The following is a 71102-nucleotide window of genomic DNA, read 5'->3' on the forward strand; positions in this document are numbered from 1 at the left end:
CAAACAATGGTACAGCAGCAATAGTTACACCTGATCAAACTTTTACATTTTTAGTACCCAAACAATCAGCTCAAAAGGTAGAGCTTAATGCAGTATTACAAGCTTTTGTGATGTTTAAATATTCTGTATTTAATTTATTTTCCGATAGTCAGTATATAGTTAATGCTATAGTATCCCTTGAAGATGCTGGTAGGATTTCCCCTTCCTCTACTGTTTTTTATTTGCTTTCCACTATACAAAGTCTAATCTGGGACAGAAAAGATCCGTTCTTTATAGGACATATCAGGGCACATACAGGATTGCCTGGAGCCCTTAGTTTGGGCAATGATTTAGCAGATAAATCTACACATGACATACATATTTTCTCTACACTAGAAGAAGCTATAAATTTTCATAAAAAGTTCCATGTCAATGCTAATACTTTACAAAAGCATTTTAAAATAACTAAGGAACAAGCTAGACAAATAATAAAACAATGTCAAAATTGTGTGACCTTTTTACCACAAGTTAATCTTGGAGTCAATCCTAGAGGATTGATACCTAACCATATTTGGCAGATGGATGTCACACACTTGCCAGAATTTGTAAAATTAAAATATTTGCACATTACAGTTGATACTTTTTATGGATTTTTGATGGGCTCCCTTCATGCCGGAGAAAAAACTAAAGATATTATAGCTCATTGCTTACAAAATTTTGCCACAGTGGGCGTTCCAAAACAGTTAAAAACAGATAATGCCCCTGGTTATACTTCTACCTCTTTTAAGCAATTTTGCTCATCATTTGGCATTACTCATATAACAGGAATCCCATACAATCCACAGGGACAAGGCATAGTTGAAAGAGCTCATCAAACTATTAAAATGTACTTATTAAAGCAAAAAGAAGGAATTGGGAAGGGGTATATATTCCCCAAAGATAAACTTAAAATAACCCTTTTTACTCTAAACTTTTTAAATTTGGATTCATCAGGGCTTAGTGCTGCGGAAAGGCATATGTGTCCAAAAAATTTACATAAGCCCAAGGTACTTTGGAAGGATATTCTAACAGGACAATGGAAAGGTCCTGATCTAGTAATTGTCTGGAGTCGGGGGTCTGTTTGTGTGTTTCCACAGGGAGAACAGCAGCCGATTTGGATTCCAGAGAGATTAACTAAGGCCCTGACCCAGTGATTGTCTGGAGTCGGGGGTCTGTTTGTGTGTTTCCACAGGGAGAACAGCAGCCGATTTGGATTCCAGAAAGATTAACTAAAGCGATTTCTACAGACCAAAAAGAAGATGATTTGGCTCAAATCCATAACAACTGATATCCAAAACTCCAGTTTGGCTTTTCTTACATCTGCGACAGAACCAGGATGCTTTTTTCAATATCTATTTTATTATTACCCTTTCCCACATCATGAAGTTCTATTTTGTTTTTTGAGCTCATACAGACCTAGGTTAATGTTTTGCTGATCAGTTCTATTTTTTGACTATAGAGTTTTTAAACATTGCAATGGAGATTTCACCTGTAAAAAGTTATAAGGCCTTTACTATTATGTTATGTGTTGTGTGCACACTTGTGTTTTATGTTGTATGTTTGTATGTACGTATGTCCATATATGATATATGATGAGTGCTCATGAAAAAATGGATCCAAATATTTTTTTTATTCACGATTTAAATGGTTTAATTTAAATTGGGTAAACAGCTGTTGAGGATTTTTTAAATATGTGAACAATAAAGGAGGTTAACAGATCTGTTTGTTTACTTTCACCTTTCCTTTTCATTATATTTAATAATTCTGTTCAAGATAATGTAAATTGTTAAGAAAATTGTTTTCTTTTAGTGCCTTCTGGAATGTTATATAATTTTTTCTTTAGCCATTATTGCCAGAATTCCTAACTTCATCCCAGTGCCAGTGAAGACAAAGATAAAACCAATCTACAGCTTCTGCAATAGCCATCACTGAACTGCTTGCAGAACTTGCCTGGACTATGTATCACTTGTATGCATTGTGAACTCACTTGTATGCATTGTGAACTATCTGTTGATGCAGTGACTTGTGGTAGTGTTGGGGTATTTTTGCTGATGATGTCATCGGTGGTACAATTTTTCCAAAAGGATCCATCAATTGGCTTGGCGTATCTTCCTCCCTTCTGCTTGTCATGGTCGTTTAGCTAAAATTTGGGGGCCAACAGAAGTGAGGCAAAGAACCTCACCCCCCTGCTGGTACAAAGACCTATCCACAGGTGTGGCTGTATACTGGACCGGTAGTCAGTGATGGGTAAGATCCAATTGCAATGGTACCGACCTAAGATAGGAGGCTGTTGCCTTGAGGTCAGCTCATCCGATAACGGGTAAGGACCATATGTAGTATTAGACAACCTAAGGCAGGCATGATCCCTAAGCCACATGCTTGTTGTTTAAACAGAGAGGGGGAGATGTTGAGAGCCACAGCCCAAGGGGCCCCAGCAAACTTCTAGCTGCCAGCAAACTTCCAGCTGCCAGCTGATGATTGGCTCACGCGGCCCAGCAACTTCTAGCTGCCAACTGATTGGCTCCTCTACGGTGATGCTCATTGGGCTGTTTCCTTGCCCTTTCAGACCACGGAGCTGCTCATTGGGGGACTTTTTTGGCCCTGCCCACACGACCCAGGCAATCGGCCTCAAAAGCAGGAGGAGTGGGGGAGGTTGAGAGGCTTGTGGGAAGCCGGTGGTGGCAGTTGGGCTCTGGAGGTTTTTCCTGAGGAGCTGTTTTGTTTGGTGTGTGTGTGGTTCTAAAAATAAAGTTCGTTTCTTTTTTTTTTATTATTTTTTTTTATTGGTTGTTCACAACATTACAAAGCTCTTGACATATCATATTTCATACATTAGATTGAAGTGGGTTATGAACTCCCAATTTTACCCCAAATGCAGATTGCAGAATCACGTCGGTTACACATCCACAATTTTACATAATGCCGTATTAGTAATTGTTGTATTCTGCTACCTTTCCTATTAAAGTTCGTTTCTTTTGACAAGTGGCACCTGAATTGTGCCCAGACAGACTGCGGCAATAGGGTCTTGCTAAATTGCTCGGACTGGCCTCAAACTTGCTGGCCTGTAACTTGCAATCTTTTTGCCTCAGCCTCCTGAGTAGCTGAAATTACATGTGTATGTTATCATGCCCAGTTCTTTTCTTTTTTTCCTCCAACAAAGCTCTGGTGTACAGCCTCAGATGTATTTTTCCAAATTTGTGTATTTCAATAGCGAACATTTATAGAAAATGCCAACTAGAAGGGAAAGAATGAGTATTTTAAAAAATGTACAAGGATTGAGTCTAGGGGTGCTCTACTACTGAGTTAAATCCCCAGCCGTTTTTGTTTTTTTTTAAGTTGTAGATGGACTGAATATCTTTATTTTATTTATTTTTATGTGGTGCTGAGGATCGAACCCAGTGCTTCCGCATACAAGGCAAGTGCTCTACCTCTGAGCTACAACCCCAGCCCCCCAGCCGTTTTTATTTGTTTATTTTTGAGACAGGGTCTCAAGAAGTTGTCCAGACTGGCTTCTAACTTGTGATCCACCTGCGTCAACCTCTGAAGTTGCTGGGAATATAGGAACCTGCCGCTGCACCAGGTTTAAATTTCGATGGAGATTACCATATTATCTTCAAAGAGAGCATCAGTGATATCCCCATCAGTAATTTGGAAGGGTGTCCACTTACAAGTCATTTTAACTTTTGACAGTCTGTAAATTTGAGATAGTACCTAGGCCACATAATTATTATAAGGCCCCTATGCTTAAGGATCTCCTATAGTGCCTGGTTTATTGTCAATATTCCATATTATCTATTTACCCAATATGGTTATATATATATATATATATATATATATATATATATATATATATATATATATGAACTATAAAATGTTAGGGAATCTGAACAAAACTGACCATCACACTTTATGGAGGCTTTAAATAAACAAACCCAAAGGACACTTCCAACCGATAACTGAGGGATGCAATCAGCTGAAATGATATTTGGGTGTTAAGTAACATTAGAAATCTGGGAGTTTCAACTTTAAGGAAGTCCTGGGATCCAGGCCCCCCCCCCCCACCAACCGCAAAGAAATCAGCTGCATTCGCGAGCCTTTGTTTCCCGGGCCACGCAGAGCTCCCGGACAGCTCCTGCACAAGGCCCCTAGGGCTTTCATCTTCATCTTTCCCTAGGGAAAGGAGGGCTTCTTCCCAGAGCCGGGCGCCCTGGAGGGGCCGCTGTGACCCATCTGAGTCAGGGTTCGCATTGTTCATCCAGCTTGCACCTGGGAGCCTGGCACCAATCCCGGAGCTTGGTCGTTTCTGACCTTGCGACCCTTTCACGTCTGTGATATTGCTGGGAAAGCTTAGCGCTTCCAATTTTTGTTGAGATGTGGCCGAGTATAAACTTGGTTCTGGAGATTACAAGGTTGCATGATCTGGGACGAGGAATGCACAGTCAAGACCCGGACTCAGAAATCTGGACCCGCCTGCCAGGCTCTACAGGCGCCGCCGTTTCCAGACTGGCCGCCAAACCTGAGTGGACGTGGGGCATAGTTCCACCTAATTGTCATCAGATGAAAGGCATTTTTTAAATTCGGCGTTTTAAGTATGGATTTGGCTTAACCTAAACAGCTCCTTGGGACTTCGTTTTATCTTTTCCGCCATCTATGTGCTGGGAACAACTTCCCACCGTGTGCGTGGATTTCGCCAAGGGAACTCACTTCAAAGAAGGAGCCCCAAAGAACCGAATGGCCAGCGCTGCGAGGATGGAAAAAAACTGTTTAGGACCAGGCAAGGGCGGGACGCACTACCCTGCAGGCCCGCCTCCCGGGAGCTTTCAGCCCTCAAGCAGTGGTGATTATGATTGGCAGAATTAGGCGGAAAACATGCTTGTCTAGCCACAGCGGATTTTGATTGGCCCTGGCACACAGTCACTTTTCTATAGTCCTAACCTGGAGTTGCTTAGTGATAAATCCCGCCTTAAAGGCATTTAACAGTTTTTTTTTTTAAAGAGAGAGTGAGAGAGAGAGAATTTTTTTTTAATATTTATTTTTTAGTTCTTGGCGGACACAACATCTTTGTTGGTCTGTGGTGCTGAGGATCGAACTCGGGCCGCATGCATGCCAGGCGAGCGCGCTACCGCTTGAGCCACATCCCCAGCCGCGGCATTTAACAGTTTTAAGGCAAACGGTGATTGGCCAGAGTGCTGACGGATTCGGTCGGTAGTAAACAGAGCCGGGCTCTTGGGACTGTGGATTGGTCAATTTTTCAGGGGGCCGAGTAAATTCCTCCGGGTTCCGCGGGAGACAGGCTGCACTCCACCCCGACTCCGCCCTCCCCTTTGATGATTGGTTGCATCCCGGTCGTAGGGGAGGAGAAATAGAGCGGGTAGGTGATCTTGCATTGCGTCACTTCCGTTTACTGTCGGCCGCCGCCGCGGTGTTCACAGAGAGACGCGGCGAACCGGCAGAAGGAGCTGAGAGAACGAAAGGAGGGGCGGGCGGGGGGGCGGGCGGAAGGGAGAGGAAGTCCCATCACCGAGACGCCAGTCTGGACGTTCCCGCCTCCTCCGACACTATCGGGTCGGATCGGAGAAGGGTCACCGCCTCCTCCAGCGGGGAGAAGGGGGGCGGAGCCCGGCTCAGGTGAGGCGACCCTGTCAGCAAGAGTAGTGATGGCGCGAGCGCGGCACCTGAAGACGGTTGAGCACCCGAGACGCGCCAAGGCGTCAGGGAGCGTGCGGACGCGTATTGGTGTCCCCGGCCTATCCCGCCTGTCTTTCAGAAGGGGGTATTGTTACCCTTCGGATCCGAGGGGCACGGCGGGTGGGAGGCGGGTTCTTCTGCGCAGGCGTCCCCAGTGTCCCGACGCCAGGCTGTCTGCCTGCCGGGTGGGGCGGGGGCTCGTTCCCCTGCGGATCTCCGGACGCAGACCTAGCTTAACGGGATGGAGTGGGAAAGGCCTCCCGACCTGCAGCTTGACGAAGTGAATAGAGAATCTGGTGCCCTGCGGGAGGAAGTCGGGTGGCTCTCTTGCCCCCATCCTGTGTCTTCTTGAGCGAAGAGGTTTCATTTCATCAGAGAAAGGCCATGGGCGATCTGGATTCGGGAGCCGGCGGCTGACTTTGAGGGGTGCAGTCAGTATTTTGGAATGTCCAAACTTGTTATTAAACACTAAAGTGTTTAATAACTAAATAGGCATTCATTGGATGTCCACTACTTCAAAGCTTCGTGTAAGAAGCTGTGGGAAATTAGGTGGTTAAGAGACAGCCATCCCTCCTTCTTCCTGTTTGGAAAACAGATTTGTACATAGATACAATATAAAGCAGTGAATGGGGGTGAGTTTTGACTGTTAGGTTTTTTTTCCTTCTGAAATGGTCATTTACTGTTGTCTGTCTTCTGGCATAGTAGAAAGTACTGTAGAAGCTATTTCCTAAATAGAAGAAAATTTTAAATAATTTGGAGGAAGAATTTTAGGTAAAGACAATAAAAAGTTTGATGACTAAGTAATGTGTTCTGGTTCTGATTAATTTGAATAGAAGAAACTCTTCACTTTCAAGAACTGAAAAAAAGTTTCCAAAATATGTATATATATTTTTGAGTTGTAGCACATAGAAGATGTTAAATACATTGGATATTTCTTTAGAGGTTGAAGAGAATAGAGAATACTGATACTGGTCTTGGAGATCAGGAGAGGGTCCTTGTTCCCCGATGTTGAAAATTAAACACCTGAGAACCGCCTACGAAAGTGTAGAAAGCAAGTTTTTTTTTTTTTTTTTAAAGAAAAGATATAGCAACAGACTTCTCCTAAGAGAGGGGATCCTAGAGCTGGGTGTCCATGGAAGTGGTTGTGACTTGCTCTTTTACAGATCCTAGAATCTCCCTTTTAATTGTTACCTTCTCTCTTCTCCCAGTAGCCTAAGGGTGGGAAGGAACTGGAGCACTGGGGCTATCGCTAGCAACCTGTTGTGTCCAGGAGCGTAATCCCCGAGGTAACTGTTAGCAAACCATTGTCTTTTCAGCCCTCATCTTTTCACTGGATCATTTATTCCTACACTTACTACCTGACCTTGGCACTCTGCCTCAGTTTGCTGAGGAATGTGACATTTCCTGTCCACTCGGGCCAGGCAGGGCTACAAGCAGATTGCTTTTTGGCAAAGAAAGCTTATGGGAGAGCAGCAGAGTAGACTCATTTTATAGAATTATTCTCTTAACCCCTTGTTCCCACCCTTCTCATCTGTCTCTTTATAATACCATCCTTAGTCATCATTGGTGATTTATTGTCCTTCATGGGATGTTGTGCCTTAGATAAAAGGTGGGCTTGGAGCCTCATTGTTTTTTTGGAGAATTTGCTTTTCATTTGCTAAAGTCTTCTAATTTCCGTGGTGAAGGTGCTTGGCTGTAAGCTAAAAAGTTGGAGGGAAAAGTCCAGATGGGAAGAGGAGAAAGAATTTTAAAGAAAAGCCCCTAAGCCTAAAGAAGGCCTTCCACTATTTACTTTAACCCTTCTGGAAATCTCAGCAAACTTGGGAACACTGACCTGGCCACCACAGCCAGCTTGGTGACTTGCCAGGTAAGATTAATGGGTTGAAGATCTGTTCTGGGTCCTTGGGTTTTGCTGAATAACGGGACCAGGACTTTGAAAATACTGAGATCAATTTGTTTTCTAGAGATTTGCTGTTTTTCTCTTGAAAGTTGTGTCAAAAACCTAACTTTTGGTTATTTGGGGATGCTGACAAGCTGGATTTTGGTTAATTGATGTGTCTAGCAAAATTCTATGAGTGATGGGATTTGGAATAAAATCATTTTATAGTGGAGTATTTTCCTAAATTTAGGATTAGTGTTCTCAAAAGAGACAGACTGTCACAAAAAGTAGAAGTATTTTTTAAAAATCACTTGAATGGCAAAATGCATGTAAATGTTTTAGTTTTAAAGTACTTAGCATTAATTTTATCATATTAGAGATTTAAAAATATCTTGTGTTCAGTGAAAGTGACAAAACTTACTGTCGTGCTGACATAGATTCTTGAATCTGCTTCTTATTCCCCCTGGAAAGGGAAAAAGAGAATGCAAGGTACTGATTCATGTTAGCTTTCAACTTTTCAAAAATGTAAATTAGTTGTAAATACTTAACTCCTCTGTTAGTTTTGAACATATGATTTTTTGTTTTACTGTACTTAACATTTCTCAAATATGGATGTTTTCTAGTAGAGCCAATTTTTGTTTATATAGCAGGTGGGATGAAATATAACACTACACTGTACCTTTTGTCTTAAGTATGGAGTGAGTTCTTATATACTAAAAGACCGCTGTTTTTCTTTTTCTTTCTTTTTTTTGGTGGGGGGGTACTGAGGAGTGGTCTACCAGTGAGCTATATCCCAGACCCTTTTTATTTATTTATTATTTTGAGACAGGTCCCACTAAATTGCCCAAACTGGCCTTGAACTTATGAACCTCCTGTCTCAGCCTCCTGAGGCAGTAGCTGGCATTACAGGTATATGCCCTTGTGCCCCCCCCCCCCACCCATTTCCAACTCTTATATTTAAAATGATTAGGATGAATTACTCCATCTTTTTTTCCTGCACATAATATTGTTAACATGATGTAATTGATTTTTCAGTACTCTTAATTTGTCAATTTTAGTTTAAAATTCCCTCAGTCATCTTCCTCTAAAAATATAAGGCTTTTACCTTTGTAGTCCTGTTTTTGTCTCTACTATGAAGAGAATATGAGGAAGGAGGACAAGAAAAAGAAAAACCATTGTTTGGGGGTTCAGATGTGTCAGGAATCCAGAAATGCTATAAAAATCTAAACACATGTAGTCACATACATTGTATCTAATTAATTAATTTTGGGGGGGTACCAGGGATTGAACTCAAGGACACTCCGCCACTAAGCTACATCTCCAGTCCTATTTTGTATTTTATTTAGAGACAAGATCTCACTTGAGTTGCTAGTGCCTTGCTTTTGCCAAGGCTGGCTTTGAACTCACTATCCTCCTGTTCCAGCCTCCCAAGCCACTGGGATTACCCATTGTGCCCGGCTTTTGTATTTTATTTTGAATAGATGGTCCAGTGTCATTTACTAAACACTATTGATTAAATTTTTTTTTTTTTAGTTGTAGATGAACACAATACCTTTATTTTATTTATTTTTACGTGGTGCTGAGGATCAAACCCAATGCCTCACGTGTGCTAGGCAAGCTCTCTACCACTGAGCCACAAATCCAACCCAACACTATTGATTTGATAAATGATTCAGAAGTGAAGGGTTATGCTGCTTTTGAAAAGTAAACTTGGTCAAAAAAAAAGGATTAAATCCATTTTTTAAATCTTTTCTACTAGTAAGGCACAAGTGATAATTGTCTCCAATACGCTGGCACGGTTTTCTTCTTAATAAAAATTTAGCTGTTTGTTTTTAAATTAAGAAATAAGTTTCTTGGTCTGTCAGGGGTGAAAAACATTGAACACTATTTTGTTTAATTGCTGAAACGGTTTCAAAAGGGGTAACTGGAAGGGTGGCAGGAAACATTTTTTTTTAATATTTATTTTTTAGTTGTGGTTGGACACAATACCTTTATTTTATTTCTTTATTTTTTATGTGGAGCTGAGGATCGAACCCAGGGCCTCGCATGTGCCAGGCGAGCGCTTTACCACTGAGCCACAATTCCAGCCCAGGAAACATTTTCTAAGTAAGAGGGAGAATACATTTAGGTTATTTGTATTTAATTTTTATTTTTTATAACTTAATTAATTTATTTATTTATATGTGGTGCTGAGGATCGAACCCAGGGCCTTGCACGTGTGAGGCAAGCACTCTACCGCTGAGCCATAACCCCAGCCCCACATTTAGATTTTTTTAAATGGAGATTCAAATGTAGTCTTATATTTAATATGCAGCTAAAAGGAGCCATTAATAGTGGGTTTCTGTAGACTTTTGGGACGGTTTGTTCATTTTGTTTTGTTTTTTGTTTTTCTCTTCTTTCTGTCAGGGATTGAACCCAGGGGTGCTTAACCACTGAACGAAATCTCCAATCTGTTTATTTTTACTATTGAGATAGGGTCTTACTAAGTTGCTGAGGGTTAACACTGAACTTGTGATCCTCCTACTTCAGGCCTCCCTCCCCAGTTTCATGTGCCACTGTGCCTGGCTGTTTGGAAGTTTAAATGTGGTGTTTTCACACTGTCCTGTAACTGACTGCCTTGGGTATGCTGGTCTTTCAGTCAGCACTCTATTGGTAGACCAAAATTTTCCTCTTTTAACAGGTAACCTTGCTGCCAGAAAGGTATTCTGTTACCCTCTCCTTCTCCCCAAAGATCTGATTGCTGATTTTTGTTGGCACCAGCCTGGTAAAATGTAAGGTTGGAGAGGAACCAAGGCAAGGGGCAGTGGGGCAGAGTTCATCCTGCATCCTCCTTACCTTCCAAACTGAGATCTGTTGGCAGTGATGAAGGCTTAGCAGTGTGGTCTGTGGTGGTAGCCTGTGGCATTAGCAATAAGAGAGAATTTGGGTAAAAGAAGGGAAAGTCAGAAAATTCCCCTGCACCTCTTCCAGAATCCTTGCTCTAATTTTCACTCTCTTGTTTGTCATTTTACACACCTCTCTTTCATTCTCACGTTCAGTCCTTGATTCTGACTCTGCTTTCTAGCTCTGTTCCTTTACTCCAGTTCCCTAATCCTCATGGCTGCATACTGTCTCTTCTCTGAGTGTTCTTTCATCAGCCACCTGACCCATATTTTGTTAGGGTTATTTCCATTACTGCAGAGTGAGAATTTGTAGTCAAACCTGGGTTCTTATCTCTTCTTCATTTATTGTAATAATGTTGGTCCTAGGTATAGGTAAATGGTCATCCCTAAGAGATAATATGTGTGAAGTACTCTAGAACCTGACTCTTGGTAGGTATTCAGCCCTCCCATTCTCTTTTTTAATCATCTAGCTAATAGAAACACAAAGTGCTAGAACAGTATTACCAACATGGCACAGGGACTTTGACAGTGAAACTTGTAACAGGTTGAAGGGGTACTTGTGAATGACCCACATAACACAAGGGAATTATACGTGGTGAATTCATCCTGTATTTTTGAAGAATCAGGTTCCATATACATGAATTTTTCCATATATGTGAAACTTACATCAGTGGTTTTCAAACTTTTTGGCCTTAGAATTCCTTTATACATAAAAATTAAATTGAGAACAATTTTTTTCCTTTTTCCATATTTTTAATTACCATTATTGCATCAATACAGCATATGAAGATATATATATGTGTGTGTGTGTGTGTGTGTGTGTGTGTATGTGTATGTGTATATAAAACGTGGGTACTGAATGAGAGTTAAGTACTTTAAGTATATATATATATATATATATATATATATATATATACACTTCATTTTCAATTTTTTAGCAATTCAAATACATAATATATTATCATCTTGAGAATACAAGGAACACAACATGGAGGAAGATTAAGAAAATAGGTTCCCAATAATTAGTCACTACAGACTTTCTTTTTAGTGTTTTCTATTGGAATTTTTAAATGTCCTGCCATGGCTCTGTAAGAATAGAGCTGCCTAGAAAGGAAGGCAATGGGGCTGGGGATGTGGCTCAAGCAGTAGCGCGCTCGCCTGGCATGCGTGCGGCCCGGGTTGGATCCTCAGCATCACATACAAACAAAGATGTTGTGCCCGCCGATAACTAAAAAATAAATATTAAAATTCTCTCTCTCTACCTCTCTCTGCCTCTCTCTTTAAAAAAAAAAAAAAAAGAAAGGAAGGCAATGAAAAATAGGGACCCAAAGTTAGAAAGAGGTTAAGAGTAAAATCTAGGAGAAACAATATACTTTGAAAGTAAACATAAGGATCCCTCTTAATCCAGAATCTACATATCCAAATAGGTGCTAAGGGAAGAAATTATATCCTCCCATTTAATTCTCAAAATTGCCTATTTACAAGCAAAATAGGTAGTGGTGATTTATCTGAGGAGGTGAACTGTCTTCACAGCATTATAAAAGGAATGGCAGGGCAGAGGAAAAGGAAAGTGATGGGAGAGCAACTTGCTTTTAAGATACCATAGCTGGTGGGTATCAAAGTCTAAGACAAAACCTGTTATGAGTAAAGCTTTGACTCTCCCAACTTCCTTCAAAAATGACAATATATGTAATAGCAGCTTTCTATTGAAGAGTGAGATGGATTGAAAAAGAAATATTTATGGAAAGGGGTCAGATACCCAGGCAGTAAGGCAGCGTGGGTACTGACTGAGAGTTAAGTACTTTCAACCTCTCTGTTCTACAGATCAGGTTAAAAAACACAAATAAAGCAAATAAAGGGGTGAATATAAATTAATGCTGTGTTTCAAATGCAGCAATGAGATGGAGCTACAAGAAATTAAACACTTCTGTAGAATATAACTTGGAAAGCACAACCCCTTCAACTTCTTCCTTCATCCCAGAAACATCGAAAGATGTCAAAGAACCACTATTCATTAAACACAACAGTAGTGGTGCTACCAATACAATCCTCTTATCATAGGTGGTGGGGCTGCACCTAGCATTGGGTATTCATTGAAAAGGACAAGCCTGAAGGAGGCTATGCAGAAGAGACCCAGGACACCCAATTTTCTCCAAACCTACCCTTATCAAAATTCTGAATTTGTAAATACTGAGGTTAGCCTGTTCATTTTTAGAATCTGGGGTTAGTGGAAAAGAAAGTTTCAAGGCTTTGTCTCCCCTGAACTTGTTCAATGGGGTTCACAAAGAGGCACACATTCAAGAATTTAAAAGATGGAACCAGATGCTGTGGCCCACACCTGTTATCCCAGCAGCTAGAGAGGCTGAGACAGGAGGATCTCGAGTTCAAAGCCAGCCTCAGCAAAAGCAAGGCACTAAGCAACTCAGTGAGACCCTGTCTCTACATAAAATACAAAATAGGGCTGGGATGTAGGTCAATGGTCTAGTGCCCCTGAGTTCGATCTCCGGTGCCCCCCCCCTTTTCTAAAAAAAGATAGAAAAAAAATGTACAGATTAGAGGTCATTTTTCTTCTTTTGAGGGGAAATGACCTAGCTCCTGCAGTCCCTGGTCTTAGAAGCACCTCCTTTCTTAGCTGGAACGTTCCCAATACTCAACTTGATAGTCTCCCCTTCCCTGAAGCCTATATCCAACTTGAAACGATTATCCATTTCCTGAGATTCTTTGGAAATCTCAGATTCCTGCTTTACCCACTTGAAGTGATCTTGCAAGGAGACATTAAAGTCAAAGGCATTTCCCCAATCTGTGAATCCAGTGCCACTTTTCCCAATACCATCCTGGATCCAAATTTCAAAGTAGTGGCTAGAATCTCTCACTGTCCACAACAATACCAGGATAGTGTTCTACTAGTACTTGAGTAAAGGGCTCTCCTGAAACTTTGTCTTTGAGTTTGATAATAGGCAGTCTTCCCTTTCCGAAGTAATTTGGAGAGGACCAGTCCAGTTAGGTTGGTCTAATTTCCAGTCAGATGCCCTGTAACCATGGTTGTAGGCTCAGGCAGAATCTGATAGACGCTGACATCTGGCTTCACACACAGCACAGATTCATACTCCAACTTGGTTGCAATCTTGGCTCTGCTCTGAGAAAAAAACTTAAGTATTCATTGAAAGTAATCATTATATGTGAATATAAATAACATTTTAATGAAAAAAAAACTAGTAAAGCAAATTGCATTTTTTATTTTTTGGTCCTAGGGATTGAACTCGAGGGCACTCAATCACTGAGCAACATTCCCAGCCCTATTTTCTGTTTTATTTAGAGACAGAGTCTCACTGAGTTGCTTAGGGCCTCACCATTACTGAGGCTGGCTTTGAACTCATAATCCTCCTGAGCCACTGGGATTATAGGCGTGTGCCACTGTGCCTAGCTAAAATTTATTTATTATTTTTAAAATTTTTTATATTTATTTTTTAGTTGTAGTTGGACACACTATCTTTGTTTTATTTATTTATTTTTATATAATTATTTATTTTTATATAATTAACGGGTGCTGAGGATTGAACCCAGGGCATTGCACACACTAGGCAAGCGCTCTACCACTGAGCCACAACCCCCAGCCCTAAAATTTATGCCCTAAAATTTATTTTTATAATTTATAGATTTATGGAAATATTGTGAAGATAGTACAGAGAGTTCCCCCTATACCCATACCCAGTTTCCCTATTTTTAACATCTTACATTACTGTGGTACGTTTGTTATAAATAATAAAACCCTTATTGATACATTGTTGTTAACTGGACTCCATTCTTTATTAAAATTTCCTTAATTTTTACCCACTATCTTTTTTTCTGTTCTAGTGCCTCATCAAGGATAGTATGTTACTTTGTCATCTTGTTTCTTTAAGCTTCCCTTGGGGGTGACAATTTCTCTTACTTTCTTTTTTTTATTTTATGTGTGTGTGGTCTAGGGAATTGAACTCAGGTATGCTCTATCACTGAGCTACATTCCCAGCCCCTCTTCTTTCTTTTTTTTTTTTTTTAAGTTTTATTTTGTTTGTTTATTTTTAAGTGGTGCTGAGGATCGAACCCACTGCCTCAGGTATGCGAGACAAGTGCTCTGCCACTGAGCTACAACCCCAGCCCCCCTCCTTTCTTTTTTTGAGGCTGGCCTTGAACTTGTAATCTTTCTGTCTCAGCCTCCCAAATTGCTGGGATTATAGGCCTGACAGTTTCCTCATTTTTTATTAGTTTGATAAAATACTGGACAAATATTTGGTGGACTGTTCCTCAGTTGGGGTTTGTCTGATGTTTTTCTTATGAATAGACTGGGGTTATGGGGAGTGGGGAATACAGAGGTAAAATGTCACTGTCATCATATCAACATGTGATATATACTATCAACATACCTTACTTATCACCCTTATTCACCTGGCTAAGATAATATTAGATTTCTCCACACTGAAGTTCCTTTTTCCTTCTCTTTCCATGCTGTACTCAGGAAGCAAGCCAAAGCATCTTTATAAAATGTTTGGAATTCTTCTGCATGGGAAATTTGTCTTCTTTTCATGTACTTATATATTTAATCAATATTTGTATTAGTATGGACCCATGGATATTTATTTTATTATCTAGATTATAATTCAGTACTGTTTCATTTATTTATTTTTGGCCATGGTGGGGATCTTTCTCCTATTGGCTTCTCCCTTTCACATATTGCTATTCTTTTATTTGTTTGCTTTTAAGCACTTTCTTAATTTCTGGCGCTACATACAAGATGCTGTAGGTTTATTTTGTGTATTTCCTGTCCATTTCTATCATCAACCATTTCTCCAAGAAGCCCAGACTTTTTATTGTAGGATAATATTTGAAACCAAGGACTGGACACTAGGAATGCTCAGAGAAATGTTATTATTATTATTTTTTTTAACAAATCATTTTAATGTCTAGCTTAATAGAAGACTTCTAGGTTCTCATATCTGCTCTTACAGTTACTTTATAATAATATAATCTTTTGATTGAAGTATACCAGGAAAATCCAGGATCACAAACATAGGCACTTGAAAAAGGGAGTAGTATTATAATTACTTTCTCAGATAAGTTTGGATGTCCTTTTGAATAAACTCCAGAAGTAATATTTTCTTTTCTTTTTTTTTGAGGGAGGCAGTACCAGGGATTGGACTCAGAAATACTTAACCACTGAGCTACATTCCGAGCCCTTTTTTATTTTTTATTTTGAGACAAGGTCTCATCAAGTTATGCAGGGCCTCACCAAGTTGCTGAAGCTGGCTTTGAACTCATGATCTTCCTGCCTCACCCTCCCCAGCCTCTAGGATTACATATGGGCACCACCAAGCCTGGCTCCACAAATGGTATTTTCTTAAGTGCTTAGTTGCAACATGGTATCTAAAACCATATCTATGAATTTTCATATTGATATTTATTTATTTACTTATTTACTTACTTACTTCTTTTTGAGTACTGGGAATTGAACCAAGGGGCACTTTACTATGAGCTACATCCCTTGAGCTACACCCACAACCCGTTTTCCCTTTTTATTTTGAGACGAGATCTCACTAAATTGCTTAGAGCCTTGCTAAATTGCTGAGGCTGGCCTTGAATTTAGGATCCTCCTGCTTCACTGGGATTATAGGTATGTACCACACTATGTATCACTACACCTGGCTCATATTGTTATATTAAAATACATTAATGTCTTACACTTCTAATGAACTTTTTAAAATCCATACTTGTATTAATATTGTTTCACTGAATTACTTAGATCTTGCAAATATTGGCACATCTATCATACAGTATTAAAAAGACCTATCACCAGTGATCTCACAAGTATTTGAGCATTGGGAAGCTATCAAACACATGTAAATTTTATAAAATTCTGATTTTCACTTGAAAGCTCAAATTTTATCATTAGCAATAAAGACGAGTTGTTTTCCTTTAAGTGATAAATTTACTTAATTCACTTTCAAGAAAAGTATCTACCAAATATTTGTGTCTGAATAACCATAGTTTATCCTTGCTTCTTTCAGATAAGAATGTCATTCCATGAGAAAAGCAATTAGTTCAGCTCATAACTCAAAAATTGCACAAGTGCTTTTCCTTGAGGCAGTGTTGTATTTCAGAATGAGCACAACTACTTTGGGTATACATCACATATTATTTAAGAAGATGTACTTGAGAATTGAGACTTAGTAATAATAGTGTAGAGAGGATGAGACTAGATTGCAAATGGAGTCATTGTTGTAGTACTGGCTGTGTTCAGCACAGACATTAGAGACAGCATTCCAGCCAGGTTATTCTGATACCTTAGCTCAAGCTAGGGTATCTGGCCTTCTCATCAGTTCTATGATCAGACCAGTAGACTTTCAGTCTTCTCCTTTCCCCCACAACAACCCAGTACTGAGGATTGAATCCAGGGGTGCTTTACCACTGAGCTGTTTGGTACAGAGTCTTGCAAAATAATTGCAAAATAACTGAGGCTGGTCTCCAATGTGTTATCCTCCTGTCTCAGCTTCCTGAATTACTGGGATCACAGGCATGTATCATTACACCTGAGACAGTAAATACCTTTATGTTTAATTTAACTAAGATCAGTTCTGCTGCTGCAGTCAAGAACCCTGCTCATTTTGTGATTATTAAAATTTGTGGCAAGCCTGGAGCATCTTTTAGTGCCAGAGATAAGAAAGTGGCCAGTTGAAGTGGCGCATGCCTGTAATCCCAGTGACCTGGGAGGCTGAGGCAGGAGGGTCACAAGTTCTAGATCAACTTCAGCAACTTAGTGAGACCTAAGTAACTTAGTGAGACCTTGTCTCAAAATAAAAAATAAAAAGGGCCAGGGATGTAGCTCAGTGGTAAAGCACCCTTGGGTTCAATCCCTGGTACCAAAAAAAAAAAAAAAAAAAAAAAAAAGAATATATTTTGTGAAATGAAAATAGTGTATCATCACAATATAAATGTAGGAACAGATATATCCCAGGAGTCTTCTATTAAACTAGACATTAAGAAGAGTTGTTTAAAAACATCAAAAACAGGGCCTCTCTGAATATTCCTAGTGCCCAGAGCTTGGTTTCAAATACCATTTGAAAAGTGATGGTAGTCTTTAGTTCACAATTAGGTGCCTCATAGTTAACCTTTCTGATGACTTGTGGTAATTAAAATTAGTAATCATTAACATTACTGAATGCTCATTACTGAATGAACATTCACTATCTAGTGACTTTCTAGCCTTACCTACTTTCCAGCCAAACTAGACACATTGCTTCCCCCTCACCAAATATCCTTCCAATCTTTATCTGTGTCTAGAATGTACTTAACATCTCATTTTTTCTAAATCCAAATGAAGACCTAGCTCTATTTTCAGTGTCACTGTAAAACTGGAGATAACCTTTGCCTTTGCCAAACCACTGATTACATTTCACCTGTTACCCTTAATGCTTTCTACTTCATAATAGGGTTATTTGTGTATGTGTTATTTCTGCTAATCACCTGTGCTGCTTATTACTGTGTGGTACAAATCTGTGATCCACAGGACTTAACCTTGAACATAAGTAAGTACTTAAAAACATTAGATGGGTGAATTTTTATATACTAAATACACGAGTAACTTTATGGGCTGTTAAGATCTGGAGGGCTGCATAACCCCTCCATGATGTGGTGCCAAGCTGTGGAACCTCTTTTCTCCTTAGTAAGTAAGCTCTTTTTTTTTTGCTACTTCCAGTTATCTCAGGTAAGCAGCTACCCCTTGCCCTCGGTATAGAGTTGCTATTATTGCTCACCATAAACCAGGCAATGAGAAAAACTTGAATTTTGTTTATTTAAAACAAAAGGCGGTAAAGACTTGAGGGATTTCCTGTGAGAAAATCTTCCACACGTGGCTTTAGTTTTTACTTTGGATATTTTGAGACTTTTTCTTCCTGGTTTTTGACTGATTTTAGAATTAGTTTAGATTAATGTTATATTTCATCTATATTTATCCAAAATTTACCAACCTTTGTATCAGTCATTAGAGGGAAGAGAAAACAGTCCTCAATAAACTGTTTTAATGAAAAAAGCATTTTGAATCTGCACTAGAAATGTAAGTAGAGCACTGATACCTTTTCTCACTCAAACTGAGTTATGAAGTTTTAGGTCAGTTTATCCACTGGGATTTTGAACTAGAAAACAAGGTGGCAATGTGATGCTAAAGGCTTCCAGCCCTAGCCTGCCTTTGTCTCTTGTGCTCACTGGTAAGTCACTGAGGGATTCCTGTTTTATAGACTTAGTCTGTCCAGTTTCTTGAGCCATTCTTGACAGAAAACTGGAGAGACAATGACTGCTATCGGATCTGGTATCTGGGAATAAACCTCGACACGTTTGTGTACCCCTAGTCCCAGCCTTCCTCTACTTCCACTTTGTTGGTAAAATCAGAGCAGTGGATCTATGTTATAAGACTCCTCTGAGTCTGACGTGGAGCCCTGTCAAAAATCCTAGCCTAGGGCTGGGGTTGTAGCTCAGTGGTAGAGTACTTGCCTTGCATGCATGAGGCACTGACTGTGTTTGATCCTCAGCACCACAGAAAAATAAAATAAAGATATTGAGTCCACCTAAAACTGTCTAAATAAATATCAAAACAAAACCCTAGCCTAGGGTGGCTCATACTTGAAATCCTAGCAACTTGGGAGGCTGAGACCCCAATTTCAAAGCCAGTCTCAGCAACTTAGTCGTTAAGCAACTTAGCAAGATGCTGTCTCAGAATAAAAAGGCTGGAGATGTGACTCAGTGTTGTTAAGTGCCCTTTGGGGTTCAATCTCCAGTACCATAAAAACAAACAACAACAAAACCCTCAACTAGACTAGAATGGGTAGGAAGCAGTTGTCCCTAAAGACAGAGTAGACCAAAAGATGGGTGTGTCCTTTGAAGATAGTATCTGAATATTGATTTGTGGGGAAATGGTTAACAAGTTTCACATTATTCAAGTTACTTATTGCAATGTAACAAATCACCTCAAAACTTCATGGCTTAAAACAACAAAAATCATTTATTATTTCTAAGAATGCTGGGGGTTGACTGAACTCAGTGAGATGATTCTCTCTTGGAACCTGTCATGTGCGACTTTGCTTAGATTGTGCTCTCTGACATTTATTTTCATCTATATCTCCTCTATAAAATGTAAAAAAAATTCTCTTATTTTTTATTATTATTTTATTTTAAAATATTTTTGGTACAAGGGATAGAACCCAAGGGCACTTAACCACTGAGCCACATTCCCAGCCCTTTTTATTTTTTAATTTTGAGACAGGGTCTCATTAGGTTACTTACCACCTTCCTGTGTTGCCGAGGCTGGCTCCAAATCTGCAATCCTCCTGCCTCAGCCTCCTAAGCAACTGGAATTATAGGCGTGCGTGTACCACCACGCCCAGCAGAAAAGTTCTCTTTAGTTATTTTTCTGGTACAGTTGTATCTAGATTGGAGACACTGAATGTTAAGAATTTCTTAGAATGTTAAGTGCTTCCTGTAGGTAGCAACTTTGCAGGTCCTGGTAGGGTGGTAGATGATGTGTGAGTATGAATATATTTTTCTTTATAAACTAAGTATATTATAGAAAAGCATGTGGTATGTCAACGTATAAAACAAATAGTTTTAAATATGCTGTTAACTGGCTTTTCTACTAAGACATAAATGAATATATATATATTTAATCTGGATAAGGACCCAGGTCCTTCCTAAGTTGCCCAGGCTGACCTCAGAACTTGTGGTCCTCCTGCTTTAGCCTTCCTAATACAGAGTAGTAAGTTTTATATGTCCCAAACTAGCAGGATTTTTAAAATAGCCCTTCTAGATCCCAAAAGGTTATAGACTATTTATTTAGATTTTTCTGGACAATATAATTTAAACCTATATTTGACTATGTGGCAGAGACCCAACAAACCTGGTGCTGTAGTTTGGATATGGTTTAAATGTGTTCTGCAAAGATTCACATTGGTCCCCAGTGTGATAATAAGAGGTGATGGGACTTTTAAGAGGTGGAGCACAGTAGGAGATAATTTCTGGCCCCTCCCTGCTTTCTGGCTTTCTGTCTCCCAGTATGAGCTCTTCCTTCTGCAAGCTCCTGCCATTGTTGTGCCATCCAGCATGAGGTGATATAGCTAGGAGGGCTCTTATCAGAACCAGCACCACACTGTTTGAACTTTCAGCCTTGAAAAATGTGAGCTAAATAAACTTACTTTCTTTTTTTTAATATTTATTTTTTAGTTGGACACAGTATCTTTATTTATTTATTTTTATGTGGTGCTGAGGATCCAACCCAGGACCTCGCACATGGTAGGCGAGTGCACTACAGCTGAGCCACAACCCAGCCCCAAACTTACTTTCTTTATAAATTACCTAGCTTCAGATATTTCATGATAATAATGGGAAATGGACTAACATACTAGGTTAAGGTAAAAGGGGAATTCATTGCCTCATTAAACACTAAGTCCTACAGTGACATTAACTTCAGTCATGGCTACATCCCAGGGTCTTAATATCATCAGGACATGATCTTCAGCTACTGCTTTCTTTTGTGTTTGCTTCATTCAAAGATAGAAAAAAAAATGGCCACCCTCAATCCTAGATTTAAATCTCCCCCATAGTTTGTGATCTAGGTGAAAACAGATCTCTTTCTTGAGAGTACCAGCTAAAATCTCCAGGGTGGACTGTAATTGGCTTGGCTTGGGTCACTCTGAAAGAATCACAGTAATCAATGGGAATGGGTAGCAAGTTGTTCATCCTCCCTGGACATCTGTCCACTCTTAAACTTAGAGGCTTGGGGCCTTATTTAAGAATGGGTAGGAAGTGATTTTCTCCAAAGCCATAGTAGACAGACCAAAAGATGTGTGTGTCCTTTGAAGATAGTATTTGAATGTTGATCTATGGGGAAAAAATATTAACTTTCATATTATTCAAGGTATTTATTGCTGTGTAACAAATCACCTCAGAACTTCTTGGCTTAAAACAACAAAAATTGCTTATAATCTCTAAGAATTCTAGGGTTGACTGGATTAGCTAGGTGATTCTCTCTTAGTCTGTCATGTGGTTATAATCAGACAGTGGCTGGGATTGAAATCATCTTGAAAGAACTGAGGTTAACTCCAGCTGGGCTTTCTCAAAGACAGCATGTGGCTGGGTTCCAAGAATAAGCTAAAAAGATGAGGCAAAAATTGTGTCCCCTTTTATGGCAGTGATCGCAAGTCACATGGTATAACTTTTGCCATAGTCAGAGACTATGCCTGTCTTTAAGGGGAGACGATATATCCCATATCTGTCTATCCCTCCACAGTTATTATTGCCATACTGGGGATTGAATCCATATACCCCCCATACCTCCATGAGAACAGCATCAATGTCACATTGTAAGAAAGTATACAGAATGGGAGATCTTAATGTTACCTTGGCAAATAGAATCTGCTACACATGTTGCCTTATTTCAGATGACTAGTTTTTGTAAAAAAAGAAAGAAAAAGAAAAAGAAATATAAATTAAGCTGTGCTATATGCTAGTTCTTGGGTTGTCCTTATGTTGACCAGATTGTTTTGTTGCCTCATATCATATAGTATCACTTTTTAGCTCTCTGGCTTTGGTTCTCCCTTCTTCATTGCCTTTTTGGTTTTGCTAATTAATTGATTAATTGTATTGACTCCTCAATGCATAGTTTTATTAGATGGTTAAGGCAGTAACCAGCATACATATGTAAAAACAGAAAGGCCCTTCTTCCTTGCTCCCCTAGCACAGTAAGCAGGGTGGTGAGTCTATAAGTTCACCCTGTAGGAGCTCTCCCTGGAACTTTGAATCTTTTTTAAAAAATTATTTATTTATTTATTTATTTATTTATTTATTTTATTAGTTGCTCAAGACAATACAATGATCTTGACATATTATACAGGAACTTTGAATCTTTTTTTTTTTTTTTTTAAGAGAGAGTGAGAGAGGAGAGAGAGAGAGAGAGAGAGAGAGAGAGAGAGAGAGAGAGAATTTTTAATATTTATTTTTTAGTTCTCAGCGGACACAACATCTTTGTTGGTATGTGGTGCTGAGGATCGAACCCTGGCCGCACGCATGCCAGGCGAGCGCGCTACCACTTGAGCCACATCCCCAGCCCGGAACTTTGAATCTTGAACAGATGATGTCATTACTTAAAGAAGTGTTGGAGGCCATTTATTATAGGGATAGTACTTCAAGGAGATTCATGGGGCTCTTGGGACTGTGGGTTTTGTGTTCTAGTCTTTTCAGAATTCCTTTGGCTGCTGTTCATTTCTGAGTCTGGTTCTTTCTAACTAAATCTTTGAGTCCTCAGAGAGCCTTCTAATTATCATTCAAGAAAGCCAGAGTTGGGTTCTGTTGATTATAAGCCTTAACTGACAGATTATCATAACTACAGCTAGCTGTATTTTATACCTAAATAGATTTCTTTCTTGTGATGTGTGATATTGCCAGAAAGCTTAATTGAAAAAAGTGATACTTATTTTGTTAATGATTTTTGTTAAAGCAATATTTACTAACTTTTAGCGGTGGGCCTCTTAACAACAGTGGTATCTTAGAATCAAAAGAATTAAGAATTATTTTTGTTGTTGTTGTTGGAATTGAGATTTCTTATTCACAGAATGGTTATGGGATGGGCTTGGAGATTGGGAATGCAAAATATGTTATGTAACATATATTTACTATTGGACTGTAGCATCTATTGATCCATTTGATTACATATCACTTTATTCATCAGTAGCACCAAATGTGCATTACATATACTGTTGGGATCTGGCCAGATACCTATTCTGTGCACTCCTCCTACAGCTTCTCTGAACTTTTGCCTCTAATGGCTTATATCTGTGGCTCTTTCAAGGACTTCCTTTGGGTGACTGGCATCAACTACTGTAAGGGCTTGGCAGTTTACATCCCCCTGAGAAGTCTCTTGGCTGTTGACTGACTGGTGCAGGGCTATGAAAGACCAGTTCCTTTGCCTTGAATAAGCTCAAATTTAGAGGCATTTTTAAATACTCCAGAGCTCCCTTGTTAGATCAGGCTAAAGCTAGATTTTGTCTGAAATTATACCCTTGCTTGGCTGCTATTTCTTCCTTCTCTTGCTCCTCCCTCCCAGTTTCTCCTGGGAGAACCTCTTGATATCACTTGGACTTGAATCCTTCTCTCAGTCTACTTCTGGGGAATCTAAACTAAAATAGCATGAATCATAAGCCTTCCTCATATTCAGAATCTTTGGAAACACTTTTGGGAACATGGTAATACACTGCTATTTCCAACGCATTCTTAGAATATTGACTTTTGGCACTTTGGGATGGCCAAAACATATATTAAAAATGACACTAGTGCATTAGCTGCATTTCTCATTTGGTTTAACTCATGGCTCCCTTTTTACCTTATTGAGTTATGCTGGTGTTACTAGATGTTAAATAGCTTATCTTAAAAGTCAGTCATTGCAGTCACAGCAGTGGATTGTCCCTCACTATGCATGAATCCTTACTGCTCCATTCAGAAAAATTGGTCAATATTAATTATTTAATTGCATTGCCTGGTAGGTTATACAGTCACTGTTTATTTCAGTATTGCATCATGAGAAGCTTTTTATCCTGAAATGGTTTCAATAATAAAAGATTTTTCTTTTCCATAGCATTTGATAGATATTTTCATTTAGAGGGCTGGGGATGTGGCCCCGTGGTGAAGTTCTTGCTTAGCATGTATGAGGCTCTGGGTTTGATCCCCAGCTTCACCACAAAAAAGTGTGTGGGAGTGGATTTTCATATAGAACTATTTGGTACTGATGTGTTTTTTTTTTGTGGGGGGGGCATCATTTGACAGCTTTTTCTAATTGTTGGAGTTGTTATAGTCTGTTTAGGTTCTTTTTGTTTTTTTTTTTTTTTCCCCCAAACCAGAGGTATATGTAGTTTGCTGAGGCATATGTAGTTTACTTAGAGAGTCAGGTTCTATAAGATTTGTTAAGACAAAACACCAGGTTTACTTATTCTTCCTGCTTCTAATGCTTTTTGTTGTTATTTTTTTCTTCATGACTTATCACTTTCAACTCTTAGCTAATTCTTTGGGTATTAAATATGCATGTTAAATAATATGCATGGAGCTAATTCTTAATTTTTTAATTTAGGCAGTATTTATTGAGTGATCCTTGGTTACAGATGAGACTTTTGTTCTTGACAAATTTGATTTCTCCTTTTAAGTTCTTTGTGTGTGTGTGTCGGGGGGTGGGGGGGTGCTGGGGATTGAACCCAGGGCCTTGTGCATGCAAGGCAAGCACCCTACTAACTGAGCTACATCCCCAGCCCTCTCCTTTTAATTCTGACAGTTTTTCTGTATACATTTTAATGAACATCCTTCATTCCCCCATCTTTCCAATATAGTTAGAGATTTTACTGATCAGCTGTTCTGTAAGTATGGACCAGGGACCCTTGTCTTACCCCCACCCAGACTTTTTCAAGGGATCTGTAAGATCGGAACTTTTCATAGTAATAATTTAACTTTACTTTTTAAAACAATGTACAAAGGAGTTTTCCAGAGACATTTTCCAGAGGCATGTAATGTGTGATCTGACTGCAGAAGCAAATATGAGAATCCAGTTGTCTTCTGTTGATGCAAAATGCAAAACCATGTCATTCATTTTTTTAAAAATATTTTTCATCTGCAGCTAATTAAGCCGACTGGGTTCCTTTACTTGTGGTGGCCCAGTGTGCAATGGCTGCAAACAGCAATCTCCTCGGTAGTGTATGCAGCCTGTTTCTCATATGGGTTGCCCTAAGGGACCTTGGAGACAGCACTTTGAATAGATGTTCATATTTCTGATCGCATGGTGTCCCTCATCTAGGCTCCAAACAGGTATGTGGGATGCCTTTGGGAAACCCCAGGGAACAGTGGCCAAGGTTCACATTGGCCAAGTCATCATGTCCATCCACACCAAACTATAGAACAAGGAACATGTGATTGAGGCCCTACGCAGGGTCAAGTTCAAGTTCCCTGGCCGCCAGATGATCCACATCTCAAAGAAGTGGGGCTTTACCAAATTTAATGCTGATGAATTTGAAGACATGGTGACTGAGAAGCAGCTCATTCCTGATGGCTGTGGGGTCAAATATATCCTAAATCGTGGTCCCCTGGACAAGTGGCAATCCCTGCATTCATGAGGGCTTCTAGTGTGCTGTCTCCTTCTCAGTCACACACACACCAATATATCCTGTATTGTATCAAAAAAAAAAATATATAATATATATATATATATATATATATACATACATATATATATATATTCTTTTCAGTTGTCAATGGACCTTTATTTTATTTATTTATATGTGATGCTGAGAATCAAACCCAGTGCCTCACACATGCTAGGCAAGTGCTCTACCTCTGAGCCACAACCCCAGCCCTCAATTCATTTTTTGAAAATAATTATTTTTTTGTGAAATGTTGACATATAAATTTTTAAAAAATTATTGTTATGATGTCACTTTATTAAGCACTTATTAGGAAACCAATGTAATTGATTGTTCATTACTAAAAATAGGCAAACAATTTTTTTTTTTTTTTAGAGAGAGTGAGAGAGGAGAGAGAGAGAGAGAGAGAGGAGAGAGAGAATTTTTTTTTTTAATATTTCTTTTTAGTTCTCGGCGGACACAACATCTTTGTTGGTATGTGGTGCTGAGGATCGAACCCGGGCCGCACGCATGCCAGGCGAGCGGCGCTACCGCTTGAGCCACATCCCCAGCCCCAAGGCAAACAATTTTTAAAAATCACTTCTCCATTCCCTAGAGTTTTGTCCCTATTCTGTTTAAAATTCACTCTATTTCTTAGCACACCCCAGGGAGAGTAATAGTCAGGGCTTAATAAAAGACTAGTTGAAAATTTTTACATTGCCTGCACATCTACACAGTATAAAAATCAACTCTTCTGTCCTTTTCTTGTTTTGATTCCTTCACTTCTGGAACAATCACCTCTTACCCAGTAAAACTAGGCATTTCCAAAGTCACCTGCACATTACATATACTTGGAGGAGCTCTAGTTTTCAGAGGGATATTATAGTGTGTGTGTATCATTTGCAGCTGCCCAGAATCTTTTGAAAATCTTTCATTCGGGGTTACATTTGGTTAGCCTGCAAATTGTGAGTCCCTGTTTCCCAAGGTAGAATCATAGTTACTATAGTACACTATAAGAACTAGATTCCCTTGGTTCTGCATATATATCTGAGTGGAGTTGGGATGCAGATGTGAGCCATGGACAGTATTGAGCATTTAGACTACTCTGTTCAAAACTGTAACCATTTAAATTAATTAAAATTAATGGAAATAAAAAGTTCAGCTCCTTTGTCTCACTAGCTACATTCAAGAGCTCAGTAGCCATGTAACTAGTATACAGCATAACAACAGAACATTTCTATCATCATAAAAGTTCTATTGGACATTTCTGGTCTAGAAGGCAACAATGGCAGGTACTCTTCTGAATAGTAAGCTAGAGCAAGGGACTTGCAAAGTAACGTGATAGAATGGACAGTGGCAGTAGTGCTTTCTCTAGAATGGTTCCTGGATGTCTTTGGGTATTCCTTTCTGGCTTTGGGGCATCCAAGTATAGTTTTCATGTCCTTTTAGAGATTTTGTGATTGTCCTAATATCTAATCACAAATCTCTTTCTGTTTAAATTAGCCTAAGTTCATTGTAACTTAATTGAGAATTCTGATTTATACTGAGATGCTTTCTGACACACTTGATATTGGAGAGGGACAGTTGAATAATCTAATTGGTGCAATTTTTTTGGCTCTGATTAACTTTGATCTTGGTGGATTTGATTTTCTTGCCAATCCAAACGATCATAAATTTAATGATTATATTGGGATGAAAGTAGGTGGCTATTGAAGAAAACTTAGTTTGGAGTATCTCCAAAAGGATAATTGTACACGGATGTAAGTAAAAGACAGGTGTCTTTTCAAGTTTTGATCATCTCTTGTTATCATTCAGAACTTCCAGAGCCCCTGGAGAGCAGGAATCTTGAATCTTCTTTATTGCCCTAAAGATGATCTGCCAACAAGGCATAACAGGAGTACCCGGCAGCCCTAAAGTATTTTGAGAAGAGCCTGGAGGAACATTTGTTGATCTCAAGAATTATATGGAGGTTTTAGTGTAGGGCTTAAGGAAAAGTTAAAAGATTATATGCACTGTTTACCCATCTTCTTATATTACTTAAACTTCTGTCTTTGTTGGGGTCATTTTAGCTACCTCAGTAGCCTCTTCTCAAAAGTCTCTGGGCCTTTGGACAATTCCCTCAAAGTGCTGCTTCTGTGACCATAATTTCTTTTTGCTATTTATGCTTGTTCTATAGAAAGTAGGGACTGAATATTTTAGTGAATGACCTTTTAGGGAAAAGGGAGGTGGTTTCTTCTTATACTCAAGATTTAATTGACATATTAAAAGTAAGCTATTTTTTTCTCATAACTTCTCTTTGTTGCAAAAGAAAAACATTGAAAAGAATATTACATTCTTTAAAATTAAAATTTTGGGTTGAAATGCTGTTTAGTTGGGAAGTAGCAAATCTTACCTGGCAGGGTTGTTTTGAAGATTTTAAATAAAAAGTACTTAGCTTAATAACTGCAGGAATGTAGAGGACTTGAGTAACTGAACTATCTTTTATTATTACTTCCACCACTTACCTCCAATACTGTCACCCAGACTGCTGCTGCGACATTGCCAACTCTGTTCTCTCTAGGAGAGAAATAATAAGCTGAATGTCTGCTGCTTTTCTGATAGGGCCCAGTTTTACATGGTCTCTAGTTTCTTAGTGCAACTCTGGGGCTTGTAGAGCTTCTGCAACAACTCCCTGTTGTTTCAAACCAGAATGTTTCTCCCTTGTTATTGCTACAAAGTGGTCACTTTTTGAATTTGGCACTTACTAGTATATGAGTTTACTTTGGAAGGTAGAGGCTACCAGACCTGTGAGCTGTAATTACATTTTTGTTTAATCTCCTCAAAATCTTGAGCTCTTGGTCCCTGAGTGAGTTGGGCAGGGGTCCAGTATGGTATCTGCTGCTGCCCACCACTGTTGGCTCTTTACTGTCAGCAGGAAATCTTGGCAAAGCAAGTAGGTATGTGGCAGTGGCTGCCTCCTTGTCTATCTGCTCTCCCACATCTGATAGTAAAAAGCAGACATCTTCATTGGGATATATTTTGTTGTTGAAAAGTCATCAAAAGTTAAAAAAAAAAAAAAAAAGTAAAAGAATATGGCCAACATGTGGCTACTGCTTGGATACATCATTCCAATTTTTATTTCCAGGTATAATGCCAGCAAAATGGCATAGTATTCTCAGTTGCCATAGTAGACCCTTGGTTTTGGTGAATTTAGAGTTTTCCATTTCATTTATTTCCCAGGATCCTAAACAACTTTGGCCTGAACAAGTGGTTGAGCCTGGTAAGCTGCGTATCCATGTTGGCCTCTACCTCTAGCAATTTTTGTGAAATGCCATAATAGCATTTGTGAATTTGGAGATTTACAAAAATATCAGGGTATATAGCTTTAGAATGTTAGGATCTAAGCCTGGTGCTATGGTACATGCCTGTAATCCCAGCAATTCAGGAGTCTGAGGCAGGAGGATCACAAGTTCAAAGCTAATCTCAGCAATTTAGACTCTCAGCAACTTAACAAGAGAGTCTTTCTTAAAATAAAAAGGAAAAGTTCTGGGAATATAACTTAGTGGTTAAATACCCTGGGTTCAATCCCCAGTACCAAAAAAAAAAAAAAAAAAGTTAAGGATCTACCATGTTTTAAAAAATTTAATCTTAAATATATATATTTATAGGGCTGGGGATGTGGCTCAAGCGGTAGCGTGCTCGCCTGGCATGCGTGCGGCCCGGGTTCGATCCTCAGCACCACATACAAACAAAGATGTTGTGTCCGCCGATAACTAAAAAATAAATATTAAAAAATATATATATATGTATATTTATATTTTAAAACCCACATAGTTCCATAAGGCTTATAGTTATTTTTTTTAATTGCTGCCTTTTCTTCCATGTCTCCTACCCCACTTCCCATGCGAATTTGCCTCCCTTTACTCCTAATATCCCATGTTATGACTATGTAAATCTTGTCCGCAAATGAACCACTTGGTATGCTACAACTAAACAACCTCTTATTTTTCCTGGGGCTAATCATTGCCTCATTTAAAAATTTTCTTGTTTCATTAAGAATGTATTTTTTTTTTTTTAAGAGAGAGTGGAGAGAGAGAGAGAGAGAAAAATTTTTAAATATTTATTTATTTTTTTTAGTTTTCGGCAGACACAACATCTTTGTATGTGGTGCTGAGGATCGAACCTGGGCTGCACGCATGCCAGGCGAGCGCGCTACCGCTTGAGCCACATCCCCAGCCCTAAGAATGTATTTTTACACTTTGATGAAACTGCTAAAGGCTTCCCGTTCCCATCCACATCAGGTGATCTATCCATTCCTTTTTTTAAAAAAAAAAAACCTTAGAGATTTTCTTTGTGGCTACTCCTTCTTCCTCTATTCTAGTCTGAACTGGTTGTTCTTGGCCCACTGCCTAGTTGTCATCTCAAGCTTTATCACCATCTAAAATTCTCTTTGCCTGTCTTCTGTGGTGGGTATTCTGTTTTCTATGTTGTTCCTTGATCTTTCCCTGATTTATTCTCAACTTTACGGCTTTAGAAGCTTCTTGAGACAGAAGATGAGGGAAGTAAAACCTTGCATTCACTTCTTGCTTGTCTGAAAATGCCTTGGTTTACCCTCATAATTGATTGGTAGGATGTGGAATTCTAAATTAGAAATAATTTTCTTGGAGAACTTTGAAGGAAATATCTTCTAGTTTTCAACATTGCTTTGAAAAAGCCTAAATGTCAATTTTATTCCTGATTCTTTGTCACCTGCCCCCAACTCAGGATCTTTAAATCTCAGATGTTGTAAAATATCGTGGTAATGAGCCTGGTGTAGTCATTTGTTTCTTCATTCATATCGTTGAGTACTTAGGGGCTCATTTAGTCTTCATAAGAAAATTCTTCGGTTCTAAAATTTGTTCTGATATTTCTTAAATTATTTTTCTCCTCTTTTTCTGTCTTTTGTCTTTCTTATAGTCAGAGTTGGACCTCATTAATTAATTCTTTTTTAAAAAATCCATTCACTTTTATTTCTCCTTTGTTATGTCTTTGAGAGTTCCTCAATCATTCTCTTTCAGCTCTTCCATTAACTTTTTGAAAAAACTTTTCATGCTGGGCATGGTGGTACACGCCTATAATCCCAGTGGCTCAGGAAGAGGATTACAGGTTCGAAGCCAGCCTCAGTAATTTAGCAAAACCCTGTCTCAAAATAAAAAATAAAAGAGGGCTAGGGATGTGGCTCAGTGGTTATGCATCTTTGGGTTCAATCCCTGGTACAAACACACACAACTTTTGCTATTTTTAATTTCTTCTTTTAAAAAAATTTAAAAGTACATTATTTCATGGATGTACTGTTCTTTCTCTCTGATGAAGTTAATTATAGGTGTTTTCCCCACTGAGTCTTCTTTGCTTTTTCTTGCATTGCTTCTGTTTCTTCCAAATGCTTCCCTGTCCCCATTTGTTTGCTGCTTTGTCTTTTGTTTTTTCTTCCAGTTTAAGTTCCTCCTAAATGTTCATGTTTAAGAGTGAAGCACTGACTATGGTTGGAAGCCAAGTAGGGACAGATGGGCTTCATAATGTGGAAACTAGATGGAGTCCCAATTGTTGTATCGGAGGGGCTTCCAAATATCAGGTTCTCCAGAGAAGAATCTCCAGGCTACTTCTTGGGAGGTATGAGTCTGGCTTCTAGTCTTCTAGCTGAAGAGGTCAGAGGGTATCCCATCATTTGAATGCAAACTTTAATTTAAAACTTTAGCTTTCAGTGTAGTGCTGATTCAGCCTCAGTGGTCACTTAGTGCCCTGAGTACAGGTTCAATCCCCAGGCCCTGCAGGAGACTGGAATGCTTACTTTCCCCAACAGGCCACCACTGCGAGAGGCAAGAGCCCCTTCCTTGTCTCCTGTTGTTCCCCTATCATAGCACTTGTAATTCTTTATATTAGAGTTGCCTGTTTCCCTTAAGGAACTGAATCCGATCATTTTCTCTCTATTAACTTAGGTGCATTAGCTATTTAGTCTCCATATTTGTGTCCTGAGGCTTAGCCATGTTCAGCCAAATCCCATCCCAGAAGCCACAGATTGATTCTCTGGAGAGGGTGAAACAGCTTTTAGCTCTGTGGCTTCTTCAGCTGAAGAGCCTGTGGGCAGAAGGCACCAAGGAATGCCTTTTGAGAGTTACTGGCCTGGTATTTTAACCACATAATAAGAGATTATCCCAAGTCAAGGGTAGGGGACTTTGAACCAGCAGTCACAAAGTTCCTAGGAGTTGTAGTAGTTTCTCAGATGAAAATAGGAAGTTCTTATTTCTAATGAGTCCAGAAGATAAAAACATACAGACATTTAATGTCTTCTTTTTAAATTTTTTAGTTTCAGATGGATACAATACCTTTATTTTATTATTATTTTTTTAATGTGGTGCCCAGGATCGAACCCAGTGCCTCATGCATGCTAGGCAAGCAGCGCTCTACCACTGAGCCACAACCCCAGCCTGACATTTAATGCTTCTAAACACCGCATTGGAAAGCTATAGAGATATATGTGATATTTTAAGTAGTCAGAACAGTGAGTTTAGTACAAACTCTGTAGTTCAAAGTAGACTCTGAAAAACTGGCTTTGGACCAAGATTGTTTATCTTGTTTTCCTTTCCCATTTGTTTTTTTAAATTTATGTATAGGTTTATTGGGCTTTCTTGAGTTATAATGTATATACCATAAAATTGCTTATTGTAACAAATATACATATTTTAGTACATTTTTAGTTGTATACCTGTGACCATAATTAGAACATTTAGAATTAGAACATTCTGTCATATCTACCCCTAAATCCCTCTTTCCATTTGTATTCATTCCTTAATCCTGTCATCTACTGTCTCTGTAGATTTATCTTTTCTATGCCCATGGGATTTTTTTAAATTGAGTAGACTTTCAGCCACGCCTCCTTCTTCATCTCACATTTACTTTCCTTCTCCTGGCACCTGAGCCACTTGTTTCTGAGCCTTTGGGGAGAGGGATTTATATATGTCAGGTTGTTTTATCTACTGCCAGTTTAAGAGCATTTGGGGTATGCAAAGACTGTATTCATTCACTTGCTTCCCAGCTTCCAAAATGTCATTGATGTCTTTCCTCCCATTCTGATTTTTCTAGGGTTTATACCTTTATTTATCTATTTACTTATTTTTTATTTTTTTAGTTATAGGTGGATACAATGTCTTTATTTTGCTTTATATGGTACTGAGAATCGAACTTAGTGCCTCACACATGCTAGGCGCGTGCTCTACCTCTGAGCCACGATCCCAGCGCCCCCTCTACCTTTTAAAAAAATGTTGTTTTTTTTTAGATGTAGATGGACCTTTGTTTTATTCATTTATTTTTATGTGGGTGCTGAGGCTCGAACCCAGTGCTTCACACATGCTAGTCAAGTGCTCTACCACTGAGCCACAACTTCAGCCCCTAGAGTTTATACCTTTAAGATGACAACAACAAAACCAAAAATTATAGTATCCTTTTTTTTTTTTTGTACTAGGGATTGAACCCAGGGTTCAATCACATCCCCAGCCCTTTTTTATACTTTATTTAGAGACAGGGACTTACTGAATTGCTTAGGGCCTCACTAAGTTGTGGAAGCTGGCTTTGAACTTGTGATCCTCCTCCTGCCTCAGCCTCCTAAGCCACTGGGTTTACAGGCATGTGCCACCATGCCTGGGTGTAGTGTCTTTTTAATGGGGTTTCAGGAATGGGGTTGGGGGAGGAGTGCATGTGTGTAATTTACTACCATCTAGAACCAGAAATCTTCCAGTTTAATTTTGATTTGCCCTTTTGCTTATTTAAGGTTGTGAAGACTGGAATTTCTTGGCATTCATTTGCTGCTCTAGAGAATGTAGAATCCTGACAGACTTGTGTGAGGTCAATAAGCCTTCACACACAGATTGGACTTTTCTAACTCAGACCCTTAGTATTCTAAGTGGGTCATATGAAATTATGGGAAGCTTATAAGGAGCCCATGTGTGTACACAAATTGGCATCTGCTCCTTATCTGACAAATTCTTTTTTTTTTTTTTAAAGAGAGAGTGAGAGAGGAGAGTGAGAGAGAGAGAGAGAATTTTTTTTTTAATATTTATTTTTTAGTTCTCGGCGGACACAACACCTTTGTTGGTATGTGGTGCTGAGGATCGAACCCGGGCCGCACGCATGCCAGGCGAGCACGCTACCGCTTGAGCCACATCCCCAGCCCCATTATCTGACAAATTCTTAGTTTGGGTATCCATCATTGGAGACATCACAAGGTTTTAACAGGTACAGGCTTAGCCATCTGTACCTTTCTTTTTGTCTCACCCTTTGTGTTTTGGCTTTGCCTTATGCTTTTCTAAGTCTTAACACTTTTCTTTCTTTGTTTTTCCTATAGGATCATGGATTTTCCTGGTCACTTTGAGCAGATCTTCCAGCAGTTGAATTACCAGAGACTTCATGGCCAGCTGTGTGATTGTGTCATTGTAGTGGGGAATAGACATTTTAAAGCCCACCGCTCTGTGCTGGCAGCATGCAGCACACATTTTCGAGCTCTGTTCTCAGTGGCAGAGGGAGATCAGACCATGAACATGATCCAGCTGGATAGCGAGGTAGTGACAGCAGAGGCCTTTGCTGCGCTGATTGACATGATGTATACCTCCACCCTTATGCTGGGGGAGAGCAATGTTATGGATGTCTTATTGGCAGCCTCTCACCTGCATTTGAACTCTGTTGTTAAGGCATGTAAACATTACCTAACAACAAGGACGCTGCCCATGTCTCCCCCCAGTGAGCGAGTTCAAGAGCAGAGTGCCCGCATGCAGCGCTCTTTTATGCTGCAGCAGCTGGGACTAAGCATCGTGAGCTCAGCCCTCAATTCCAGCCAGAGTGGCGAGGAACAGCCAGCCCCCATGAGCTCATCGATGCGCAGTAACCTTGACCAGCGGACACCCTTCCCCATGAGACGCCTTCATAAGCGCAAGCAGTCTGCAGAGGAGCGGGCCAGACAGCGCCTCCGCCCCTCCATGGATGAGTCTGCCATTTCAGATGTCACAGCCGAGAATGGGCCTTCAGGGGTTCATTCTCGGGAGGAGTTCTTTTCACCAGATTCCCTGAAAATTGTGGATAATCCTAAAGCTGATGGAATGAATGACAACCAGGAAGATAGTACTATGATGTTCGACCAGACTTTTGGTGCTCAAGAAGATGCCCAGGTGCCTAGCCAGTCTGACAACAGTGCTGGTAACATGGCACAGTTGTCCATGGCCTCTCGTGCAACTCAGGTTGAGACTACTTTTGAGCAGGAAGCTGCAACTGAGAAAAGTGGCTTCCAATGTGAGAATCCTGAGGTTGGCCTTGGTGAGAAGGAGCACATGAGAGTGGTGGTAAAATCTGAGCCTCTGAGCTCACCTGAGCCTCAGGATGAAGTGAGTGATGTGACCTCTCAAGCAGAAGGCAGTGAGTCCGTAGAAGTGGAAGGAGTTGTTGTTAGTGCAGAGAAGATAGACCTCAGCCCTGAAAGTAGTGATCGGAGTTTTTCAGATCCCCAGTCTAGCACGGACAGGGTAGGTGATATCCACATTTTGGAAGTTACAAATAACCTAGAACATAAGTCCACTTTTAGTATTTCAAATTTTCTCAACAAGAGCAGAGGAAGTAACTTTAGTGGGAATCAAAACAATGATGATAACATTCCAAACACCACTAGTGACTGCAGGCTGGAGGGCGAGGCCCCTTACTTGTTAAGTCCAGAGGCTGGGCCTGCAGGCGGGCCCTCCTCTGCCCCTGGCTCCCATGTGGAGAACCCATTCAGCGAGCCTGCAGACTCCCACTTTGTCAGGCCCATGCAGGAGGTGATGGGCCTACCCTGTGTGCAGACTTCAGGCTACCAAGGAGAACAGTTTGGGATGGATTTTTCCAGGTCTGGTTTGGGCCTCCACTCCTCCTTCTCCAGGGTAATGATGGGTTCCCCCCGAGGAGGAGCCAGTAACTTTCCATACTACCGCCGCATAGCTCCCAAAATGCCAGTTGTAACTTCTGTCAGGAGCTCACAAATCCAGGAAAACTCTGCCAGTTCCCAGCTAATGATGAATGGGACCACATCCTCATTTGAAAATGGCCATCCCTCCCAGCCTGGCCCCCCACAGTTGACCAGGGCATCTGCTGATGTCCTGTCAAAGTGCAAGAAGGCCTTATCAGAACACAATGTCTTGGTTGTAGAGGGAGCTCGAAAGTATGCCTGCAAAATCTGCTGCAAAACTTTTCTGACTTTGACAGATTGCAAGAAGCACATCCGCGTTCACACAGGTGAAAAGCCGTATGCCTGCCTGAAGTGTGGCAAGAGGTTTAGTCAGTCCAGCCACCTGTATAAACATTCCAAGACTACCTGCCTGCGCTGGCAGAGCAGCAATCTTCCTAGCACTTTGCTCTGACTATTTGTCCTCAGGAGACAGTGCCAGCTAGTTGCGGGACTAAAACTAAAATCGTTTTGGTGGGTGGTTAATGCCATTGGGTTTGAGGCTTCCGCTGCCCAGTGGCTCTTGCAATTTTCAATGACTAGTAAGTGGACAACTGTTCATGTAGCACTTGTGCTGCAGCATTTCTGAGTGAAATGTGCATCTGGAGAGAGGGATGTGATCCCTGGAACCAAGTTCTTCCTTAGGGTTGAGTGACATAGTCATAAAGTAGTTTGCAATTGATGTTAAAAGTGGCACACTTAAAAATTAAAAATTGAAGTGCAAAAAATTTTTTTAGCAATTTTTGTAAAGCTCTGTGAAGCATTTAATTACATATCCTATATGTAATGGGAATATTGTATCCCTGTACAGTGATGCAAAGTACACTTACGTGTAACCAGTGGCAACTTTGTGCCTGTCTGAAAGGAAGGCCCTTGAAGACAGGCCTGTTTGCCACAAATGCTTTAAAGCGTATCCTGAGCTAGTCCTAGGCCTCAGAAAGTACTGTATTTTTTATTTTTGTCTGATTTGCAGTCATAGATACTGCACTTTGGTGCTGACACTGGGCCCAGGGCAAGCATTCTCTTAGAATAGGTGTATATACTTTTGAATACATCTCTGTTGGATAGATGTTTTAAAAGTTTCTGGTTTTAAAGGCCAAGTTGTAAACGGAGTATGTACTTATATGGAGTGACAAGTAAGATATTGTTTCTGTGTGTGCAGTTTTAGCAGTATTTTAACCAACTCGTATTACTGATGTCACAGTTCATGTTTGAAAGTCAGGAAAGAGCTAGTGTTTGTCTTTGTTCTGATGATGTGGAGTCATGTTTTGTGGGGTTTTTATGGTGCATTTACCTTTTGCTCCATCCAGACCTCAAAGGCCAGTCCAGTCTGACGCATCCCACCCTCGGACAAGCCTGTTCTCTGCTTCCTTTCTTCCTGTACCCACTATGGCATCCCTCCCAGGCCTAGATTCCTGTTTTCAGTTACAAACTAACCAAAAATAATGCCACCCCTCCATGGGTTTTATTATTGTTATATACCATACTTTAAAAGTATAGACCCTAAACTTTTAGTTTGTTCTCCCAACTGAATACTGAGTGTAGTTTGAAATCCAAATGTGGTAGTGTTCATGGACCAGTATTTTCCAGGCTCTGTAAGAGAGTAAGGCAGTCCATAGCACAGAAGTCACCAGGAGCATTCAGAACTGTTGGGAGAAACATTTGGGTCATTGCCCAGGGCCTTTCTGGGCCTTCTTGTCTCACTTGCCCAGCTTCACCTTGCTGTCCTCTGACACCATGCTATCGGGGGCTGTTGGTGGCACCTGTATCAGGCCACATCCTGGCTCACATAAACCAGGGGAAACAGCACAGGTTCATGCATCTCTGTAGAACTCAGTTCAGTTCATGCATGAACATGAGTTCATTTTATTTTTTTAATATGGCTTTCTCAGAGATACTAAACCATTTTTGTGCATAATTCAGAGAATTTATTCAGTTCTTATGTTTAGAAAACTAAGTATTTATGTGTCACCTAAAACAAAACTGAACGTGTCTTCTCCTCTTAATAATATAGTGTGTGCAGTTACAAATCTGTGGATAAGCCCATAATGTTCACAGAGGGCTTGGCATCTCCTAGGAACTGATTCCCAGAGAGGAAAGCTCAAAGGGAAACCTGTGACTTTTCCTTTTGAGCAGACGTGGGAAAGACACCATTGGAGGATATGGGGTCACCTGTGAAATCCAGTTCTACATGTGGCTCATTGTCAGCAGTCCTTATCCAACAAGTTGTAAGGGGTTCTACAGCTACCACCACCATGTGACATAGGACCCACATCCTGTGAGGAGTCAGATGGGTCAGCATGGAGAACAGGAGGCCCTGCCTGGGCCTAGGGCAAGAAGCCAGTGACACTGGCAGAACAGTGCAGCCCTCCTTGCCTTCCATTTTGAGGAGGTGCTGCCAGGAGCCTGTCCTCTTGTCCCTGCTCAGGCATAAGTGTACTTTGCTTTGGGGCCTGCCTCTGACACTCCTGGAGCCTTGCCTCTCCACTGCTGGATGGAACCTGGAATCTCATCTACCTCTTAGTTTCTACATGTGAGAAGCGAGCTTGCAGGCCAGTGTCCCTCGACATGGTGTAGCACTTAAAAAATAATCCTAACGTTCCCTGAAAACCAGTCCCCGGGTTCCTATGATCTGGAGTTTGTACCTGGATTATCTGGTGTTGGGGACCTGAGTTTTGATTGGTTAGCCTTAATCACAGCCTGGCATAATCATGTAGAATCTCTTCTGGTGATCACATCATTAAGTTCATCAGGGCACCCATGTCAGTGGTGCTATGCTGGTCAAAAATTGAGATTTTGAAATAAAAAATTTGTCATATTTATGTCTGTAATTATGTATTCTTTTTCCTTGCTTAAGTTGTTAAGGTTGAAACAAAATAGGGAAGTAGTAGTTATTTCTCTGTTATCCCTGCTTTGACTAGTACTTTTTAAAACTGAGCCCTCTATATAATAATATTGTCAATCAATAACAGTAATTGGGTCATTCCACTCAAATTATTCCTTCTGCTTTCTCCAGCCCTTCATGTCTTTGAGCTGTGGACTTGGATGAGCTTTCATTCTCAGTCCACCCACTTATTCTCGAGGACCAGCTCAATCATGGACTTTGTTCTGTACCTGCCTCTCAAGTTGAAATCTCCATTTGCCAGCATGGCTTGGCTGGGGAAGAGCTAGAAGCTGATTCAGCACAAAGCAGGACTTTGGCAACAGCCCTAGTGGCCTGGCCTTAGGAAACAGTGAGTAAAGGTTGATTAAAAAGCACATCTAGCCAGGCACAGTAGTGCAGGCCTGTAACCCCAGCAATTTGGAAGGCTGAGGCAGGAGGATCACAAGTTCAAAGCCAGTCTCAGCAATTTAGTGAAGTCCTAAGCAACTTAGCAAGACCCTGTCTCAAACTAAAACAAAAGAGTCTGGAGATGTGGCTCAATTGGTTCAAGCCCCTGGTACCCCCCCCCAAAAAAAAAAAAAAAGAACATCTAGTCAGGCTCCCATTGCACACACCTGCAATTCAGGAGGCTAAGGCAGAAGGATCTCTCAAGTTCAGGGCCAACCTAGGCAATTTAGTAAGTCCCTGTCTCAAAATTAAAAGAGCCTGGGATGTTGCTTAATGATAGAGCACCCCTGGGTTCATCCCCAATACCAAAACAACAAACCCTAACTACCTGGGGGGCAAACACAAGATGAACAAAAGAAGCAAATTGTTGATGCAGAAACAAATTTTGAAATTAGGAAACTCACCAGCCTCCAATTACTCTCACCAAGAAGTGAGTTGTGACCTGCCCAATCCTTTCTTCCAATTAACTCTCCTTTGCAATATGTTCTCTTTAATTTCTCTGATGATCTAGGTGTCAGGTTCAGGTGCCATGGTTAACTGGGCTGTGCTTGGTGAGGGATAAGGGAAGAAATTAAGGCAGGATCTAAACATTAAAATGCCCAGGTGAGGGCTGGGGTGGGAAACAGGTAGCTCATTAGATGCCCCGAATTAGCAAAGGTAAGCAGATTGTCCTTTTGTTAGCTTCTGCCAGTCACAGGCTGAGACAGTCTCGCAGAAAATTATTTAATAATAGAATTACATGCTTTTGGCTCAGGTGTATCAAAGCACAAGAGGCAAGCACAACTGGCAGCACCAGTCTGCCCTGGCAGGATCAGTACAGAGCAGACTTCCCCGTGGCTCTTGCCTGTGGGTCCAGATTCAGCCGGGTGTGTCCAGTAGAACCACAGGGCACTGTGGCTTCAGTCGTAAGGTCTCTTGTCTGGCTATAGCTTGAGTTCACTGGGCATTGGCTCCCCTCTCAGGCCAGCTAGCAAGTTGTTAGCCGCCAACAAGGACATGGTGTTGCGAGTTCTGTAGGTGGCACTGCCTATGTGGGGCAGGATGACTAGAAAAAGAGGAGATAAGGACAGCTCAAGACTGTAAGCCAGGTCTCCTTCCATGGCATGGATTTTCCAGTAAGAAGGAAACAGAGAACCTGCCTCAGTGTTCTTCTGTTTGCCTTCCCTCCTGTCACTCCCCCAGGCCTGGGGTTCACAGTAACAGAAAGGGGCAGAGGCTACTGAAACCAGACACAGGGGGATGAGCAGATTTTGTAGCCTAAACACAACCAGGGCAAGGTGTAAGGGGCCTTGGTGCCCATCTAGACCCACCTTTTTGGTCACTAGATGGTAAAACCAGTCACCAACTTAGCTCAGGAGCTTAGGACTCTCCACCCACACCCTGTGACCCTGGAAGGGATGCCACAGGGCTTTTGACCCAACCCTCAACCCCACTCAGAGCAAGTGAAGTCTTTTGTCCCTGAAGAGTTCCTTTTGAAGCAGTACCCAGGGTGCTGAGCTGGCTCCAGACCTGAGGGAAAGGGGCCAGTTTTCTGGCTCAGAGCAACAGCCCTGACATTACAGCCAGTGTTCCTTGCAGGCTGGCATGGGGGTGGGGAAAGTAGGATTTCTGAGGGATTCAATAATGAGAACATTCATTGGGAAGACCGTGAAGAACTTGTTTGCATTTCCATTCTGGAATGTGAATGGACAACCCACAGCCCTGACCACTCAGTGAGTCTGGAGGCAGAAACCACAGCTCTGTCTGATCAGAGAACTATGAAGAATTGCTACTAGGTATGAGTTGTTAACTCATACCTGGAGAGGCAGAAAGCATGCACTAAGGCTGTGGTTCTCTAAGGGTGGTACCAAGACCAGCAGCATTGGTGTCATCTGTGAATCTGTTAGGGGTGTGCACAGTCTCAGACCCCAGCCAAGACCTGCTACCCAGAATCCCTTGGGGTGGGGCCCAGCAACCTGTGTTGGCTCAGTCCCTCTAGGTGACCAGCAAAGCATGAGAACCACTGCACTCAGTTTCCCAGATAGCGACTGCCAGAAGTTAGGAGGAAGGGTGGGATTGCTGAAATGCAGAAGACTGAAGGAAGGGCCCTAGGAGCTAAAACTCAGACTCCTGGGGTGCCACTGACTGGTGAGGCCCCAGAAATGATTCTCATGATGCCAGGGCAAGAAGTTTCACAAGCCACTCCAGGCAGGCAGGCAGGCAGATGGGAAGGCAAGAGGAAGCCGGCATCCAGTGCCCCATACTGACGAACCTGGCAGCACCAGAGGGCACAGGAGAAATGGGGTATACAGAGGCCCTGCCCTGCCCACAAAGCAGAACAGAGAAGGGAGTCTTTGCTGAGAGAACAGCTTTATAACTGGTACCAGTTTTAAATACTAGTATTGTCATTACTTATTTCTTATACACTGGGAATAACAATTTATAGTAGTGGGATTTATCCATGGAGGTTGGGGTAAGATATAAAGCCAATCCACTGTTCGTCTTAACAAATCCACCCATTCTCCTTCAGGGACAAAGAGTCACTAATAGCCTGAACATGAATGGAGTTTGGCTGTGCCCCTTGTGTTCAGCACTGCTCACGTAGCTTCACGCCCAGCCCACATGACCACCTCTAAACACTGGGCCCACCAGGCAGTGATGAGTGTGTGGAATGCAGGGTACTTACCACAGTTCTTCAGGGTCAGGAGTGGGTGGTTTGTAGGCAGTGGTTCCGGGGTCGTCACGTCCAGTCCAGCAGCTGCAATCTGACCACTGGCCAAAGCCTGGTACAGGTCATCCTGGTTTACAACATCTCCCCTGCAGATGACAGTTGGTGATATGGGTGCCCCAATGCTCCCTCCTTCCAAGCCACTTTTAGGGCAGAACAACCCACAATATGAATTTTTCCACTAACCTAGCACTTGGTAGTGACTTTTAAAGCAATATATCTTAGAGTACACTTACAGGAAGTCTTTTTCTTTTTTCCTTTTTTTTTCTTTTGGCATAACTGGGGATTGAACATAGGAGTACTCTACCACTGAGCTACACCCCCAGCTCTTTTTACTTGAGATAGGGTTTTGCTGAGGCTGTCCTTGAACTTATGATCATCCTGCCTCAGCCTCCCAAGTCTTTGGAATTACAGGTATGTACCATGGCACCCAGCAGGAATACAGATCTTATACTCAGAGAAACCCTAATCCTGACACTTTCTAGCTACATGACCCTAGTGAAGCGTTGCACTTCTCTGAACTTCAGGCTCCTCCTCTGTAAGACAGAATACCATCTAGCTCCCAGGAGTGTTGGAAGGATTAAAGCTTTCTTATATGCACTATGGCATAAACAGGGCCCAGAAGTCTGCATTTGTTTTGGCCTTCTTGGCGGTGTTTCTAATCAGGCTGGCCCCAGACCACCCACTGAGAACCACAGCGTGGCACCTGCCCAAACAAGGGCAGAGAAATGAATAAATACCAAACTGCGTCCATCAAAGTGAGCCACTACAGAAGGAAAGAACTGAATTTCTAGCAACTTTAGAAGGCATTAAATCATACATGTGCACTGAGGAGTATTATAATACAGTCCCCTGCACAGTCCTGACACACATGGGTGCTCAGTAAATGGCAGGCAGGGCTACCATTGGCCACCAGCACAAGTCCTTGCACTTCTGTGTAGCTAAACACTGGAAACTACAAACACTTTTGGGGTGCATGAACCCTCATCCAATTCCTTCCTCCAAACTGATTTAAAAGGTTCAACCGGGAAGGGGTTAGAGTGGCAGAGAAGGGAGGTCTGCCCCAGTATATGCCCAGTTATGTGGGGGAGACAGGAGGAGTTTTAGGGTCTGACTCCACAGAAGTAAGAAGGTTCAAACCATCACTGAGCTCTTGGCAGGCTCAGCAGTGTGGAAGGTCAGCCTCCAAGAAGCCATCCAGATCAGAAAGCCCAACTCTTTGTGGTAGGGAAAGACCTGCCTCAGGATCCCTGGTGACGTGCCGCCAATATCAGGCCTTCACTCCCCGAGCCACACCACTGTGTGGCTCTGACTGCTTTTCTTCCTATCCTGTCTGACTGCTTTTCTTCCTATCCTGCTGCGTGGCCTTAACTATGTTGCTGAGTTGCTGGTCCATCCGTTGGTTTATGGAGACTGGCAAGCTCAGCCTGATCTCTCATCAACAACCCACAGGGAATAAAACCCCAGACTACAGCAGCTATCGGGGAATCCCCTCTCCAGGCCTCCTGGGTGACCCAGGGATGCCCGGTGCCTTAGGCTACCTGCTGATGTTGACAAACACGGCAGTTTTCTTCATCTTCTGGAAGAAGTCCCTGTTGCAGAGGCCCTTAGTTGCAGCGGTTAAGGAGCAGGCCACGACGACGAAGTCAGACTCCGCGGCCAGTTGGGCAATGGGCACTGGAGATGGGCAGAGCTCCATCAGAGGCTGTGTCCAGGTTAGGGACAGCAAGATGGTGTACCTTCAATCCCCAAAACAGAACCTCCCAAGACACTTCCTGAAGGCCTTGATCTACCTGGACAGCTCTATTAGTCTTACAGGTGGGGAATGGCCAGACAGGGGCAGGAGCTTATTCAAGGTCACACAACAGGATCTGGGCTACTCTGGATTTCACCACTTTCAGGCTGGATGTGCCAAGTGGGAGGAATGGTTGAGATCCAGCCTGCCCTCTGCTCACCACGCTGTGCAGCACCCCCTACCTTCAGGAACTGAACCTACCTGGACCAGGCACATATGCAGCCTGAGTTGAGGATCGTCAGATTAAGGATAAGGAAACAAAGTGCTAAGCAACTCTTCAGCCCTGCACATCCTATGGTTCTGCCCATGGGTGGAGGGAATGCCCTGCACCCCCTGAATGTCCTGGCAGGAAGATAACACACCAGGGCCACACAGTCCCCAGACCACCTGGAACCCCTGCATCTCACCTGCCAATGCCATCACTGAAGAAAAGAACCCACTCTCCCCCAACAGCAGCACAGCTGGCTCCTGTGGAATCGAGGTTTTACTTACCAAATTCCGCCTGGAGTTCTGCTGCTTCCTGAGGCTTGGGCTGGCGCCCTGTGTACAGAAATCTCTGGACACCAAATGGTTTCAGACGCTGTGCAATGGCCTGACCTAGAGGAAATGAGTCAAGAGTCCATAGCTTGTTCCCTACCCTTCAGAGGGCAGGGGCAGCACCCAGCAGCTCCATGGACAGGAGACCCTCAGAAGTAGGGCCTTTTATCAGTATGCTCCCATGTTAACTGTTCCTGTCTTATCAGAGCTCAGGGTTGTCTAGGTGTAACAGGCCCCAGCCAGCCCACTACCTTCAGGGATCTGGAAGCAGTGCCATAGCTCCTCTGTGGCTGTGACTGGCTTATGCTGTCTTCACATGGCCCAGTCATCTTGAGGGCCATTTGTGAACCTTCTCCAAGGACTATACCTGGCAAACCAGGAGATGCCTGGCAAGTGGTCTCCTCCCTCCCTTTAGATCCACTGCTTCTGTCAATGCAGTCTAGACTGTGTGGTGGTTTGTCCAACTGCCAACTTGCTTTAACCTCTAAGACCTTTTCAAATATGCTATTGCTGAGACAGGCTTGGGCAGCTGGATTTTCAAAATGGAATATGCCCCAAAGTTGCTGGGCTCCTCCATGCAACTCTCCAGCTTGCTCCAGACAGGACTGCTGTCTGGCCAGACAGGTTATCCACACTCCCCACCCTTCACCCCTGCACCAGGAGGATAATGAACCACTAACAGCTACCTTCCTGTTAGACTTCTCCAAATAGGAGCCACTGGAAGAAAAGTGGCTCTGCTGCACCTGTAGAGTGGCAAATAAACTCTGCCCACTGAGCCCTGTGGTTCCTGAGAAGGCTTCATAAGTCAGTGCCTTAGAGAACCCAGGTCTGGGGGAGCACAGGCTCTCCCATAGTAAACCACTCCTCAAAGCCCCAACCAGCATCTGTAACCACCTTTTTTTTTTTTCAAATTTGCAGTACTGGGGATTGAACCCAGGGGTATTTTACCACTGAGCCACATCCCCAAACTTTTTTATATTTTTATTTTGAAATAAGGTCTCGTTAAAATTGCTGAGACTGGCCTCTAACTTGAAATCCTGCTTCAGGCTCCTGAGTCACTGAGATTACAGGCACATGCCACTACAGCCAGCTATTATTTATTTGAGGCAGAGTCTTGCTGAATTGTCCATGTTGGCCTTGGATTTGCAATCCTCCTGCCTGAGCCTCCCCAGTACCTTCATCTGTTTTTTTTTTTTTTTTTTTTTTTCCTGTGGTGCTGGGGATTAAACCTAGGGCCTTGTGCCTACAAGGCAAGCACTCTACCAACTGAGCTATATCCCCAGCCTTCATCTGTTCTTTATGGAGCTAGAAGTCTCAGGAACCCTGGCTTCTAACACACAGTGTGTCCTGATTTTATTTATGGATTCCTTTGCCTGTGTTCTGTGAAGTTGTGTCTTCTCATCACAGATGAGAAGATGTCCCTACAGCAGGCAAAGTGGCCTGACAGCATGCAGTTCAGGCAGCCTTTCCAAGAAGGACCCCCGGCATCGAGGTGTGGGGCACCAGGCACTGGGTACAGCTGCCAAGGGAAGAGCAGGCAGGTGTGTGTGGGGGGGGTCTTACCTATGCGCCCCAGCCCCACGATGCCCACGGTGCTCTGCGTGAGTCCGTAGCCACACATCCATAGGGGTTTCCACGAGGTCCAGCCACCACTGCAAGGAGGAGAGAGGGTGAGGGCCTGGCCTTGGGCAAGACAAGGGCCCACTGGGACTCACACACCAGCACCCCTGCTGTGGTCCCAGATTTAAACCTGCCTCCAGGTCAAACGACTGCATGTGAGATGGGTGACATCCCAACCATTCAGCACTGTGAGAATGCCATAGGGACCACTCCTTCCTTAAAGCCACCAGGGGACACAGAAATTGAGGGCTCCCAGGCCTCAGAGGCTCTGGTCCCTTTTGCACATGGAGAAACTAGAAAGAGTAATTTGCCTGAGGTCACACTGCCAGGGAACTGGGATCTGGGATTCTAGATCACATTCTCTCAGTAAAGCCACAGTGTCCCTGTTGCCCTAGCTTGAGCCACCACTGTGAGTGAAGGTGCTGACTCCCTGAAAGGACAGTGAGAGGACACTCAGCACCACGTGAACTCAGCCACGTCCCCCGCTTGGCATGCATCCTAGCCACCTTCTATGGGGGTCTGCACGTACACCTCTGCCCACGCTCCCTCCACTCCTGCTCCTGAATGCCTTCCCCGACTCTAGAGGTGCAGAGTGGAGTCCCTCATCAGGAACCCACAGGCCACAATTCTGGCCTTTATGAAGGTGGATGGAACCCACGGTGTGCTCCACATGGCACCCTCTGCAGGTCTGGAGTGGTACCGTTCCTAACACTGAAAATCCATGAGCCTCGTGGTAATGTGGTCAGATGTGGCTCCCCGAAGGATTATGAGACCATTTCAGCCCTCTGAGCTTCTTGATTTGGGCATCCTGGGTGCTCAGCATCACCCAGTGCACAAGAGGACTCCACCTGCCACCCTGCGATGCCAGCCCTGATCTGCTCCCACGCCCTCACCAGCCTTAGGTACCCTCTTCCCCCCGACTTTACCACGGGCCCTGTCGGCTGCAGCTCTGCTGACTCCTCTCCCCTCATTAGCTGGGGCACAACCTGCACCAAGAGCACATCTAGGCCAGGCTAACTGCAGTGCTCAGAGCCGGCTGCTGAGCACAGCCCACTTTCCCGCCAAGAATCACTCACTTCTTTACTTCCTCCATGGCCTCTGGCAACCGGCGGCAGGTGGTGAGTAGCAGAGAGACGGCAAGTTCTGCAGTGGCATCTGTCAGAACATCTGGGGTGTAGCCCACCCGGATCCCACTAGGAATCAAACATCTGGTGGTAACATCCGCCTTGAGCACCTTCACCAATGTCTACTGTAGGGTCATGTCCATGATGTTGTTTTGTTCCTTCTTTGCTCTGCCTACCAGGAAGCTCAGAATTGTAAATGAGCACTAAGGAACTGTTTGTTAGTCCTCATTCCCATTTGGGTTATCTCCCACGTTAGGAGGGATATGAAAATGGAAGATTGGAGTTTAAAGTCTGGGGCCAGTAACTACTTAATCTTTCTGAATTCCCTCATTGGAAAAGAACATAATAATAACACTTGCATTTTCTACTTCTAGGGGAGTTGTGAGGATCACAAAAGGTTTAACAAACATGAAAGGGTGATATCAGAGGTACCCACTGTTTCTGACCTTGAGTTTTTTTAACTGACTGGTGTACCTGTGGATAAAATGTCACCTGAAATTCTCACTGAATGGTCAAGAGCAAAAACAAATGGCTCCCACTCTCTTGAGAGTCGCCCTCACTCCAGGATGCTTCCAGAGCCCCAGCTACCTTACCGCTTCTTGATTTCATCCAAAGCCAAGTGGTCGACGCCCACGGACAGAGTGCTGATGACTTTGAGGTTGGCCCCTGTTGTACGGAAAATGCATTGTTTGCGTCTTTCCTCATGGAACTCAAAGCCTTAACACTGGGGACTATCCAGGGGACACCTGTTTGTTATTATTTTCCTAGACAAAGAGAAAAGCCTGGCATCTCTGTTCCTCAGGAAATCTTCAAACACACACAATGGCTCAGGGAGGCTGTGTCCTGACCCAGTCACCAGCAGAGCTGGGGTTCCCACCAGGGCCTCAGACACCAAGGCCCCTGCTTTGACCCACTGGACTGTCCACTCAGTGAGACCTTGAAACTCCATCGGCCACCCTAGGGTCTCCCAATGGACACTTCTGAGAGTGCTGAGATGGTAGCTGGGCAAGGTCTGGGCCTTGAATGGCTTGCTCTGATTCACAAGAGTCTCTCCATATGTGGCAGCCTTGGAGTCAAATCTTCTCTAAAATGCCACAACACAACTTCACAGGGGACGGTGACCTTCCCTGTGGATGAGGTCATGCAAACATCCTAGATGTCTGTTGGTGCTGGGCCCTGAGCTGCACACAGACCCAAAAGGGGCAGGATCTTGCTCAAGGTCACAGAGTAAGTTTGTGGTGGGGTGGGAGGAGGGCCCAGGAGCTTGAGTGCCCCGCTCCCAGTCCTACCTCATGGGCTCCACCCTACAGTCTTTGCCCTCCTTGGGCCTCCCCCAGGGACTCAGAGCAGGGAGGAAGGGCATCAAGAGCCAGATGGGAGCAACTACTCCTCTGGTCACCACTGCAAGGGAGGCCCTCAGAATGTACAGGCCTGAGGCAGCCTCAGAATCCATGCACACACCTGCAGCATCTAGGATACCCTTGTCCACGCGATCAGAGAGGAGGCAGAGCAGGCCGTGGGCCCCCACCACATGACGCTCCAGTTCCTTGCTGGGGATGGGCTCATCTGAATCCCACTGTTCCACCTCGCAGCTGAAGGGAAGGAAGACCAACCACTCAGGAGATGCAGGGCCCCAGCCCCTCTCAGACTGGCAGGCATCATCTTCTGCTTGCTCTGGCTTCAGGCTGCCTGGGGCTGACTCAGGCGAATCAGGGCCAGGTGTGGGCGACCTCAGAAGTGTCCACAGAGTGGTTGGGGTGGGAATGAAGGGCTATCACAGAGCACAGGAAGCCAACAAAGGCTTGGGCCCCCAGATCAGAGCCTAAGTGGAAATGGGGAAAGTCCTGGGGACAGTTCTCAGCTCAACACCAGAAGAGTTTTCTCACACTCACAGGGGGCCTTTGGGGGACCAATTATAGGGTAGGATGGGGAGGGGGGTATTACTGCATTGGATAGAGCCTGGCTTCAATGATCACTGGTAGTGTGCGAATGGAGCTGTTTCAGCAGCTATGCGTGGGGATGTGAGTCTAGGGCTCTTTCTGTTCTATGAGTCCATGAAACTCAAAACTCCCAACATAGACTTTGCCAGGAAAGATAAGTTCAAGGCCAATCAACCAGGAGGAGCATTAGGGTGTGCTTCCACAGAGCTCCTGGAAACTGGGTACTCCTTCCAGCCAGGGCAGCCAGGGCTTGGGGCATAGCTCAGTGGTAGCATGTTCAAGGCCCTGGGTTTGATTCCCAGTACTATGAAAAGACCAAAAAAGAATTCAGTGCAGGCAACATATATGGAGTCTGTATGTAAGCAAGATGCAGGATGGCTGCTGGTACCTCCCAGCAACCCCTGCAGCAGCACCTCCTGACCTGAGCCCCCATGTGAGCATGGCAAAGGTGCTACAGCAGGGGGGGCTTCCTCTTCTCCCTTTAGTACAAAACAGGTCCTCAGCAGATGCTGTGTTACACTGAACAGAATTCAAAAACAAATCTCATTTTCCCTAGAATTGGTTCCTGAGGCTGGGTGCCCACCTTTTCCCTATCTGATACTAGAAGTGCAAACACAGCAAGATGCAGATGTCTGACTGTGGTCACCCAGCTCCACCTTTTAAATTACTAAAATACAAATTATAATACTAACTTCACAGTGTTACAAGGATTAAGTTTACGTATGTAGGCACCTGGCAAGGCTGGCCCACAGAAGTGGTTCAATGGAAAAAGAGTCAACAAAGGGGGCTGGGGATGTGGCTCAAGCGGTAGCGTGCTTGCCTGGCATGCGTACGCCCGGGTTCGATCCTCAGCACCACATACAAAGATGTTGTGTCCTCCGAAAACTAAAAAATGAATATTAAAAATTCTCTCTCTCTCTCTCCTCTCTCACTCTCTCTTTAAAAAATAAATAAATAAATAAATAAAAGAGTCAACAAAGTCCCCTGCCAACCATCTACGTGGCCAGTACAGTGACCACCACTAGTCTCTGACCCCACCTGCTATCAGCCAACCTCACAGGATAAAGAATTAACAGCATGGACCTTGCCTCATGGGCAATCTCTCTTCTCAGAAGGCTGATGACCAGCGCTCAGGGTCCCTCCTACTGGCCCAGTGCCAGGTCCTGAGTTCTGGCTAGAAGCCCGGGAAGAGCTGGACCCTAGAAAAGATAATCAAAGGCTCCCCAAAGCCCGAATCCTGACCCGGCCGAACACAGCTGGAAAGCCTGACCAAATCACAAGCTCCAGGCCCTGCCTGTCTGGTCCCTGGTATCACTTCAGCCACTTCCATAAACAATTGGGGTCTCGCAAAGACGCCACCAGCCCGCCCAGCGCAGCTCGGGGCGCCTCCTAAGGAGCTCCTGGAGATCGCTGAGTCACACCGTGCAGGGTGCCTGGGACTTGGGGGCGGGTACCCGCCAAGCGCGGCCGGGCCGGGGTGCAGAGGCTCCGCAGCCGCTGGCGCCTACCAAGACGGCCCGCCCCGCGGGGGACTCCGCGCACGGAGCTCTTACTCTGTGGCCTGGGCGAGCGCGGCTCTGCCCTCGGGGGGGATCCTGCGAGTAACGAACACCTTCATGAGTCTCGCCAGCCTCATCCAACCCGCAGCTGCTGGACACTGACGGACCCACCGCGACGGAAATCGGAGCGGAGCCGAGGCGCTGGCCTGGGCGGGGCATCGAGGGGGCGTGGCCGGAGCTGGAGGCGGGGCGGACTGGCAGTGCGCGGAGGGAGCTGTTTCGCAACTGTGCGTGGGGATGGGAGTCTAGGGCTCCACTGTGCTTTGTGCATCTGTGTGTGCCTGCCTGCCCTAGTGGCACTGAGACTCCGGGAAGGGAGGAAAGAGGGATGCCCTCATCACCTATGTTAGGTATGTACCATCCTGGCCACACTATTCCAGGCAAGGACCTCTGGTCACACATACTGGACTGACCTTGTCCTGATATTCTTACTCTCAGAAAGTTGCAAAGAGGTAGTCTTGGAACAATTTCCTAAATGAACCCACAATTGTGATGGGAAGTTTAACCCTTCCTGGGGCCACCCAGACTTGCTGAACACCTGCTGACTGGCTAGAAGCAGTACATGCACAGGAACAGGGCCAAGCATTTGGGGTCATGTGCAGAACCGGTGTGTAGTCAGATGGGCCTGGGTCTGAATCCAGGCTCTGCCACTTACAAGCTGGTTGACCCTGGTGAGTTCATGTTTCTTCCTAAGCCTCGTTTCTTCAGTCACAAAATAGGGATAACTCACCGTTGAGGGTTATTGTAACTTTACACAAGGCAGCATTTGCATGGGCTCAATGCCACAGTAGGTGCTTCTTAGACTTAAGACTATGAGGAGAGACACGAGGAACTCAGGCTGGGGAACCCAGCTGCCTGGGTCTGAATCCCAACTCTGCCACCAGTGAGAAGTTCTTCACTTCTGTGTACTTCAGTTTCCCCATCTGTAAAATGGGGATGATAGTGGTGGCTGCCTCCTGGCTTGTTGTAACAACACAACACCTGTACTGGATACTTAACAAATATTAACAATTCCCAAGATGGCAGCTGGTCAGAGCTGCAGGAGAAGAAATCAATTTGGATAACTGGAGGGCCTCAGCTCTGCTGGTTTCATTTCTGTCCAAAAGCTGTTCAGTTAATTGCTCCCAGGCCTGGGAAGACCCCGAGGGTAATAGAGTGAATAATCTCTTTTCCATCGATTTTATCAAAATCCACATACCTCACGAAGGCCCAGATGAGAGAACCGAGATATGCACAAAATGGTGACATTAGCAGTTTGAGATCACACAGCAAATCCCTGGGTCATCTGGGTCCCTGCTAGAGCTTCACCCTGCCCCCTCCCTAAGTAACACATTAATAAATGCTTATCCACTGACCTTTATCTGTGCTGCTAGCCAATTCGGAGAAAATTTCTGAAATACATTCAACACTGACACAACAAGTGTTTTCAGTCCCCAAGTCAGGCCTTCTGGGGACAATGCAGCCTGTTGCTCTGTCCTCTGTTGTCATCTGAGCCCAGCTTCTTCTGTTGTGGTGTAAACTAATCAATAAAATCAGTAAGAGTGTAAGTTATAAGTTATAGATTAGTAAAAAAATATAGATTAAAGATATAAGATTTTGATAAGGGAAACAATTATAAAGCAAGAACTGTCATAGACAGGCCTAAGACTCCATTTTGCTGCCTTCTATTAAAAAAAAAAAAAAAAGGTTACAAAAGCTGTTTCTAAGAAACTGAAATGAAAGCTGTTTTCTTATAAAAATTGTTTTTCTGTACTTTTTGCCCCACAAATTGTACCTAATCAGGATGCAGCGGTGGTCATGGTGAGCTACATCCTGAGCTTGAGTGCTCTTGTGAGTCTACATGACTTTGAAATAGCTTCTCGGCCCCCGCTGACCCCTGCTCAAACTCAGGATACTGTTGTCTAGCACCTGCTAGAACCTGGGAATGTGGCTAACTGAATTGCAAAGCTGATTACCTTTTTTCCAGCTTCTGTACTTGCCTGCTTGCTAACTGGAAAATTCCAGTCCTGCTTAGGGCTCACAGGTCCCACTTACTATTGTTTTAATTTCTGTGACTGGCTTGCTTGCATGACGCTAAGGAAAGCCCCTGAGTTGTTGTGATTTTCCCAGGATACAGGGCAGGAAGTTGCTGTTCTCCCACAGAGCGTCAGTCTCTACAGGTGGGTGACAGTCCCAGGCCAGGTAAATAAAGCTCTCATTGATTTGAATTTGGACTTAAGAGTGTTTTCTGAAGCGACTCCCCATAACACTTCCACACACCAAGGACTGGCAAGGGCACTGGGCTCTGGACAAGCCTGTCCACCAGGGCTACGAGGGGACATGACAGGTTTACGTGTTCCTTCCCCAGGGCAAAGCACACAGCTGATGCTCAATAAGTACAACTGGGTAGTAGGGATGGAGCCAGAATAGCCAGCCGAGGGCCCAGGAGGCCAGAGTCAGTGGAGGAGCCTGACCCGGGCTTCAAGTGGCTGAAACTAATCCTCATAATGAGTAGCAATATTTTTGGACCCCTTAGTAAGTTCTAGTCACTGTCTCCAACACCTTTGGTGGCGATCCCCTAATGTCAACATGTTCTACAGCTGTAAGGTGCCTACACACTGGAAGCTGAGGGCAAAAACATTTCTTTCTTTCTTTCTTTCTTTCTTTCTTTCTTTCTTTCTTTCTTTGTATTGGGGATTGAACTCAGGGGCACCCAACTGCTGAGTCACATCCCCAGCCTTGTTTTGTATTTTATTATTTAGAGACAGGGTCTCACTGAGTTGCTTAGCACCTCACTAAATTGCAGAGGCTGGTTTTGAACTCATGATCCTCCTAAGCCACTGGGATTACAGGCGTGCACCACTGTGCCCAGCTGAAATGGGGTTTTTCTTAATATGAATTTTTCATTTTGTTTTATCTTTTTTGCTGTGCTGGGGGTATTAAATATAGGGCCTCATGCTCACATGTTAGGCAAGTGCTTTACTACTGAGCTGCATCCTTCACCCAAGGCTTTTCTTAATGTTTTCCAAATAGTTAACCAGAATTCAAGAGCTACTTTTAAATGAATGTTTTCTTTATTTCAGGAATAGATAATAATGCAAAAAATACAAGTCTCCACTGCTACCCAGGGTACAAGTTGGAAATTGTGTCCCTCTTACTCTGCCTTCTGCCCCCTGCCCAGAAGCAGACACTGTTCTCAGTTTTTATTTTATTTTTATTTTTAGTTGTAGATGGACACAATACCTTTATTTTATTTATTTATCTTTTTATGTGGTGCTGAGGATTGAACCCAGGGTCTCACACCTGCTAGGCAAGCAATCTACCACTGAACCACACCACCAGCCCTGTTCTCAGTTTTTGTACATCTTTTCAAAGATATTTAATGTATTTATAGGAATATGCATATGTTTATTCACATAAATGGTAGCATACACACGGCATCACCCTGTTTTTTCACTGAAGAGAATATCATGGAAGTGATTCCACATCAGTGTATACGATGCCTAATGCTTTTTATTGATGCAGGGTACTTCACTGTAGGAAAACCACAAATAAGGAACAGTACCCTCTGAATGTACCCTTAGCTCATTTTCCCTATTTTACAATGCACGTATCATTTTGGACATGTATAAACACATTTGTAAGATAAATTTCTAAAAGCAGAATTACTGGGTCAAAAAATATGTGTATGAGCCAGGTGTGGTGGTGCACCCCTGTAATTCCAGCAGCTTGGGAGGCTGAGGCAGGAGGATTGGGAGTTCAAAGCCAGCCTCAGCAAAATCGAGGTGCTGAGCAACTCAGTGAGACCCTGTCTCTAAAATATAAAAAGGGCTGAGGATACAGCTCAGTGGTTAAGCATCCCTAGGTTAAATCCCCAGTACCAAAAAAAAAAAGTGTACTATAAATTTTGATAGATTTTGCCTTTCAGACATGTTTTTCATAGAAATTATTCAATTTACATTCCTACCAGCAATTTTTAAAAGTACCTATTTCTCCAGTGTAATATTTTTAATGGCATTCTATTGTAATTTAATTTGTAGCTCTCTTTTGGACCAAGATGAGCACTTTTCATACATTTAAAAGCCACTTCCTTCTTTATAAACTATCCATTGATATCCTTTGCCTATTCAGATGAACTGGGTATCTCTGTCTTAGGAACTATTGGTACAAAAAAATTATCCATTTATTTGCAAATATATGATTTTCTCCCCATTTCGTTGTTTGTCCTATGATTTTGTTAATTTCCTTCCTTCCCACCGGGGATCAAACCCAGGTCCTTCAATATTATGTATGCTAAGGAAGCACTCTACCACCGAGACACACCCCCATCCCAGCCCCTGATTTTAACTTTTTTTTTTTTCAAGTGGAGAGGGGATTGAACCCTGGGGCACTTTACTACTGAGCTACATTCCCATCCCTTTTTATTTTTTATTTTGAAGCAGGGTCTCGCTAAGTTGCCCAGGCTGATCTCCAACTTGTGATCCTCCTGCCTCAGCCTCTGGAGTCCCTGGGATTACAGGTATGTGCTACCGCACTCGGCTTTAATTTTTTTAATGCAGAAACTTTTTCTTCTTAGGACTTCTAGACTTTGTCATACATAGTCCCTCAGTTATCTATTGATGTATAATGAATTATCCCAAAACAGTGACTTAAAGCAACAGTGATCATGTGATTACTGCTTCTTATAGCCCTGGGGGTGGTGGGCTCAGCTGGTGGTTCTCACTCAGGAGTAATCAATGGTAGTTGGGCTGAGTCATTCAAAGGTGGCAATCAAAGGCCATAATACCAGTGGCTTGGGAGGCTGAGGCAGGAGAGTCTCGAGTTCAAAGCCAACCTCAGCAAAGGTGAGGTGCTAAGCAACTCAGTGAGACCCTGTCTCTACATAAAATACAAAATAGGGCTGGGGATGTGGCTCAGTGGACGAGTGCCCCTGAGTTCAATCCCTGGTACCAAACAAAATAAAACTTTTATGTCTGGTCATTCACACTTGCTGGCAGTGGACCCTGGGCTGGACTTTTGATGTAAACACCTGTACACAACCTCTCTGTGTGTCCTGGACATCCTGAGAGCCTGGAGGCTGGGTTCCAAGCATGGACCATCTCAAGAGATAGGAGGTGGAAGCCTTCATTGTCTTAATGCCTGAGCCCTGGGAAGGGTACTATATCATTGTTGCCATTTTCTATGGGGCAAGTAGTCACAGGATCCAAATAAGGAGAAAAGACATAGACACCATTTCTTTTTTTCCCCCTTTCTTTCTGTCTTCCATTATTTTTGTGTGCTAGGGACCAAACCCAGGACCTTGTGCATGTTAGGTGAGTACTCCACCACTAAGCCACATTCCCAGCTCCAAGATTCTATTTCTTGATGAGAAGAGTATTGAAGAATTTGGGGGGCTGTTTTAAAATTGCTGTATATAAAAAGGCCTTTTTAAACAGAGGGTATAGGGTGTTTTTTTTGGGGGGTGCATATTGGGGATTGAACTCAGGGGCACTCATCCACTGAGCCACATCCCCAGCCCTTTTTTTATATTTTATTTAGAGACAGGGTCTCACTGAGTTGCTTAGCACTTCCCTTTTGCTGAGCTAGCTTTGAACTCGAGATCCTCCTGCCTCAGCCTCCCGAGCCACTGGGATTACAGGTAGGTACCACCACGCCTGGCTAGGCTTTGGTTTTAAAAATGCATTTCTCATGCTTTTTCAACCTGGTACTTTTATAGTTTTTTACTTTGGAAATTTTTTTTCCAAGTGGCTGGTGCATTGTTCAATACCTTTTATGAGATAATTCATGTCCCTCTTCGAATCAGAAATTCTACTACTATCATATACTAAATGTGGGCCTACTAGGATCTATTCCTAAAATTTATATTCTGTCCTATGATCTATCATACATATTAATACAATACTGATTTAATTTTCATTCCTCTTCAGTGTATTGTTATTTCATATTTCCCAAAGTTATTTATCAAATGATCTGTCCTCCCTACAGACAGACGTGCTATCTTTTAGTAGAACGAGTCGGATATTATTACCCTATGTGCGTCTATGACCACACCACCAGTGTGATTCTAAACCATATATGACCAGAAGTATGAGAAGTTATGCTTCATTTATGTATAATGTGCCAAAATGCGCTCTACTGTCAGGTATAACTAATTGGAACTAATAAAAAATAAAAAAGAAGTGTTATCTTTGTCACATACTAAATTCTTGCATCTGCTTGTGTCTCTCTCTCTAGACTCTCAATGTAGCTTTATTAGTCAGCCTGCCTAGTTCACTGCCAATATCACCACTTTAATTATTTTACCCTTAAAATTCATTTTAATATAAAGGAAAACAAGTCCCTTAGGGAGAGTTGTTCAAAGAGGGGAACCCCCCCTCCTTTTCATCTTCACCAAGTTAAATTCTATCTGAGCTTCAGGATGCAGCCCGGCCTCCACCCCTCTGGGAAGTCCTTCTTAATGCACCTGCCCCCCACTGCTGGATTAGGAGACCCTTTCTCTGAGCTCCCAGACCCCTAGGATACCCCTAGGGTTTGTGGTTGGCATATCTGGCACACAAGATTCTTTTTTTTTAAAACATTTATTCATTTATTTTATTTATTCTTTTTAGTTATACATGAATAACTAAATGTAGAATGTATTTTGACGTGTCATACATACATGGAGTATAATTTCCCATTCTTGTGGTTGTACATGATGTGGAGTGACACTGGGGGTGGATTCACGTATGAACATAGGAAAGTTAAGTCCAATTCATTCTACTGTGTGTCCCTTTCCCATCCCCCTTCCCTTCCCCCCATCCCTCCATCTGGTGACCCCCTCCCCCCCACCCCCCCTCCTCTGGCCTCCATTGTGAGTCAGCTCCTGCATATCAGAGAGAACATTCAGCCTTTGGTTTTGGGGACTGGCTCATTTCACTTATCATGATTGTCTCCAGTTCCATCCATTTACTGGCAAATGCCGTGATTTCATTCTTCTTTCTTATGGCTGAGTCATATTCCATTGTGTATATGTGCCACATTTTCTTTATCCATTCATCTGTTGAAGGGCACCTAGGTTGGTTCCAGTGAAGGATATAGAAAAAAACAACCCCCAGGGACAAAGGAGGACAATGGGTCCAGAGGAGAGAAGGAAAACAAGGGGCTTTGGACTTGCACAGCTGTTCCCCCTGACTGACCAACCAATGCATTCTGCTAGGACTCAAGTCTCATTTCAACTCTAAAGGCTACTAAAAGATAAAAATCAGACCCCTCTTATGACCAGTTGCCATTTTCTCTCCTGAAAATGGGCCATTCCGCTGCTTAATAAAGAAAGCCTTTCTGATCCATGAGGTCTGTTCCTGTTTTGGTTATTTTTGCTTTCACTGTGGTGCTGAAACCTGGGAACAGGAGGAAGGGGTTTGTACTCCTCTCTGTTCTAATGAACCCCTTCCCCAACAGCGGTGCTGCAGGCCATAGTGTTTAGCTGGAGCAGGGATTTACCTGGGGAATGGGCTGGGGCCCTGGCCAGGGCAGGACAGGTTAAGAAGTTTACAATCCAGGGCTGGGACTGTGGCTCAGTGGTAGAGCACTCTCCTAGCACAGGGGGGACTGGGGTTTGATCCTCAGCACCACATAAAAAAATAAAGGCATTGTGTTGTGTCCATCTATACCTAAAAAATAAATTAAAAAAAAAAAAGTTTATAATCCAGAGCGAGGAAGGTGGGAGCCCTGGATGGGGCCCAGTTGGGGACAGTGCTTCCAAGCTACATCCCAGCAGAGTCAGGCCTGCCTCCCCGACTGACCCCTCTGTAACCCTTTCCCCTCTTCAGGAGTCCAGAGGCCCACCCTCCTCAGAAAAAGGCCTGACATCAGTCATGCACATTCTGGTGGGAAGAATGCAGCTGTCTCAGTTCCCCACATCCCTCTGGTCCTCTAGCATCATTTGAAATAGGACTTGGTGTGTGATTATACTATACATCTTAAAGAAACAGCACTTCTCAACAAGGCTATGGCTCCAGCCACGAGAAGGTGGAGGCGATTCAAACCAGAAGCTGTGGAAACAGGACCTTGAGAGTCATACAGAAAGCAGGGCTCCACGAGATCTTGAATGAAATGAGCCCCTCCCCCCCCTTGGGGCTCTCATTCCTCATTCATAAGGTGTGAGGAAAGGCTGGAGCAGGGATCAGTAGACCTTTCCTTTGAAGGGTCAGATAGTAGATATTTTAGCTTTGCAGGTCCTACGTCTCTGTTGCAACTCCTCCATTCTGCCATGACAGCAAAAAGTAACCACAGACAAAGACACGAGCATGGCCGTGTTCCAATACAACTTCAGTTATGGCCGATGAAAATTGAATTTTTATGTATTTTTTCATGTGTCATAAAATATTATTCTATAGATTTTATTTTTCTGAATGGGATTCATTCTTAGCATGGGAGTCATACAAAAATAGGTGGCCAGATTTGTCCCATGGGTATCATTTGCCCCCAAACTTCTGGGTTTCAGTAGAGCTTCCCATTTCCCTGTGCAGATAAATAACCTGAAGATCTTATTCAAATGTAGATTCTGAGCCGGGCAAAGTGGCACAGGCCTGTAATCCCAGTGGCTTGGGAGACTGAGGCAGGAGGATCATGAGTTCAAAGCCAGCTTCAGCAAAATCGAGGTGCTAAGCAACTCAATGAAACCTTGTCTCTAAATAAAATACAAAATAGGGCTGGGGATGTGGCTCAGTAGTCAAGCCACAAAAATGCAGATTCTGCTTCAGAATATTTGGGCAAGACAGGGAATCTGCATTTCCCAAGGGCTCTCCTGCTGCTACTGGCCCATGGACCTCACTTTGAGTTGCAAGAGGCAAAGAATCATCCAACTTGGTTAGTCTTGGGTTCAAAGTGTTATTTTGATTACCCGTCCTGCTCCTCATTCAGCCATCTGAGCACCCTCAGGGGCCTGGCATTTTCTGTACAGTGTCCACCTCTGTCCCACGTTTTCCCTGCTTTTTTATTTCCTTGTTTTTGTGCTTCCTGGAAGCCTAGCCTTGGTCAACTAGAACATAAGCTCCTTGAGAGCAGGGACCTTGTTGTTTTGTTTACTGCTGTTGTCCTGCAGTTTTACACACTGCAGGTGTTCAACAAATATTTATTGAATAAAAGCACAGATGCAGGAGGTGTGGCATTGGCCTCCCCAACTGCCTTTCCCTGCGGGGGACTTTGTTACTCTATCACCACCTAGTGGTAACTTTTGTGTACTGCGACATGGGGGAGAAAAATGCAAGTGACTGATCCAAACAGCAAGTGGAGGAAACTGCTGGGGAGCAGCTCTGGTGGCCCTGCCTCTGTTCTTGTCTGCTGGCACAGTCATGGGAGGAGAGCCTTCCTGGAGGAGGTGGCGTTTTAGCTGAGTAATGAAAGCAACAAGAATTGGGACTGTGGGAAGGAGAGAGGATCAAAGGGTGATCCTGGTGGAGGCTGGAAAGCTCGGCATGTGCTGAGAGGGAAGAGAGGTAGCAGCCGCTGGGAGGGCAGTGGAAGATGAGGCTGGACAATGACATAGAGGCCTGAGGAAAGGGAACCTCCACCAAGATAGTGATCTATGCCAGGAACTTCAAGTGCAAGAGCTCATTTAACCCCATGAAGGTCAATTAAGCAGATTATAGGACCCCTATTTTACAAATAAGGAAACTGAGGCATGGATCCCACAGCTGGTAAAGGACAGAACTGGATTTGAATCTAGACTATCCTCCCAGATGAGGATGCCTGCCCAGCTTTGTGCCCGAGGGTGGGGGTCTCATTGGTAGGGGCAGGGTGTGTGCAAGAAGACACTGATATAGGAATTGAGGTCCCGAGTGGGGAAAGAGGGTCCCAAAAGATGTGCACCAAGCAAGGCCATATGCCCCTCATCCTGGCCCCTGCCTGGGCTTCCATCTGATTTTTCCATGCAAAAGACCCAAGCCCTGGCTGGCCACAGAGAGCAGCAGAGGGCTTGGTTGGCATCCTTGGCTGGCCTGAGCCCTGGGACTGTGCTCGGGGTTCTGTTCCCAGAGAGCCACGCTTCTGACCCTCACCTCTCCTCTCACCCTTCCATTGTTTGGCCTGCGAGCAACACAGGGCAAGAACAGGGCCGGATCCGAGTCTTTATTTGAGGCCCCGGTACCCCCGGGGTGGACGCTTGCCAACATGTTCCTGGGAGTGAGTGAATATCCCTAAAGGTGGACCTTGTCTTCATTTTTAAAATGGGAAAGCTGAGGGCTAGTAAGGGACAGTGACCTCTGGGGTCCCCAGCAGAGCAGCCACCTGTCCAGGCTTCTTGACTCAGCTTCCCTCTGCAGCGACCCAGCCTCACACGCTTCCCCAGCAGCTGTGGGGAGCTGGGACTGTGCATGGGAGAGCTGGCACCTGGGGCCACGTTTCCACCAGAGAGAGGCTGCGCACCCATCTGCCCGGCCAGCCCTGCTGGTGCTCAGGCACCCCATGCACTCCGGGGAGTCCGCCAGGAGGAGATTATGGTAGTAGGATTTCTAGGGCTTCCTGGGGGAGAGTGCATGACTTCTGCTGGGGATAGCAGTTTCTTTAATCCTTCTCCAGGCATAGGCGGGATTTAGTAATGAGCTGGAACAGCCAGAATATTTGATTCTGTGAGCTGGGACCCAACTGTTCATTCTTCAACCAGCCAGGTTCTTCTTTCCTCCAGGATCCAGCTCAACTGCAGCCGGATGGGGGCTCACAGGGCCTGAGCCAGCAGCCCCCAGGACAGGTGGAGCTGGGGACCCAAGTCGCTAGGAGGTGGGGCAGAGCCATGAGTCCAGGGGGAAGAACAATTTGTGGGCAAGGCCAGAGTGAGGGGCTGCCTCTGGGAACCAGGCTGATCAGCAGGCCCCACCAGCAGGCCTCAGCAGGCCTGGGTCTCTGGGCAAGGCCTTCCCCCTGGGGAGGGCCTGGGCAGGAGCAGGGCCTCCCTGACCTCTTTCCTTCTGCAAGGGAGTTCTGGTGGAGGCCGCTCCGAGAGCAGAGAAAAAGCTGGGAAATGGTCTCCCACAGCCTCCTCGCAAGCTGAGGCTTCATGAGCAAGTGATTTATTAAGAAAATGTTGGGGGGCTGGGGATGTGGCTCAAGTGGTAGCGCGCTTGCCTGGCATGCGTGCGGCCCGGGGTTCGATCCTCTGCACCACATACAAACAAAAATGTTGTGTCCACCAAGAACCAAAAATAAATATTTAAAAAAAAAGAAAAGAAAAGAAAATGTTGGGGCTGGGGATGTGGCTCAAGCGGTAGCACGCTCACCTGGCATGCGTGCGGCCAGGGTTCGATCCTCAGCACCACATACAAAGATGTTGTGTCTGCCGAAAAAACTAATAAATAAATATTAAAAAATTCCCTCTCTCTCTCTTTAAAAAAAAAAAAAAAGAAAGAAAGAAAGCGCTCCCACGAAATCTTTGCTAGCTACTCTTCTGACAGAGGATCATTAACCAGAATATATAAAGAACTCAAAACACTTAACATTTAAAAAACCCAACCAATTAATAAATGGGCAAATGAACTAAACAGACACTTTTCAAAAGAAAAAATACATATGGCCAACACATATACAAATAAGTGTTCAGCATCTTTAGCAATTAGGGAAATGCAAATCAACACTCTAATGAGATTTCATCTCACACCCCTCAGGATGGCAGCCATCAAGAATACCAACAATAATAAATACCAAAGAGGGTGTGGAGAAGAGGGAACAATTTTACACTATTGTTGAGACTGTAAATTCATATAACCACCACGGAAATCAGCGTGGAGGGTTCTCAAGAAAGTGGCATGGAACCACCCCATGACCCAGATATACAGCTCCTTGGTATTTTTCCTGAAGAAATAAAGCCAGCATCATACTAGAGGGATCCACGCTCACCCACGTGTCTAGTGGCACCATTCACAATAACCAAACTATGGAACGAGCCTAGGTGTCCATCAATGGATGAATAAAGAAAATGTGGTGTATATATACACAATGGAATTTTATTCAGCCACAAAGAAGAATAAAATTATGTCACTTGCAGGGCATTGGATAGAACTTGAGAACATTGTATTGTGCAAAATAAGCCAAACTGAGAAAGTCAAGGGTCACTTGTTTTCTTTCATATATGGAAGTTAGAGAGGAAATGGAGGGAAAAAAGGTGGGTTGCGGGGGAGGCAGCTGGGTGCCGTGGTGCACGCCTGTAATCCCAGGGGCTTGGGAGGCTGAGGCAGGAGGATTGAAGGTTCAAAGCCAGCCTCAGCAACAGTGAGGCGTTAAGCAACTCAGTGAGACCCTGTCTCTAAATAATATACAATAATATATAGGGATGTGGCTCAGTGGCCGGGTGGCCCTGAGTGCAATCCCCAGTACCAAAAAAATAGAAAGAAAGTACTCCCAGGATAAACCAGGAGAGAACTAGAAGCCGGGAGGGGAGAAGAGGAAAACAAACAGGCGACTGAGTCCAGAGTCCTGCAGAGGATGGCCTGGTCTTCTCTGGCAGGGGGCTCTGGTCAAGGTACACCTTAGGGTACATCCCACGTGAGAAGCTGGGCTTATAGCCCTCCCCCACCACACCCCTCCTCCCCTGTCACAACTATGGCAGGAGGTGGGGGGCAGAGGCAGCCTCCTGGTGGGGCAGCAGGGACCCTGCCATGTGAGCAGCAGGTTCTTCTGAAGGGAAAGGGTTGAGCAGGACCTGGGTTAGGGGCTTGGACATGCTGCTAGAAGGCCAGGGGGCCATTTCCTATCTGGATGAGGCCCCCTTCCCAATTTAGGACCAGTCAAGGAAGAGCCAGGGGCAAGAAGAGTCAAGACAGGTCCCCCAAAGCAGTGTGCACTCAGCTGGTTCATAAAAGGCCCACAAACCACCTTGCTTAGTCTGTTTCCTGCTACTACAACAAAGTGCCTGTGACTGGGTAAATTATAAACCAAAGGTGTTCACTGGGCTCATGGTTCTGGAGGCTGGAAGTCCAAGAACATGGCACTGGGATCCTGACATGGGGAAAGGCAGGTGGGACAGGCCGAGGGAGCTGGGCTGAACTCATCCCTTTATCAGGAACCCACTCCCCATTCTAACCTGTCCTGGCAGCAGGGTCCCCTTTTGAGGTCCCACCTCTGAGTACCGTTGCAAAGGCAAATAAATTTGGAGGGGACATTTGAACGCAGTGCCCCCTCTGGAAATTCCCCCTCATCTGTGCTGTTAGGGGCCCAAAGCTTGAGCTTCCACTGCGGGTGGAAGGCAGAACTGCCACAGTCCGCCAGCCAGCTCAGTTCAGAAACCAGTCACCGGCCTGGTGGGGGCCCCATGCGAGGCACCAACAGAAGCTGGGGCCCAAGGGAAGGCCCCAGGGCAGGTCCATGACCAACGAGGGGCAGCCCAGGGAGGTGATCCATATTAGTGGCAACCCCTGGCCTTTTCATGGACCTCGCCTCCTTCCATTTTCCCCTCCTGCAAGGCCCCACACAGTCCTCCTGGCCTCCAGCCTTCCCTCCTGCAATCCTTCTCCCAAAGTTGCCAAGGGTCTCCTCTAGAAAGCCAATCTGATCCTGTTCCTCACCTGCCTAACACCTTCTATGGCTCCCCATTACTCTCAGGAGAAAGACCAAAGGCCCAGCCTCTCTCGATGACCAAGAGTTCTGTATTTCAGGCAGACACCAAGAGCCCAGGAGTCCATCAGAGCCCGCAGGGCATGGTGGCAGCAAGCCCAACTGTCGGGAGGAGCTGCCTGGGGATCTGCCTGCCTCCAGGCCTCCCTCCCAGGTTTTGCCTCTGTAATGAGTTTATGGAAAGCATCGAAATCAGGAGTCAACACAGTCCTGCAAATCTCGTCTGATCCCTGCCTCCACTGGAGGGAGCCGGGCCCTGGACGCGGAACTTTTCTTATAGTGATTATATTTGGTTTCAATTCGGGGGAAAAAAGCCAAAATGAAACATCTGAGGTCTTATTCCCACAATCACCTGCAGACTGAGGAGGCTTCCAGGTGGTGTCTGGAGAGACCACAAGGGAAACTTGCAGAAGGCCGGGGACAGAGCCCCACTCACCAAGAGCCAAGGGCCACTTCTCCTGGCTCTGCTGGAGCACCCCAGAAGCCCGCCTATCCCCCCACGCCACCCGCCAGCTCTCTGCAGAGGCCTGCTGGCCTGCGTCCATTTCTGCCCTTGCTCTGCTCCAGGGTCCTCTCACGGGCAGCCAAGGCCATGCCTGCTCCTCTGGGGAAGCTCTCTGAGGTCACCATCCCTTTAGGTAAGGCCAGAGTCCAACTCAGCGCTCGTAAAGGCCAATGCCATCCTGCTGCCCTGCAAGCCCCTTCCGGGCTCCCCTGGGACCCTGGCTGCCTTGCCGTGGGCCCAGCACTCAGGTTCCTGCATCGCTGCTCCTCTGCCTGCACCCCCGCCCCTGCCCACAAGATCCAAGCCCTGTTTCCTACAGGTCTGGCTTGAACGTTGGCCCTCTGCACGCTTCCCACCACTGCCCCCACTCACCTTTCACTTTCTGTTCCCCTCACCCCAACCTCACAAATCCTGCTTCTTTTGTTTTTTTATTTTTTAATTTTTAGTTGTAGATGGACACAGTACCTTTATTTTATTTGATTTATTTTTATGTGGTGCTGAGGATCGAACCCAGTGCCTCCCACATGCCAGGCGAGTGCTCTACCACGGAGCCACAACCCCAGCCCACAAATCCTGTTCCTCGTCGTCTACTTTCCCTTTCTTCCCCAGCAGAATGGGAGCTCAGGCAAGTTTTGTTTATTGACTGCCACAGCCAAGAGCAACTGCAGGGCGGCTGTGCCATCCATCTGTGTCAAATGAAGGAGTGAATGACTGAATGACATCCCTCATTTGACAGAGTGGAGGGCAGTGCTCCTGGGATGCTCTGAGGGTGTCCCCTCTGGGCAGGCAGAGTCACATGGGGATGCCTCCTTCGGGAAGCCTTCTATCCAGTTTTTAAACGGAAGCTCTGCAGCCGACAGCAATGATCACACAGTAGGATCAATTTTCATTGGGTACAAACATCACCTCCTCCAGGGAGCCCCCCAGAGCTCTTCCCAACCCCCACTGTGAGTGCCTCCTACCCCCTCCTGGCCTGACTTCCTCCCTTACCGTACACATTGGGTGTTGTGGTCAGTGCCAGCCCAGTGAGCATCCCAGGGGCCCTTGAGTCATACCTAGAGAACACCTGGGGCCCACGTCAGCTCAGCCTTTACAGGGCCTCTGGCGCTGGCCTCAGCCTCACCCTTCTCCTCATCTGAGCCTTACAACAACCCTCCGAGGTGATCACTATCATCCTCCTTCTGCACAGGAGGAAACTGTGGTCAGAGGCCACAGAAGTGATTTCCCTGTTCCCACAGCTGGCATCACAGAGCGGAATGGGGACCGCTCCGGGCCCACAGGGCCACCCCCTCCCACCGGCTGCCACAGTGTGTGCCGGTAAGTGAAAGGGCAAACCTGAGCCCTCAAGGATGTGGCCACAGCACGTGCTGACCCCACAGCCAGGCCGGCTGAGCCCAGAGGCAGGTGGCACCTGCCTGGCTCCTGAGTTCAGGGAGGCAAAGGCAGTGAGTGACTGCTCCTCCCACGCAGAGGACCGAGGCCAGGCACCTGTGTGGGTCGTGGGGAAGCCGAGCGATGGTGTCCACCCGGGACAGAGACAAGGCCCACAGAGGTTGAGTGCGGAGCCCGAGGCTGGGGACAGAGCCCGGCCACCTGCCTGCCTTCTGACTCTTAGGCCTCTCCCTGATCTTTCTCCACCTGCTGCCCACCGTAAAGGCTACCCACCAGGGGCCTGCCCACCTGTCTCCTGGTCTGTGATGTGGCAGGACCATGAAAGAATCAAACATACGTGAAATAACAGAAGAAAAATGCTGTGTACAAGTGCCCGGCGGGGAGCAGGGTATTGAACTCAGGGGCACTCAACCACTGAGCCACATCCCCAGCCCTATTTTGTATTTTATTTAGAGACAGGGTCTCACTGAGTTGCTGAGCACCTCGCTTTTGCTGAGGCTGGCTGTGAACTCGAAGTCCTCCTGCCTCGTCCTCCCGAGCCGCTGGATTATAAGTGTGCGCCACCGCACCTGGGTCTGGCATATATTTTAAATAATCAAGGCAAATATGTTATCAAATGTTGGGTATTAAGAAAGTCTTGTTTTGTCTGATTCTCCCTACTTTTAAATTGTATGTCAAAATATAAGTAATTTCAAAGCTGTCCAGTAAGTGAGCTATAGGTGGGATTCACAAAGTGGCCAAGTAGGGCATTTTTTCTAACTGGTAAGCAAATACGAATATTCTCCTCCAATCTTTGGCCAGGATCAGTCTTGCAATCAGCACTTTTTGAATTACACCAGGCAGGTGGGGTTCCTCTGGGCCTAAGGTCCAGTGGTCACATGCTCATCTATCCCTAGGGCCACTCTTTGGGAAACAGCAATTTAACAGAACATGTCAGAGCCATAGAAACCATTTATATATTTTGATCAGTTCTTTTTTCTGGAATTATCCCAGAGAAGTAATTTTTAAAAAGCAAACCAATTATACAAGCACATAATGATGTCCATTGCGGTGGTATACAGGGAATGGCAGACACAGTGTGTGATTATTAATAGGAGGGTGATCTAATAAATGATGCATGAGTCCTCGATGATTCTTCCTCTAATAAAAACCATAATCCCAGCAGCTCCGGAGGCTGAGGTAGGAGGATCCCAAGTTCAAGGCCAGCCTCGGCAAAAGCGAGGTGCTAAGCAACTCATGAGACCCTGTCTCTAAATAAAATACAAAATAGGGCTGGGGGTGTGGCTCAGTTGTGGAGTGCCCTTGAGTTCAATCCCTGGTACCCCTGAAAAGAAACCAAAACAAACAAACAAACAAAATCATAATCCTTCAGATATGTTACAACATGGGTCATGTTTATGTTAAAAGTTTTCATATCCAAAAGAAAAAAAATATAACACTACATTGATACTCTAGTCTCTACTGTCAGAGAGATTTTTTTCCCTCTGGGCTGCCCCCTCTTCTCTCTTCCTCGGCAGATTTGGAAGAACCCCTAGTCCCAGGGCCACCTTGCCCTGAGCTGGGCTCGCAGGAAGGCTCTTCCGCATGCTTGGCCCCTGAGATCATGTGGGAAACCCCTGGGAAACCCTAACACTGGCCGCAGGTGTCTGCTATTTCTATTTTTTTTTTAAGGTTGTAAAAGTGAAATTTTTCTCTTATGCAAATATTGTCAAAAATAATGTAATAATCACCCCCATCCCTATTGCTCAACTTAGGAAAGAAAACCTTATAGGGAAGGGGCCTCTGGAGACTCCTTCCTGATCTTGTTCCCAGTGTCAGCAGGGGTAACCCAAACCTGAACTGGGTGTTTATTCACAAATGAGTAGCATCCTGGGGGCATGATTCTAAACTTTCAGTAGTGGTTTCACACTGTCTTTCATTAATTCAATAAATTCACTGGGCTAATATTTATTGAGCACTTACTGTATGTCAGGGGTCACACTAGGCCCCAGGGAGTATCAGTAAACAAAACAGGCTAGATCACTACTCTTGGGTGTGTTGGTGTGAGGGTGCGGCAAACGATACACAAGATTGGTGGCAGTTAGATCAGTTGTGTTACATATTAGAATTTGAAAAGTGCAAAGGGAAAAAATGTTGCAAATGTGGGAAAACATCCTTCTATACCTTGATTATTTACTCACTATTATATTTTTCTTTGTTTGCATGTACCATCCTTATTCATTCCTTTTTCAATAAAACTTAGGATATTTTCTTTCTTTCTTTATTTTTGTTATGGACATTGTGTGTACTGAATGTGACAGAGACATCCAGCTCTCTCCTCCTACAGAGTTACCACTTCCAGAAACTTGAGATTTTTTTCTAGATGGCGGGAGGAATCCAATTGCTTGAGTGGTACTTCACCTCTGGGCTGGAAGGTTGAGAATATCTCCCGTCACTCAGATCAAAAACAGATACAGCAAAGATAGAAAGAGGCAATAAAAAAAAAATAAGTAAATTAGTGGACCTGTCCAGGATGTCTGACTTCTGAGTAACAGGAATTCTAGAAAATGGGGTGGGGTGGGGGAGGAAGTAATTAAAATAAATTTTTTTTTTCATATTTCCTAGAATTGAAGAACCCAAGTGCCCAGCACAATGAATGAAAATAGCTCTACACAGAGATGCATCATCCTGAGATTTCAGGACTCTGGGGACAAAGAAAAGGTCCTGCAAGTTTGCAAGGATCATGGATCAGAACAGCATCGCATGGTTGAATAGCATCAGTGGAAATCAGAACACGATGGAGTCATATGTTTAATATTCCATATGAAAGAGTCTGTGGTTAAATTAGTGATTAAAAATTAGCAAACTAGGGGCTGGGGTTGGGGCTCAGCGGTAGAGCCCTTGCCTGGCACATGTGAAGCCCTGGGTTGGATCCTCAGCACCACATAAAAATAAATAAATAAAATAAAGATATTGTCTCCATCTATAACTAAAAGAGTGTTTAAAAAGTTAGTAAATTAAGTCAATGATAAGAGTAAGTCCATTATTAAGTCCAGGGAAAACAAAGCATTAAAAAGAAAGTGACAGTATTCTATGCAGCTCATTTGACAATAGATATGCGGCGCCCATCAAGTTCAAACTGGGACTAAAGGCAAAGGAACTTTATTTGGGGTCTAGGAATTGTAATTCCCGAAAACACATTTGGACAGCTCTGAAGAAGAGCTCTGGAGAAGCTCAGACAGTGCAGGGTGTCAAAGGGAAGAAGCAGCTTAGGAAGGAAATCCCACAAGCCACCTGAAAAGGGAGGTGGCAGGTGCAGAGAAGCTATCCTACCTTGATCAAGCTGTGCCTAACGGTTTGCTAGACCATCTCTGGGTGAGGAGTCTACCTGTGATCGCTGAAGTTGCAACATTCATTAAAAGATGTTAAGGGGCCAGGTGCGGTGGTGCACTTCTGTAATCCCAGCGGCTCGGGAGGCTGAGGCAGGAGGACTGCGAGTTCAAAGCCAGCCTCAGCAAAAGGTGCTGAGCAACTCAGTGAGACCCTGTCTCTACATAAAATACAAAATAGGGCTGGGGATGTGGCTCAGTGGTTGAGTGCTCCTGAGTTCAAACCTCAGTACCAAAAAAAAAAAAAAAAAAAAAAATGTTAATGGTGTTTGCAGGCCTGGCCCAGTTCTAAAATTTATGTTTCTGCGCCCAGTTCAGGATTTCCTTTTGTCGGGCAGCCTGGTGGGGGCCTGGGTCCCCTCGCACCTCCAGGCTCCATTTTGAAAAACACTCTTTAAAAATTGCTTTTTTTTCTGGATTTCATAATGGTGAGAATAAGGCAAGTGATGAATATTGATCTGATCAGAATTACAGATGACTATTGGGAGGCTGTGTGCATGGGGAGTATGTGTCTGTGTTTTATGGGGTACAGGGTGGGGGAAGTGGTTGAGAGGGCTGATTCCTCCCCCTCCACAATGACCAACTACTATACAATGTGTAAACTTTTAAAAAACTAAAAATAGCAACATAAGCACAGTGTTTAGAAGGATACAGTGGGCGCCTATAGACAAGAGGAGGGCCACCGTGGGGAGGAGCTCAGAATTGCTGATTTTCATGGCGTATCTTGTAGAACTTTTTTGGCCTTTTAAATCCTGTGCATGTACAACTTGATAAAAAGTAAAACTGAATTAAAAAGCTCCTTTGCGATTAGCAGCCTCATACATGTGTGTCTTTCCCTCTTCATTTATTTCCTTAGGGTCATTTCTAGAAGTGGTACTGTGGGGTCAGTAGGTGAGCAGGCTTTAAATACCTCCTGTCCACGGGGGTAAATGGGGCACTGATTTTGTCCTTTCCAGAAATATAATAGTCTCTATTTTCTTGTCCTTGCAAACACCATTATCCATTTTCATATCTCAGCCAATTTGAGAGTAAAAAAGGTATATTGTAGTTCTAATTTGTATTTCTTTGAATACTAAATAGCTTTACAAAGTTAAAATATCTAACGGTTTTTTAGTTCTCCTTTTATGAATTTCCTGTTTCTTTAATGAATTTCTCCGTTTCTACCTTGGAGTGTTCGTTCTTTTTCACTCTTGATTTTACGTAAGGGCTCTTGAAATAGCAGCCTACTCCTTCTCCAGCTATGGAGGTCTTACAAATATTTCCTCCTACACGAGTCCTTCTCCTTTCTATGTTCTTTCTTTCTTTCTTTTTTTTTTTTTTTTTTTTGGCAGAAGGGATTTTTTCACTTTCATGTAGTTGAGCCTTTTACATTTTTGGCCTTTGGGTTCGTGTCTGGAAAGCCCTGCCTCATCCATGGGCTTTTGGTGTTCTAATTAGTTACACCTGACAGTAGAATGCACTTTGACACGTCATACACACATGGAGTATGATTTCTCATTCTTCTGGCTGTACGTGATGTAGAATTACACTGGTTGTGTAGTCGCACGTGCACATAGGGTAATACTGTCCGATTCATTCTACTATCCTTCCTAACCCCACACCTCCTCCCCACCTTCCATTCCCCTCTATCTAATCTAAAGTACCTCTCTTCGTCCCTACCTGCTCCCCTTATTGTGAATTAGCATCTGCATATCAGAGAAAACATTTGGCCTTTGGTTCTTTGGGATTGGCTTATTTCACTTAGCCTGATATTCTCTAGCTCCATCCATTTACTGGCAAATGCCATCATTTCATTCTTCTTTAAGGCTGAGTAATATTCCATTGTGTATATATACCACAATTTCTTTATTCGTTCATCTGCTGAAGGACACCTAGGTAGGTTCTATAGTTTAGCTATTGTGAGTTGAGCTGCTATAAACACTGATGTGGTTGTGTCATTGTAGTATGCTGGTTTTAAAAAACATTCACTAGATGGCTCGGGAGGCTTCAACAAAAGTGAGATGCTAAGCAACTCAGTGTAACCCTGTCTCTAAATAAAAAATACAAAA

At 43.8% G+C, this 71102-nt stretch overlaps 2 protein-coding genes, 1 long non-coding RNA gene and 1 pseudogene across 6 annotated transcripts; 1 reads left to right on the forward strand and 3 right to left on the reverse strand.

The window, feature by feature from the left end:
* Positions 1-5232: 5232 nt before the first annotated feature.
* Positions 5233-39336, forward strand: ZBTB5 (zinc finger and BTB domain containing 5). 3 transcript variants are annotated; one of them, XM_081281011.1, is made up of 3 exons: positions 5517-5646; positions 33997-35906; positions 38633-39336. In XM_081281011.1, exons 2-3 carry the CDS (start codon positions 34001-34003, stop codon positions 38785-38787), a joined length of 2061 nt encoding a protein of 686 aa, XP_081137137.1. In that variant the 5' UTR covers positions 5517-5646; positions 33997-34000; the 3' UTR covers positions 38788-39336. The 3 variants fall into 3 exon arrangements, with proteins under 3 accessions (XP_081137139.1, XP_081137138.1, XP_081137137.1); XM_081281013.1 differs by lacking the exon at positions 38633-39336 and having other exon boundaries at positions 5233-5646; positions 33997-38621; XM_081281012.1 differs by lacking the exon at positions 38633-39336 and having other exon boundaries at positions 5510-6338; positions 33997-38621.
* Positions 6312-9683, reverse strand: LOC308642222. The gene is made up of 3 exons (XR_014020504.1): positions 9575-9683; positions 8007-8048; positions 6312-6433 (listed from the first exon to the last, which is right to left on the reverse strand). It is a non-coding gene; the product is annotated as an uncharacterized lncRNA (long non-coding RNA).
* LOC308641494 (adaptin ear-binding coat-associated protein 1-like) lies at positions 10259-31575 on the reverse strand (annotated as a pseudogene). Its single transcript has 3 exons — positions 31447-31575; positions 13056-13603; positions 10259-10481 (listed from the first exon to the last, which is right to left on the reverse strand). The product of its transcript is annotated as an adaptin ear-binding coat-associated protein 1-like (transcript).
* Positions 39337-39656: 320 nt separating the features above from the next.
* Positions 39657-50382, reverse strand: GRHPR (glyoxylate and hydroxypyruvate reductase). Its single transcript, XM_081281014.1, has 9 exons — positions 50224-50382; positions 48192-48322; positions 47324-47396; positions 46683-46799; positions 45550-45638; positions 43942-44046; positions 43196-43331; positions 41613-41743; positions 39657-39992 (listed from the first exon to the last, which is right to left on the reverse strand). Exons 1-9 carry the CDS (start codon positions 50304-50306, stop codon positions 39871-39873), a joined length of 987 nt encoding a protein of 328 aa, XP_081137140.1. The 5' UTR covers positions 50307-50382; the 3' UTR covers positions 39657-39870.
* Positions 50383-71102: the final 20720 nt, after the last annotated feature.

Source organism: Spermophilus citellus (genome assembly GCF_964194105.1).
Source record: "Spermophilus citellus genome assembly, chromosome: 2".
NCBI lineage: Eukaryota > Metazoa > Chordata > Mammalia > Rodentia > Sciuridae > Spermophilus > Spermophilus citellus.

Excerpts from the sequence above, each read along its gene's own strand:
- ZBTB5 (XM_081281011.1), top strand. The coding sequence starts at position 34,001 with ATGGATTTTCCTGGTCACTTTGAGCAGATCTTCCAGCAGTTGAATTAC. Across the intron at positions 35,907-38,632 it reads GCACATCCGCGTTCACACAG|CCCTTCATGTCTTTGAGCTG; the intron begins GTGAAAAGCCGT and ends TGCTTTCTCCAG.
- GRHPR (XM_081281014.1), bottom strand. The coding sequence starts at position 50,306 with ATGAGGCTGGCGAGACTCATGAAGGTGTTCGTTACTCGCAGGATCCCC. Across the intron at positions 47,397-48,191 it reads GGGTATCCTAGATGCTGCAG|GGGCCAACCTCAAAGTCATC; the intron begins GTGTGTGCATGG and ends TCCGTACAACAG. Across the intron at positions 43,332-43,941 it reads AGAACTCCAGGCGGAATTTG|TGCCCATTGCCCAACTGGCC; the intron begins GTAAGTAAAACC and ends GCCCATCTCCAG.